Source organism: Lactuca virosa, chromosome 3 (genome assembly GCF_052849685.1).
Source record: "Lactuca virosa cultivar CGN04683 chromosome 3, Lactuca_virosa_CGN04683_v6, whole genome shotgun sequence".
NCBI classification, from domain to species: Eukaryota; Viridiplantae; Streptophyta; class Magnoliopsida; order Asterales; family Asteraceae; genus Lactuca; species Lactuca virosa.
The window spans coordinates 8,197,687-8,258,634 of NC_136428.1; the positions used below are offsets into that span (position 1 = coordinate 8,197,687).

The 60,948-nt window shown below is 37.3% G+C and overlaps 4 protein-coding genes and 1 long non-coding RNA gene across 7 annotated transcripts; 2 read left to right on the forward strand and 3 right to left on the reverse strand.

The window, feature by feature from the left end:
* Nucleotides 1-42,355: 42,355 nt before the first annotated feature.
* On the reverse strand, nucleotides 42,356-45,167 carry LOC145162195 (uncharacterized). 2 transcript variants are annotated; one of them, XR_013738952.1, is made up of 6 exons: nucleotides 44,787-45,167; nucleotides 43,985-44,055; nucleotides 43,430-43,813; nucleotides 42,980-43,086; nucleotides 42,624-42,755; nucleotides 42,356-42,555 (listed from the first exon to the last, which is right to left on the reverse strand). It is a non-coding gene; the product is annotated as an uncharacterized LOC145162195 (long non-coding RNA). The 2 variants fall into 2 exon arrangements; XR_013738951.1 differs by having other exon boundaries at nucleotides 42,980-43,813.
* A 271-nt stretch (nucleotides 45,168-45,438) lies between these two features.
* Nucleotides 45,439-47,604, forward strand: LOC145162196 (uncharacterized protein At4g22758-like). Its single transcript, XM_079081414.1, has 3 exons — nucleotides 45,439-45,909; nucleotides 46,972-47,179; nucleotides 47,290-47,604. Exons 1-3 carry the CDS (start codon nucleotides 45,583-45,585, stop codon nucleotides 47,535-47,537), a joined length of 783 nt encoding a protein of 260 aa, XP_078937540.1. The 5' UTR covers nucleotides 45,439-45,582; the 3' UTR covers nucleotides 47,538-47,604.
* A 3,376-nt stretch (nucleotides 47,605-50,980) lies between these two features.
* On the reverse strand, nucleotides 50,981-52,068 carry LOC145165178 (Ribosomal L18p/L5e family protein). Of its 2 annotated transcripts, XM_079083862.1 has the most exons (3): nucleotides 51,928-52,068; nucleotides 51,623-51,754; nucleotides 50,981-51,549 (listed from the first exon to the last, which is right to left on the reverse strand). In XM_079083862.1, exons 2-3 carry the CDS (start codon nucleotides 51,716-51,718, stop codon nucleotides 51,097-51,099), a joined length of 549 nt encoding a protein of 182 aa, XP_078939988.1. In that variant the 5' UTR covers nucleotides 51,719-51,754; nucleotides 51,928-52,068; the 3' UTR covers nucleotides 50,981-51,096. The 2 variants fall into 2 exon arrangements, with proteins under 2 accessions (XP_078939988.1, XP_078939989.1); XM_079083863.1 differs by lacking the exon at nucleotides 51,928-52,068 and having other exon boundaries at nucleotides 51,623-51,773.
* Nucleotides 52,069-52,131: 63 nt separating this feature from the next.
* CLP2 (CLP protease proteolytic subunit 2) lies at nucleotides 52,132-53,973 on the forward strand. Its single transcript, XM_079083860.1, has 8 exons — nucleotides 52,132-52,257; nucleotides 52,349-52,392; nucleotides 52,485-52,557; nucleotides 52,836-52,953; nucleotides 53,043-53,180; nucleotides 53,271-53,387; nucleotides 53,483-53,647; nucleotides 53,722-53,973. The coding sequence occupies exons 1-8, from the start codon at nucleotides 52,193-52,195 to the stop codon at nucleotides 53,857-53,859; spliced, it is 858 nt and encodes a 285-aa protein (XP_078939986.1). The 5' UTR covers nucleotides 52,132-52,192; the 3' UTR covers nucleotides 53,860-53,973.
* A 149-nt stretch (nucleotides 53,974-54,122) lies between these two features.
* On the reverse strand, nucleotides 54,123-54,908 carry LOC145165177 (kunitz trypsin inhibitor 5-like). The gene has a single exon (XM_079083861.1). It carries the CDS (start codon nucleotides 54,814-54,816, stop codon nucleotides 54,217-54,219), a length of 600 nt encoding a protein of 199 aa, XP_078939987.1. The 5' UTR covers nucleotides 54,817-54,908; the 3' UTR covers nucleotides 54,123-54,216.
* Between the last annotated feature and the right edge of the window lie 6,040 nt (nucleotides 54,909-60,948).

The following is a 60,948-nucleotide window of genomic DNA, read 5'->3' on the forward strand; positions in this document are numbered from 1 at the left end:
TATATATATATATATATATATATATATATATATATATATATATATAAATCAGTTTGATAAGCATGTATTCCCCCCCCCCCCTAAAACTTTAAAAATGAGCCCTGTACTCACCTTAGTAGCGAGATCAGGTATTTCCTTGTCACTGCACCCGAAGCTTCATGCCATTGAGAGGATTTATGAGATAGACTAAGAGAAAGAGAGATTTTGTGTTTTTAGGTGTGAAGAATCCAGAACGTGAGCACCTCTATTTATAGTGCATATGTGCGCGATGCACTTTATGCGCGCCGTGCACTCAACTCGTGGCTCCATCCAAGGTTTTCCACATGTCATCCTTCTGGTGGTCCACGTTTCTCCAATCTCGACGAATCCGAGTGTCAGACGTGTGCGGCGAGCGTGACGCCCACTTGTCATGCAACGCTAAATTTTCCATAAAAATTCATATCTTCCTGATATGAATCTTGTTTCTTACCCTCTTTATATCTTTGTGTAGCTCTCTACTAGTACTACAACTTTCCTTAACGCTGCGTTGTCAAATTTTAACTTTTATTTTTAACTCGTTTTTTATATTTTTCAAAAAATCGTATCTTCTTTATACGGACTCCGTTCTTGACCTTTTTCTTTTCTAAGTTCTTGTCTCTCGGAGTAGTATGATTATCCTTTTAATGACGTTAGCAAAAACTCAACCTATTTATTTATATTATTTTGACGTTGATTACGTTAATAATAAAGTTGATTTTTACTTTTTACAAAATCATAACTCCTCCAATCGGAGTCAGATTTTCACAACGTTTATATTCTTAGGATCACCTTGTTGTGTAATTTCCAAATACACTGACCATTATTATTAGCAATATAACTTTTTGGTCACTCATTTTCGACCCTATTAACCTTTTACTTACTTATAATTCATAACATATTTGACCATATCTTTCCGAAATATGAAAAAGTCTATTTTTATTAGTTGTCGATGCTAATCTCTAGTTATGGTTGTTGATGAAAATTTCTCAATTGTCACATTCTCTCCCTGTTTTAGGAATTTTGTCCCGAAATTCAGACCTTAGGGTGTCTTTATTAGGGGAGACCGGTTTCTTATTTTTGTGATCTCTCATTCCCAATCACCTTTCTTTTGAGTGTTTAGAATCTAGCATTAGTCTTTTGATATTCTGTTTGATTTTATCCTTATTTTACACCAATAGGAAGCCTAAACCTTTTACTTTAATATTGGTATGGATTTCTAGAAGGATTTCTACGTTTATTTGTCTATTCCTACTTATACTCAAAAGTAGATGGTAATCTCTAGTGGTGGTTGTTGATGGAAATTTCCTAGTTGTCATAGGATGTGAAAGTGAATTGGGTTAGAAAGCTAAGGAATTTCCACAAAGCTAATTTCTTAGGATATGAAGAAACAAAACTGACTCATCATGAAAACATAGACATACCTAGTTGTTGAGGTGATCACGATTTCTACTTGGTAGGAATTGATTCAGATGGGAGATCGGGGGGGGGGGGGTAATATCAATATGGAACATTATTTGTTTTCAGAAAAAAGAAGTAATAAAATCTCATCATTGTATCATCATCATAGGAACATGGATTTGTATCAATGGTGACATGATTTTTGCTAATATCTATGGGCCATGTGATATAGGAGATTAAAAGAAATTATTGAGTGACTTGAATTCAATTAAAAGGTCAAAACAAGGCAACTGGGTTATATTTGGTGACTTCAATGCATTAGGAAGGAGGGATGAAAGATTCAACTCTGTATTTTGTTCGGCCATCGCGCCCGCCTTTAACAAAGTCATTCTAGAAGCGGAGCGAAAATACTTTGGTGAAAAATTCACATTCAAGGCTAGGGTGGATGCCAAACTAAGCAAACTAGAAAGGTTTCTCGCTTGTGCAAACTTTCTAAACGTTTTTCCATCATTAGCGGTCACTGCCCACCCGTGAGAGCTGTCAGATCACAGACCTGTCACCTTGATATCCCAAGATTCAAACTAAGGTCCACAATCATTCAAAATATTTAACTCATGGATGTTAAAGGCTGGTTTTTCCAACTACGTTCGTGCTGATTTGGAAAATTTTAGGGGGTATGGAAATCCTGACTTGTATCTACCTGCCAAACTTAAGTATCTAAAAGGAGAGATAAAAAATGGAAAAAACAATCTGATATGGAGGAAAAACACGAAATGTTACAAATCAAAGAATATGTTACACAACTTGAGAAGTTAGCAGAGTCAAGACCGTTAATCGATTTTGAGCTTGTGTGTTGCAGTCACGGTCTCCAAAGAATCTTAGAACTCGAAAAAAAATACTTGTATTGGACTTGAAATAGAAATATTGCATCAAATGGTCTGTAGAAGGAGATGAAAATACTAAGTTCTTTCATGTTTACATAAATGGAAAAACCAGGAGAAACAAAATTCATGACTGATGTTAAAATGCAAATGGGTTACATTAGTGGTTGAAGTCAAAGGTGAAGCTCTTTGATTCTTCAAAAACAAATTCACTAAGACTCACGTTTCTAGGCCCAACTTCACTAGCTCTCTTCTGAAATCAATTTCCATGATGGATGCAATTAAATTAGAAGCTTCGTTCAGCCTTGAAGAAGTGAAAGTAGCAGTATGTGCGTTTGGTAGCGAGAAGGCACCTGGACCAGATGGTTTTACGTTCAAATTCATTAAAACTTACTGGGAGATTCTTAAGAGTGATGTAATGAACTTCATTCTACATTTTGAAAAATTTGGTACCATTGCTAAGAGCTGCAACTCATTATTCATAACACTTGTACCAAAGGTGAAAGACCCCTCTTCTCTTTCTGACTTCCGACCCATCAAGCTTATAGGATATATGTACAAAATTATTTCGAATATTTTAGCCACACATCTCAAAAAGGTTACTGGTAATGTCATCAGAGACGTGCACTATGCATATGTCGAAGGTAGGAACATTCTTGATGGTCCGTTGGCGATCAGTGAGTTGTACTCGTGGGTTAAGAGAGTGAAGAAGAAAATTTTGTTGTTCACGGTTGACTTTGACAAAGCATTTGACTCCATAAACTGGGGGTATCCTGACTCTATACTTGAACAGATGGGTTTCGGAAACAAATGGCATGTTTGGATTTGAGGATGTTTACAATCATCTCGTGCCTAAGTTATTATCAATAGTTCTCCGAAGGAAGAGTTTGAGATCTCGAAAGGAGTCCGTCAAGGTGATCCTCTTTCCCCGTTCCTTTTCATCATTGTAATGAGGGTCTCAATTCTGCTTTGATGGAGGGAAGGGAGAAAGGGATTTTCAAAGTTGTTCATCTACCTGATGATGGTCCCACTCTCAATCACCTGTTCTACGCCGATGACACATTGTTTGTGGGGGAGTGGTATAGAACCAATCTCAAAAACTTGGCTCGGATCTTGAGGTGCTTTCATGTTGCATCCGGTCTAAAGGTAAACTTTCATAAGTTGAGAGTGTTTGGAATTGGCGCATCAGTAAATGAGACCTTGAATATCTTGGTTGTGAAGTGGGATCCTTTCCTTTTAAATATCTTGGAGTTCCAGTGGGATCGAATATGAATCTATTAAAAAATTGGAAACCAATTATCAATAAGTTTTGTGCCAAATTGTCTTCTTGGAAGTCTAAAACATTGTCATTTGGTGGGCGACCGACACTAATCACTTCAGTGTTAGGAAACTTGCCCACCTATTTCTTTTCTCTATTCATGGCACCTATGGAAGTTACGAAAACATTGGAACAGATCCGAAGAAAGTTTATATGGGGGTACTGATGAGAAGAAGAAGATCCACTGGGTATCCTCGGATAAAGTCACTGCTCCAAAATCAGCTGGTGGACTAGGTGTGGGTTCAATCAGGGTGTTAAACACCAGTTTAATTGTTAAGTGGTGGTAGCGTTTGAAGGTGGATGGAGACATACTTTGGGGTAGAATCATGAAAAGCATCCATAATCTAAACGATAAGCCTCAAAATTATCTTGCTAATAGAAAGATCAACAGTGTATGGAATAACATTGTGGTGACAAAGAAGAGTCTACATAAATACGGAATGGAACTCTATGACATATTTAAGTTGCAAATTAAATCTGGTGACAACACCTAATTCTGGTCAGACAAATGGATTGGATCGATAGAACTAAATAACAAATATCATTCTCTTTATGCTCTTGATAGTAGGAAATGGTGCACGGTAGCTGAAAAATTTTTTGAAGGTTTTTTTGCAGGTCAATGGAGATCATGTCCTCATAAAACTGGCCTCACAACAGATGTCAACAATCTTCAGTTCGATTTGTCTTCAGTGCAGTTGGTCAACGGATCTGATACGTAAGTATCCTCCTTAGACAAAGATTGGCTATTCAAAGTATGTGACCTGAGAAGGAAAGTCGAGAGTCATCTCGGAATATCTCAAAATATTCCCATAATCAAATGGAGCAAGGAGGTACCAATCAAGGTTAACTGTTTCTTGTGGCGAGCAATCCAACAAAAGATAGTTTCGATGGTGGGCCTCAGAGCAAGAGGCATTGCCACCCAAACTACCTTTTGCAATGCATGTATCAATGAAGAATAAGATGCTAATCATATTTTGGTGAAGTTTTTGTTTGTCAAATTTGTAAGGGACAAAATCTTCAACTGGTGTGGCCTACAAAATTATTCATTCAACAACATTGGTGACATGCTTGGATTTGCTGCAAATTGGGGGAGAAGCCCTAACATGAAAGACCGACTACATACCATCTGTTTCGGTCTTTTCTTGAACCTTTGTAAATTTTGTAATGAACAAATTTTCAGACAAGTGTTCGTCAACCCCTCACTTGGTGTAGAGCACATTAAATTTGTATTGTATTTGTGGGTTAAATGTAGGGGTACAGGCGGTAATTGTTCATGGGATGAGTGGTCTAAGTCTCCCTTTTGTATGTGATAATCTATGTACTTTGTTCTCTGTTGTTTGTTTTGCTCCTTCGATAGTTACTTGAAAGTCAGGGATCTATTTTTAAAAATATATTCCATTTAAAAAAAAACAAAATAATTAGATTAGAAAGCTAACGTAAGCCTTTAAATGACTAGTAAATCATAGGCCTCACACCCAAAATCATAAATTTTAGTTCTCTTTACTTTATACCATACTAATATATAGAGATTGTAAAAATTGTCAAGACTCGTAAATAAATAAATGTTATCCCATATAAATTTTGAACTCGTTAAGATCAGAGCTCGTTCGTGATCATTTATTCTTTCAATTATGTTATTATGAATTTTGTGATGTACTATATTTTTTGAGGATCTCTGTTGCGCTCTTAGCAAACAATAGGGGAGGATCCCACCTTAAGAAGCAACTAGAAATAATCCCAACTCAGAAAATATCTAGGGAAGATCCCATCTACATAAGCAACTGGGAATAATTCCAACTCCGAAAATAACTGGGGAGGAGCCCACCTTATAATATGATCATGTTATAAACCTTATAGATTTTCTATGGAAGATCCCAACTTAAGATAACATGTCAATGTTATAAAACTTAGTAATTTACTAGGGAAGATCCCAACTTAAGATAACATGTCAATGTTACAAACCTTAGTAATTTACTGGGGAAGATCCCAACTTAAGATAACATGTTAATATTATAAACCTTAGTAATTTAATGGGGAAGATCCCAACCTAATATAACATGTCAATGTTATAAACCTTTGACTAAACGTTAGGATCTTTGCATATGTTCAGAAATAAGATGGTTAGCAAGTCACTATGTGTGAAATGATCCCATTATTCACATCCCATAGTAAGACATCATGCGTCCAAGCGAGGTGTAAAAACCTAAACTTGTGTGAAAGAGGTAATTATCTCTTTAAAACTTAGAGGGGATTAAGTACCCTTAATCGTAGGAGAGATGATCAGTCTCTATTCGTAGTTGTTGGGATCCTTGAGCTTCTGCATGTTACAAATTTTATCTTGGGGTGGGCGTTAGCTTGGCTAACACTCCTCCGATGCTTAAGTCAGTAATGTTCTTCGAAAATAAAAGAATTTAAACAAAAGCAAAAGGTAAGGAGTGTGTACCTTGGATCCCGTTGGAAAGAAAAATATTTTGACTTACATGAAATATGCTTTCAAGTGTATGGCGTTCCAGGATCTTAGTAAGATGTCCCATTCGAGGGTAGATAGCCAATATGCTCCTTTTCCTGCTTTTGAATCGATAAGATAAGGTCTTTCCCATTTGGGTGCCAACTTGCCTGCACTAGGATCCTTGGTATTTTGAAATGCCTTCCTAAGAACCAAGTCACCTTCCTGGAATCTTCTAAATTTTATGTTTTTGTTATATGTTTTTCGCTATTCTTTGTTGATGAGCTGCAATGCGGATCCTAGCGAGATCCATGAGTTCATCAATAGTGTCGAGATCTTGGGCTAGGATCTTATTGTTGTTTTCCTGATCTTGGAGTTGGTATCTTGCTGTAGGGATCATCATCTCAGTTGGGATCACAACTTTTGTCCTAAACACCAAAGAATATGGAGTTTGACATGTGGTTGTCTTTGATGTGGTCCTATCTGCCCATAGGACGAAAGGAAGTTCTTCGGCCCATCTTCCTTTCTTCGCATCTAGCCTTTTCTTTATATTATTGACTATGATTTTGTTGCTATATTCTACTTGACCGTTGGCTTGGGGATGAACAAGAGTGGAAGTTATCATTTTAATTCCCCAACTAATGCAAAAGTCTCTAGTCCTTTTGCTTATGAATTGGGACCCATTATCACATATGATTTCAGTTGGGATCCTAAACCTAGTCAAGATATTACGTTTAATAAATGAGACTACCTATTTATCTCATACCTGAACAAAGGCTTCAGCCTCTATCCGCTTAGAGAAATAGTCTGTCATTACTAGCATGAAGACCTTTCCACCATGATCCTTTGGTAATTTGCCAACTATATCCATTCCCCATTTCATGAATGGCCAGGAGGAGATGATAGGATATAGAGGTTATGTCGGTTGATAAATGATGTTACTATGCCTTTGACAAGCATCAAACTTTTGTGCAAGCAAGATGGCGTCTTTTTTCATTGCTGGCCAATAGTATCTTGTCCTTAGTATCTTGGAACATACGGATCTGCCCTTAGTATGGTTTCCATAATCTCCTCCATGTATATCTTTTAGAACTTATGTACCTTCGTGATCTTCCAAACATCTTAGGTATGGGCGTGCCATGGATTTTTTGTATAACTTCCCGTGGATCATCACAAAGCATGAGACTCTCATCTTGAATGCTTTGTTGCTTTTTTTCTTCTTTTGGGATTGTTCCATCTTGGAGGTATTCCATGATGGGTTTGATCCAGGATCTTGGAGGATCCTAATTATTTTTTTCTACTAGGATCCTGATAAACAGATTGAGGGTCAGGATCCTGGATTGCAGCGATGTTGGCTGTCTGGTCATGGTTACCAGGATCTTCAATTGTTGGGATCATTATATGGATTATTGGAATTTTTGTTTTTGGTGGGATTCTGAGGGAAAATCCCAGGTTGGCCAATGCGTCTGCTTCAACATTGTCTTCCTTGGGAACTAGATTTAGGGTAAAGGCTTCGAATTCAGAGGCTAATTTTTAAAAAATTTGAAGATATGATGCTAGTCTTTCGCCTTTAACTGCATAAGATCCATTAAAATGTTTAGTAATTAATAACGAATCTACGAATACCTGAAGCTCCTTGATTTGAAGATCCTTGGCTAGCTGTAGTCCCGTGATTAGTTCTCCATATTCTGCTTCATTATTGGTTGCATCGAATTCACAGTTGATAGCTTAGGGTAGTATGTACCCTGTGGTCATTTTAGTATGATCCCAAGAACGATTGCCTTTTGGTTGGATGCCCTCTCTGTGAAGAGCGTCCATCTTCCCATGTTTTCTTCCTCTAGGAGTTGTCTTGTTTCCATCTCCAGTTCAGCTTGTCGATCATCACTAAAGTCAGCCACAAAATTTGCTAATGCTTGTGACTTTATCGCGGATCTTGGTTCATACTTTTTTATCGAATGTGATGAGCTTTACCGACCATTTTCCCATTCTTCCTGACATATTTGGCTTTCTCATAACATTCTTAAGAGGATAACTAGTTTATACATGTATAGGATGTGTTTCGAAATAATGTCTTAATTTTGTGGAATCTGTTACTAGTGCAAGTATTAGTTTTTCAAGGTGAGTATACCTGGTCTCAGAATCCAAAAGACTTTTACTTACATTATATATAGGATGTTGGTCCCTATCAAGATCCTTGGCCAGGACTGCACTTACAACATTGAAGGATATTGAAAGATAGAGTAGGAGTGGTTCTCCATATAATGGTTTTACCAATATGGGTGCTAAACTTACATACTTTTTAAGTTCCTGGAAGGCATCTTCGTGCTCCTTGGTCCACTCAAACCTTTTGTTTTTCTTCAAGATGTCGTAGAAAGGTTTACACCTCTCTGAGGATCTTGAGATGAACCTATTTAGGGCTGCTACTCTTCCTGTTAGTCTTTGAATGTCCTTTGTTGATGATGTGGATTTTAGATCAATGATGGCCTTGATGTATTCATGGCTGGCTTTTATCCCTCTCTTGGTGACTATGTATCCAAGAAACTTTCCTGCCTTCATCCCAAATTGGCATTTGGAAGGGTTTAGCTTCATGTTGTATTCATCCAACATGTCGAAGGCTCCTTGAAGATCCTTGAGGTGATCTTCAACTTTCTTGAATTTGACCACCATATCATCAATATAGAATTCCATGGTGTCCCTATGTTTGTACTTGAACATTCGATTCAATAGCCTTTGGTATGTTGCTCCTGTATTTTTAAGACCAAAAGGTATGGCAATATAGCAATATATACCTGTAGGAGTTATGAAGACAATATCCTCTTGATCGGATGGTTCCATCTGGATTTGTTGGAATCCTGCTGAACCGTCCATGAACGTCAGTAGCTCATTCCCTCCTGTGGCATCTATCATCGAGTTTATGTGTGGTAAAGGGAAAGGATCCTTATTACATGCCTTGTTGAGATCCGTGTAATCTACACATACCCTCCACTTTCCATTCTTCTTTTGGACCACCACCACGTTTGCTATCCATCTTGGGAACTTTACTTCTTTAATCATCCTTGTATTGAGAAGTTTTTCAATTTCTTCTTGAATGATTTGGTTCCTCTCGGGTGCAAATTTCCTTCTTTTTGGTGTATAGGCCTGAAAGAAGGATCTATATTGAGTTTATGAGTTATAATTTTCTTATCTATACCTGTCATATCCTCATGCTTCCAAGAGAAGGTCTCACTTTTTTCTTTGAATAACTCTATTAGTTCTTGCTCGATTTGTTATGGTATTGAGGATCCTATGAGGACTTTGGCTTCAGGATTAGGGTTTAGTGGCACTTCCTTCACATCATTTTCTCTTGCTTCTAGTACACCTCGTGCCCCATGCTTTAATTGCTATGCTTTTCGTGGTACTGTGGAATATTTCATCGATGTCTTGTAGCATTCCTTAGATTCTTGTGTTGGATTAATGTCTAAGTCCATAACTATATTTGGTATGTACTTGACCCGACCCGGCATGGTCCATTTGGGTTGCACTTCACCGACACAATTTATATGGATAGTCTTTTGAGAATAGTATATTTATGATTTATATTAATATATTATAAGTTCTAATATATTAATATGGAATCATATTATTTAATTAGTATTGATCAAGAATTAATTTAGAATTAATTAAGTGATCAAAAAGAACTAATTAAATATGGACTCTTATATATATGGAATGGGCCAAGTTCATTTAGGTTGGGCTAAGCTTTCATGGATGGTCCATGGAGCTTTTAACCCATGGATCCTATGTAAATGAAAGGTCATGGGTATTAGGGTTTACATGGATGTAACCCTAATCCTCCATAATATATAAAGGGGTCCTTGGCTCACAAAATTGGCACAAGTGTGTGAAAATAAGAGTGGGCCGATTTTAGTGTGCATACATATTCTCTCAAGTTCTTCCAAGGTGTTTTGGTGATTTGTGATTCCATTTGAGGCTTCCACACTATTGGGGCTAAGCTCTTAAAGCTTGAAGACATCAAGCTACATCAAAAGGTATGTCATCTAACTAGAACTTTGTAGTATAGGTGCTTCATAATATGCCAGTTAGGATGAAACCTTGGAATAGTTAATATTTGCATGTATAATAGAGAAAACATAGATCCAAGGTTTATAGGGTTGCATGTACACCATAGGAGTGTTAGAATGCTCAAAACCCAACATCTTGTTGATCGCCTGTGATCTTCATTGTCCCCCAAGGAGTGGTCATCTTTAGACATTGGTGGTACGTCGATGGTACATCTTTCAATTACACAAAAGCATTGTATAAAATTTACCCCCTCGATGTAGATGGGTAACTTGATCTCCCCGAGCATGTGTTTTGTTTCACCAATGAATCTTATCAGCACCGAAGATCTTTTAAATATTTTGGATTCTAGGATGTTCATCCTTTTTAGTGCGTCTAGGAGTATGATGTTGACCTAGGATCCTCCATCGACAGGGATCCTTTTGACAAAGTCGTTGGCGATGAAGAGGTTGATTACCAATCTGTCGTGGTGGGGATCCTGGATGTATTCCCTATCTGCTTGATCGAATGTGATTTCCTTATCGCTCGTGACCAACTTATTCTTCTAGGGTCTTTCTTCTTTTTCCGTCTTAGACACCTTGGCATGCCTTTTTGCTGTAGAATAAGAAGTTCCACAAATGTCAGAACCTCCAGAGATAACTCTGATTACCTTGGCTTCTGCAAGAGGGGATTCTGGGTTTTCTAGGATCTTAGGTGGATCTTGATCTTTTTCTTTGGATCTTTCATTTCTTCTTCCTAGGATTTCTTTGAGATATCCTTTGCTCAGGAGGTAGCCGATATTCATCCTGACAGCTATACAATTCTCTGTAATGTGGCCAAAGTCTTCATGGTACGCACACCACTTAGACTTATCCTTCCATCTGGTATACTTTTCTCCTTTCTTTGGCCACCTTGTTTTGTCGTCGAGATCCTTCATAACATAGATTATACTTGAAACATCCACAAAAAAACAATAATTAGTGATCTTGGGAAAATCATCCTCCTCCCCTTCATCCTCAAGGGCATTAACCCTATAATGGTTAGGTTTTGAATAAGGTTTTGACTTGCAGGATCTTTGGACCGATGAATCGGTCTTCCTGTTGGGGTTATCGCATGAGTTAGTAGGGTTGCTCCTCTTCTGTATCTCTTTGTCCTCTTCTAGCCTAATGAACCTTAACGCTCTTTTACTGACTTTGTCCATCCTTTTGCATGGGGTCCTTACAAGGTCTTCATAAAAAGGAGAGTCTTTCTTCAGACCCATTTTGAAAGTTTATGTGGTGGTTGTGATATCGATGTTGGGGATAGTCAAGGCTTCCCTGACGAACCTGCTTACAAAGCCCCTAAGGGATTCCTTAGGATCCTGGAGTACCCGATAAATATCACTAGTGATCTTCTCAAAAGTTCTGCTACAAGAAAATTAATTGTTAAAAAGATTAACTAAATGTGAAAATGAAGTAATAGAATAAGGTAGAACATTAAGTAGCCATTTTAAGGATGATCCTATGAGGGTCGAACCAAAATCCGTGCACAGGCAAGCTTCCTTCAAACGTGAGGGAATGGGGATGATCTGCATTCTTTCTTTATATTGCGCCACATGTTCTTTAGGATCTGTAGTCCCATCGTAAGGTTTTATGCTGGGAGTATGGAAATGTTTTGGGAATTCAGTGTCAGCTATTGCAGGAGTAAATCTCGAGATCCTATGACTGGTGGGAGATGCTTCGGGTATAGGCTGGACTATCCCCGATACACTTGAGATCATTTGCTTTAGCTGTTGGAGTTCTTTGGCCATAACTGAACTAATTCATGCATTTAGATCCATAAAGTTAGTATTGGCAATATTAATATTAAAGAAGTTACTGGTATTTCTATTATTATGAGTATTAAAGGTTTCATCAATATCCTAGGTCATAGGAGTTTGGATGTTTGGGATTATTCTCCCCTTTGGGGTAGAAACAGATGTTGGAACTGTCAATTCCGGGTGTTTCCTTAGGGATCCTGGATTGTCGTAATTTAGGATCCTCGGTTGCAAGATTGAAGGTGTCGCCTCCTGAGGTTTGCGGATCTCTTCCCTTATCCTTTCCACCTCTTTGAGCAGCGTTTTGTTGTCTTCCTGTTGCTGAGCCACCTGTTGTGTCAATGTCTTCATCATAGAGAAGAGTTCTTTATTGGAGACTGAGGCAGGAGGATCTTGGGATCCGAGGGACCCTTGAGCAACCGGAGGAGTATTCTTCTTTGGCACATCAGAAGTTTTCCTCTGGCCAGGTAGCCCTCTTGGAGGAGGTGGGGGATTTTTCGGAGGAACAGAGAGAACAGAGGAGGAAGAAAGGATTGGTTGTGTAGACATGATTTTCGGGGATTACGAACACCACGGCTCCACGGTCGACACCAAATTGTTTTGGTTAAAAATTAATCAAGTGTAACTCAACCAAATTGTATGAGAGGCCGTGATGTTATAACCGAAGAAAATGAGAAAATCAAGAGTAGGTGACACAACTGTTTTACAAGGAAAGCCCTTGATACTCTCTAGGATCTCCGACGCAAAACCTTGGGAGGTGATAATGATCATCTGCCTTGTTAGTTTTTATTAATTGAACAGATGAGTTACAGATGAAATGATGAATATTTGATTAGAATAGTTGAAATAAGCCTCGGTGTCTATTGTGTGCAAAATGCATGTGTATTTATAGTCTAGTCTAAGTAACAATAAGTCTGATATTCACGAGATCCTCTCGAATAAAAATGAACACGTTGGTTTGACTTGGTATTCCCGGGTCTTTTGCCTGATTGAAGTACTTCTTCATTGAGAATGAGTCTTATGTTGAATAATTATGTACATGTGAGAAAAGACTAGAAATATATTCGTTATAAATGTTAGGAAATAGTAATAACAATGCTCAAGATCCTGAGAAGTGTTCGGGGTCCTGAAAGATCTTGAAGATTTGGGATCCTAAATAGGGTTGATGATCTTGGCCCTAACAGTAACCATACTCATAAATAATCTCTATTATTTAAACACCAAAATCAATTACATTTATTTTGTTACAAGTCTCAAACTATCAACTAACTATTAAATCTAATATCATCTCTCAAGTCTATGCTCCTATCATGCTGGTTATGCTTAACCCTACTCAGAGCCTTTGTGAAAGGATCTACGAGATTATCTCCTGAAGACACTCTCTTCACCAGGAGATAACTTTCGTCAACCTTATGTCTGATGTAATGGTACTTTCTTTCGATAGGCTTGGATCTACCATGATCCTTAGGTTCTTTGGTCAAAGCAACCATGCCTTCATTATCACATAAAATTTATATTAGCTCTTGAATGGTCGGGACTATTCTGAGGTCACCGATAAAGTCCTTCAACCAAACCGCTTCTTTTGATACTTCACTCGCTGCGATGTACTTTGATTCACAAGTAGAATCAGCAACCGTTTCATGTTTGGAACTTTTCCAAGTAACTGCTCCATCATTTAAAAAAAACACCCAGCCCGACTGAGAACATAAGTTGTCCCGATCTGTCTGAAAGCTGGCGTCACTATATCTAGTCACTTTCAATGTATCAATACCACCAAGGACTAGAAACATTTCCTTTGTCCTTTACAAATACTTAAGAATGTTCTTAACTGCTATCCCATGTTCTCTGACATGATTGCCATGAAATCGACTAACCATGCTCAAAGAATAAGACACATTTGGGCGAGTACATGTCATAGCATACATGATTAAGCCTACAATCAAAGCATATGGGACTCGACTCATGTCAGCTATCTCTTCATCTGTACCCTAAATTGGAACTTAGAAATCGTGAAAATAAAGTATTCTAAATGAAGTCAAATTATCATATGTTTGGCTTCGGTTTCAATATAAACTAGTGTTATACCCGCCCGGTGGACGATGGACCGGTGTAATAAAAAAATATTGATTTTACTTTCTTTTATATCATTATTCTATAAAAACGGTGGACCGGTGTGATAAAAAAATACTGATTTTACTTTCTTCTGTATCATTATTCTATAAAAGTATTTGAAGCTAAGCCATGTCATAATATATAGAAATTCTATGAATTTTCACAAGAGTCGGCAAGGAGCAGGGGAAGGAGCGTGTATCAATTTAGTAAAAAACTTAATTATTATTTAACTTAATTTTACGACATTTAAATTTCGATCCATTATGCATATGCATTGTATATCAATATTTTGTTGTTTAATAGGAATAATAAGATGGACAAACTGCAAAAGAATATTGTGAATAAAAAAGTATACTACAGAGCCAAAACAAGATCAAGTGAAATATAGATTTATCAAAATGTATGTGTTCATATAAAGAGTGAAGGAGAAAGGTCAAACCTATTTCCTCAATAACATAGGGACAACAATAATACCAACTATAGCCAGATCCCATGCCAAAATTTGTAGCTACCTACAATGAGCATATAAAGTCTTTAAATAACAGAGAACTATAACAAAAACGCACCCTTATATGCATTAATCTTTATATAAATATAAATAGTATAGAATAAAACAGACGCTAGTTAAGTAATTGCATCAACTTCAAAATATATTTCATCATCAATATTATAGGATTTTAATAACTTAATAAAGAAATAGAAACAAAACTTAATCAAATCTTCATACATAATAATATAGTAGTTGAAATCAATAATCATATTGTCACACCCTCGAACCAGACGGCGGAAACGTCCGAGGGCTCGTGTGACTTAAATTGAAATATCATCACAGTGAATATACATGAAACATAACATAAACATCACCATGCATTAATACATCACAACTGACTTTGTTCACATAAAGTACATTGTTTACATTACAATATCACAGAACATAAATTGTTTAACGATTGACATTGCACAAAAGAAGTTTCGAAAATACGCTTGATGATTCTTCATTCTAACGGTTACCTGAGAATACAAGTTATTTTGAAAACGGTCAACATATATAATGCTGGTGAGTTCATAAGCATGTTGGATATAAAAATAGTTTGTATTGTTTGTAAAACCCAGAAAATCCGATATTTTCTGTAACAAAAACTGTTTACAAAAAAAGATGTGATGATCCCATAAGTGTATATGTATGTGATTTCAAAACATGTAAAAGTGAATGCCTTTCATAATTGTTCCTTGCATTGTAGTTGTTGTATGTAGAAGTGAATAATGTCGTTCCCCGGAAAACCCGATTTTTTCTAATTTAAATAGTATGATAGTTTTGTATTATTGTATGAATCACTTTGCATCGTCATTCGTCACAGTATATGAATATGATTTCCCATGAACACTTAGATGGTAATGGATCTCTATGTGAATCGTTATAACCATGCATAATAATGACTAATTCGCCTGTCTTTGCATTTTTCCAAACGCCGGTTTTGATCAAGATTTTGTCACCCTAGACTGGCCGAGTCTAACTGTAGCGAACAGCTCAGGTGTGGGGGAGTCACCCCCGTATAGATCTATACACAAACTCTCGCTCTCCCTCCAGGAGACTCTGATTATAACTACAGGCTACGGCCGACACTTATTGGTGCCACCTGTTATTTCTCACTAAATCCCAATGAAATTGAATAACATTGTTTTACAACCCGATTGATGTTTTGCGTTAAAATGAAGTAAGCCTAACAGACACGAAAAGACAACGGTGGTCCACTAATCATGTATGTTATTATAGGCTGTCGAGTATGCTACGGACACGTTATAGCCCATTAAGCATATGATGAACGTTTTAGGGCCCCATTAGCAATGCAAATGGGCCACTAAGGCCCAATAGCATGTTAAAGCTTATAAAGGGCCATTTGGGCATGTAATTGGGTCACCAAGACCCAATAAACATGTTGGAATATATTGGGCCCATTAATCATGAAATTGGGCCACAAAGGCCCAATAGCACGAACAGAAGATTTTTGGGCCCAATCATTGTACCATTTATCTGTTTATCGATTTTAAGTTTGTAGTGCAGGTTTTGTTGTATGACAAATGTTCATTCTTGATGTTAAAAACACTTTGACGTTTGATTTACAACGAAGCTTTGGTTATATATATATATATATATATATATATATATATATATATATATATATATATATATATAAACATTTTAAAAACCATGCGTTATAAATTTTTATATTCTTGGCCCAATAATTTAAATATTAGCCTATTTGACCCAAAAATATTGATTTTGACCAATTCAGCCACTTTATTAGTAAAAATGACATTTTTAGTCCCTTTTGATGAAAATTGACATTTTTGATCCTTAAACCATTTTTTCTTGACATTTTCGGCCCAAACATAATTTAAATAATAATTTCCACCCAAAAGTATTGTATTTGCCATTTCCAGCCCTTATTTGTAAAAAGTTTACACTTTTGACCCAAATTCCGTAAGTTTTACATTTTTGACCCGAAAATCCAAAACTTTGCATTTTTAGTCAAATTTTTGCATTAGAGTCATTTTCAGCCCTCGAAATAGTTTATTTATGTTTCAGACTCATATTTTAATAAACTTACAACTTCAGCCCCCAAAACTCTTCATTTTTCGTAATTTTGGGCCCAAAAACCCATAAGCCTCAAATGTAAAATTTATGTTTTTGAGCCCTTGAGAAGTATTATTTTCATAAAAGTCAGATTTTTGTGTAAATAAACTATTTTATCCTTATAAAACCGAAAATATCATATTTTACCCAAATCTTTGTTATTTTTGCAAAAATGACACTTATAAAGATTTTTGACTTTGTTTTCACTTCTTAAGCCTAAAGACTCTTAGATCTTTGAAGTATGTTGTTTATTATGTTATTTGTTTATGTATCCTTCACACTTTAGCCATAGATCTCGAGATATAACAAATAATATCCCATTTTCACAACACAAACCAAAGAAATCACATATAACATGCAAACACACGTAGATCAACACATAACACTTGTATTCTCCCCCCAAAAACAAGTAAAAACCGAAAACAAGGGGGTATGAACTCACCTTGGGTTTGTGGTTTCGTTTTTGAAGAAGAAATGAAGAAGTTTTCGGCCTTGAACACCTCCCTTGAGTGGTTTTCGAAATCTATGAAGCAAAGAGGTATAATCCATGGAGTGTTATGGTTTAAGGGGAGATCTTTGAGGAAATCAAGAAGTTAAACCATGAATCCAAATGAAAACTTACCAAGATGATAATCTAAATGAGAAACTCCTTGAAGATCCAAACAAAGCTTCAAAAATTTGAGGAAGTGTAGAAGTTCTTGGAGAGTGTTTGAAGTAAATTGAAATGGTGGTGTGTGTGTGTGTGGGTAGCCTCGGCCGAAGATAAGAAGAGAGGGGGAAAGAGAGGGTGATGTGATGTGCATGGTTACCTTCCATGCAATAGTGAGGTATCTCATGCACATAATTCACTTCATTTTCCTTTTTTTTTATTTGCATATATATATATATATATATATGTGTGTGTGTGTGTGTATGTATGTATATATGTATGAATGTGCATATATATATATATATATATATATATATATATATATATATGTGTGTGTGTGTGTGTGTGTGTGTTTGTATGGGCCGATTTTGTTGGGTTTTAAAAAGGGAAGAATGGGTTTTTCTTGGGCCATTCATAGCTTTGTTCGGATTTCATAGGCCCATAATTACTTTTCGGCCCATTGGACTTCTTTGGATGGTTCATGACCCAATTGTATAAAAGAATAGGTTTATGGTCCATGAAAACTAATTGAATTAATTATGGCCTAAAAAGGCTTATTGGAGTATTTTATGCCATTTTAGGCCCAATATGGCCCAAAATGTTAAATTTCATGAAGGTGGGTTGAATTAGAGCCCAATTAAGGGTTCTAAGCCCAAACTAGTCAAATTGGAAACTTATTGGTCCATTAGGCCCAATAAGGAAATCCTAGTCCATAATGGACTTAAACCGGGATTTTTAGGGTTTGCAATCTTTCGTTGACCATTTGAAGCGTTTGTATAGAGTGTTTGATGGAATTTTGTTGTCATTGAATAAACATCATGCATTGCTTTCATTTTGGCTACAATTTTGTCATTGTTAATGTTTACAAAAGCATAGAATTTTCCTGGTTGTGACATCATCCCCCCGTTAGAGGGAATTTCGCCCCGAAATTCTTTTTGAAGCTAGATTTGAGAATGCGAGAATAAGTGAGGGTACTTTTTCTTCATCTGGTCTTCGCGTTCCCATGTGAATTCCGGTCCACGCTTTGCGTTCCATCGGACTTTCACAATTGGAATGCGACTTTGCTTAGTACGCTTCACTTCTCTGTCCATGATTTCAACTGGTTCCTCGATGAACAGGAGATTCTCGTTGATTTCGATTTCTTCCAATGGAATGACAAGAGTTTCGTCGGATAAGAACTTTTTCAGATTGGAAACATGGAACACAGGGTGTACGTTGCTGAGCTCGATAGGTAGCTGCAGCCTATAGGCCACTGGACCGATTCGGGCTAGAATCTCGAATGGTCCAATGTATCGTGGGTTTAGTTTCCCCCGTTTCCCAAAACGAATCACCCCTTTCCAGGGAGAGACCTTCAATAACACCCGATCCCCGACTTGAAATTCTAGGGGTTTTCGCCGTTTATCAGCATAGCTCTTCTGTCGGTCTCGTGATGCCTGCATTCGAGCTCTGATTTGAACTATCTTTTCTGTTGTTTCTCGTATGATTTCTGGCCCTGTTAAGGCATTGTTTGGTGACTGTCCTCTTGCTAGCTGAGTGTCACCTACCTCGGCCCAACACAACGGTGATCTACATTTACGACCATATAATGCTTCAAAAGGAGCAACTTTGATGCTTGTGTGATAACCGTTATTGTACGAAAATTCAATTAAAGGTAAGTGGGTATCCCACGACCTTCCAAAGTCTATCACACATGATCGAAGCATATCTTCAAGCATTTGAATGGTTCGCTCACTTTGACCATCCGTCTGTGGGTGGTAAGCAGTGCTCATGTCGAGTTGTGTTCCCATAGCCTTCTGAAGTGATTGCCAAAAGCGTGAAGTGAATCTACTATCTCGATCTGAGATGATAGATATTGACACTCCATGGAGTCTCACAATTTCCTTAATGTAGATTCTAGTCAATCGTTCCATCTTGTATGACTCCTTTATTGGCAGGAAATGGGCGGATTTTGTCAATCTATCGACTATTACCCATATGGCATCCAATCCATCAGTTGTCTTGGGTAATTTGGTCACAAAGTCCATGGTAATCCTTTCCCATTTCCACTCAGGTATTACCGGCTGTTGTAATAGTCCCGAGGGCTTTTGATATTCTATCTTCACTTTAGCGCAAGTGAGGCACTTGCTAACGTAAGTGGCAATTTCTGCCTTCATGTTAGGCCACCAATAATGTTGTTTGATATCCAGGTACTTTTTATATGAACCCGGATGGATGGAGTATCGTGTCTTATGAGCCTCATTCATGACTACCTCTCTGAATCCCCCAAGTTTAGGGACCCAAATTCGGTTCATGAAATAATAGCTTCCATTCTCCTTGACTTCAAAGTTCTTTTCCATTCCACGTAACGCCTTGCTTGTTTTGTTTTCTGTCTTCATGGCATCAAACTGGGCTTCTTTGATTTGTGAGAATAGATGGGATTGAATGGTTATCGAAAGAGTTTTCACACGACGATTCGAGTATTCTTTTCGACTCAAGGCATCAACTACTACGTTAGCCTTGCCTGGGTGGTACTTGATTTCACACTCATAATCTTTTAGCAACTCAACCCATCTTCGCTGCCTCATGTTTAACTCTTTTTGATTTAAAATGTGTTGGAGGCTTTTGTGGTCAGTGAAGATGGTGCACTTTGTACCATAAAGGTAGTGCCTCCAAATCTTCAAAGCAAAGACCACAACTCCCAATTCGAGATCATGGGTGGTATAATTCACCTCATGTGACTTTAGTTGTCGGGATGCATAAGCTATCACCTTCCCACGCTGCATGAGTACACAGCCTTATCCCTGATTCGAAGCATCGCAGTAAACTACGAAGTCCTCAATTCCCTCTGGTAATGATAGTACAGGTGCACCGCAGAGGGCTTTCTTCAGGGTTTGGAAGGCAACTTCCTGCTTCTCTGTCCATTCGAATGGTACGCCTTTTTGTGTAAGCGTGGTAAGAGGCTTGACTATCCTGGAGAAGTTCTGGATGAATCTTCTGTAATAGCCTGCGAGACCCAGAAATTGACGAATTTTTGTAGGTGTCGTCGGGACTGCCCATCCTTCAATGGCTTTAACCTTGGAAGGGTCCACATGTGTGACATCCGCCTAAAATGGATTCGGGTCAACCCAACCCAATTGGAAATTTAATAAACCCTACTCAAGATTACTTGACGCTAATAGGATCAAAACCCATACACTACGATATAAATTGACGTTAATAGCAACATAGTATAGTACAACGTTATAACTATAATCAAATTAAATTATGATACCATATTAAAATCAAATCAAAGTATAATGCTCTAATTAAATTAAAAGAATCAAACTTGAATGCTATAATTAAACTTCAAATCAAAGTAGATTGTTATAATCAAATAATAACCTATCTTTTATAAAACTCCCTTTTTATAAACATTACATTAAATTTTATAAAACTCTATTTTTATAAACTTTACATTAAATTTTATAAAACTCTTATATTAATTATGTAAAAGATGCTTGTGTTAGTGGGAAATTATGAAGACCACCAAAAGCAAAAAGATTATTCCCATGGTCTCCCACTCACACCTCCCATCCACTTTCCTTTCCTTTTTCTCCCAACACATTATTCTCTTCACCACTTAAACCTTCTCTATTCTTTCTCTCACTCTCAATCTCGAAATTCATACAAGAAATACTCATATTCCAGCCACGAACAATCTATTATACTCAAATCTTCATCCCTCTTTAAGCATTCATCAAGGTATGTTGTTAAAAGTTTCAAATTCATACAAGAAACAAATTAAATCCACCAAACTATCTAAAACTCATTTTATGCATAAAACTGATTTTTCTCAGAGTCCCATCAATAAAATAAGAAGTTCTGGAAATTTTCAGAAAATAACTTATTTTTATTGAATTACTATAATTATTGCAATAAAGTAGGGCAATAATTCACATAAAATACTTTTTGCATACAATAAATTCTGAGAAAATTCTGGGATAACCTATATATTAATTAAACATAATTTATGAAGTTTCATGCATTTATATTACTGTTTACTATTATTTATGATTTTATTGATTAATGAATAATGAAATATATAAAAAATACTTTCCATAGTCACAAATATCCGAAACTTATACAATGGGCTCTATATCATGTTATAAAACTATGGTTAATTTTACAGAATTTTTGGGAATCATTTATTATTTTTCCCGGATTTTGTTGTTGTTTAATCATTAAAGTATTAAATAAATACTAAAACAGTTCAGAAAAATATAAAATTTTTATAGTAATTAATATTATATGAAATAATGATTTTCTAATAATTTCATAATTTTTCAATACTGTTTACTATTTAAAACCATTTTCCTAAGTATTTAAGCATGTAAAAAATGCATTTTAATGATTATTTCATATAAATAATTGTTAAAATCTGTAAATAATTATAATTGGGCAAGTTATTATTTTAATAATAAATTATTAAAATCTGGCCTAAATTGAAAATATAAATTAATTATACAAAGTAATTAATTCAATTTAAAATTCATTTAACAAATGAATACCTTAATATTCTAATCAAAATGAGTTATTGTTAATTCATCTAATATAAGAATATGTGTCTAATTATTTGTATTAATACTCCATTCTCGTTTAGCAGTTCCTAAACCAAAACTATTAATTATATTAGGTTCTACGCCATTTTGACACGAACCGTCTATCGTACGACACACGCATTTCGTTTTGGGACTAATGTGAGTAATCTACCCCATATTTTATAATTTTCAATACTTTTGGGGTGTATCATGTGGTTCTAATATGTTCCAACTTCATTTTATTGTTTTATCACAATTGAGACATTGTTGGGACATTTATACGTGAGTCATTAATTGTATAACTATTGTTTGTTTACGCTACATGTACTTGTAGTGCATTACCATTTTTAGTCTAATCTCCATGAGTATGCCCGTATTCTTGAGGTACGTTATGGACAATAATAGCGCTATTGGGTTGACCACCCCGCCTTGGGACGCTAAGGTGATTGATCGCACGTGGTTGAGTGTGTTTGATAATTAGATGCTCCATCCTATATATATATATATATATATATATATATATATATACATATGTATATATAGGGTGAGGACTTATTGTTGTTGTTATCATTTGTTAATCAATTTTTGATTTATAAACCGTTATCTCAAATACAATTGTTTGCCGACTTCAAAAGAAAACAAATTTCAAATTATAAATGTTTCAACTTCACAATTTTCTCTACTAAAATTAGATTACTCACCAACTCTCGTAGTTGACCTGTTTTTACCCATGATGTAGATTTGAAGAATGAAGTTGATGAAAAATAGGTTGTGCCTTAGAAATCCACAAGACTATTTAAATTTGATGTAATAAATGTTGTTCGTATTTGGATTTGTATTTGTATGTTGTGGATCTTGTTTGCATACTTAGTACTTAATTGAATCTAATCATATTATAACATAGTTGTCATGAGACTTTGAACAATATATCACGCCTTGATCGATTCCGACAAGGATCGGGGTGTGACAGATTGGTATCAGAGCCCTTGACTATAGGGAATTAGGTTAATTGCCTTGACCTAGTCTATAGCCTCTAGGGTCCTCTCGTATGCTAGTTTATAAAATGCACACACAACTGCATGCAATTCACACTTAGAAAATCCTAGGAATACCTTTGTGTGTTAATTGCTCCCTTAAGTGCATACGTATTACTCCTGACACTTATATGTGTGCATACACTGGTGAATATTCTCCTCTTTCTCTGAAAATCACACACATATTCAAGTGGTTTTAAAAAAAATGTATATACATATATATTCCTTAGAGCTCATAGGAAATTCAAAGTCATCCACTCTAGTTGGGTAGGATCATAGTAATGGACGCGTAGTAACTGGAAGGGGGAGGTGCCGGTAGCCTGAAAGTCCTGACTAGGCAAGCATTCGTATACATCCCAATCAACCGAGGGACCAGTTTGCTTATCTGGGGACGAAAGGCGAGAGTTCCCAAACCTATAGGCCAAAGCGCGTCATTCACATTACTTTTGAGCCATCAAAATACCCGACCTTATCAAACGTATCCGAAAGGATACACTCCAAAATGGCCAACTCATTGGACTATTAAGTTCCCTAATGGGCCTAGTAGTGGGAAAGACATGTGAAAACTTAGTTTTGTGGGGGCCCACGCAAGTGCTACATGTTTCACATTTAGTAACCATGGAAAGCCCAAAAGGTGCCCAACACTCCTAACCATGGCCCAACAAGTGTTTTACAATTATTTTACCCAACAATGTCTAAAAACTTTATTTCCATAATCAATTTACAAATAACTCACAAGTCCATATGCGTGTTTCTCGTAGATGGCATTACGACCCCCATACGCTGCTCGCAACAACCGAAGGCTAGCTGCCCTTATCGCCAAGGAGGTAGCAAACGTCATCCCAACAATTGCAACCCAACTTCATTCTCTTCATCCACAAGCTCCAGCAACCACTCCTCGTTGCTCGTTCAAGCACTTTCGTAACTGCAATCCGCCTTACTTCAAAGGCATCGATGGTGCCACCGCACTCCTCACATGGATTGAAGAAATGGAGAGTACTTTCATCCATAGCGAGTGTCCTGAGGACCTGATGGTCCGTCATGCTACAGGGTGCCTCCAAGGTCATGCTCTCACATGGTGGAACCTAGAAAAACGGGCAAAGGGAGAGGTTGTTGCCTTGGAAATGACCTGGTCAAAACTAAAGGAACGCATGATGGAGAAGTTCTGCCCTGACAGCGAATTGCAAACTCTCGAGGATGAATTCTGGAATCTGAAACAGGTGGGAGGCGATAACGCGACCTACACCAATAGATTCCATGATCTCTCGAGACTCCTACCTCACATGGTTCAACCTATGAAAACTGCAATACGTCGCTACATCAAAGGGTTACCACGCCAGATCCGTGATTCGGTGACCAGCAGCAGGCCATCTACCCTAGAATCCGCCATCGAAATAGCAGGTCAACTCAACGAGGACAATATGAACGATGGTGTCCTCCCACGCAAGGGTTCAAAGATGTCAACTGAAAAGCCGACCCCTGAGACCCCCCTAATTGTCAAGTCCGAGTCCTCCCACCGACATGACAAAAAGAAGCGGAAAAGTCATCACCACAGCCATGCTGTTATTACCCCTGGTACTCCTATCACCCAAGTCACCCCACAAGCCCAACCGAATAAAAAGCCGTATACCGGACCTCACCCCCTCTGTAACCACTGTAACTATCACCATATGACCACCAGCCCGTGTCGCCTCTGTACGAATTGTGGTCGCTATGGCCACTTGGCGGACACATGTCGTGCACCAAAAACTCAGCGACCACTCTATCTACCCTCAAATCAGCAAACACAAACCCGATATCCAACTGGAACATGCTTCAACTGTGGTGACCCCACCCATTTCAGAAACGCGTGTCCTAGGCTAGTCAATATCATCAACACCCAAGCCCAGGCAAATCCAACAATGCAGGTTCCAGCTCCCAAAGGCTGAGCCTTTGTCATTACCGCAACCCAAGCAAAGACCGATAACAAGGTCGTAAATGGTACGTTTCTCATAAATGACTGCTAAGCGTCAGTACTTTTTGATTCAGGTGCCGATAAAAGTTTTGTGTCTTTGGAATTTGAGCCCATACTTCACACATCTCGCACGATTCTTGATGAGTACTTTACCGTAGAAGTCGCCGATGGAAAATATGTTTCACTCAATGCAGTCATCCAAGATTGCACTTTCGATTTTTGCGGTCATAAATTTTCTGTCAATTTAGTTCCTATGGAACTTGGTAGCTTCGACATCATAGTAGGAATGGACTGGCTATCCCAAAACCATGCTGAAATAGTATGTTACGATAAGTTCATTCGTATTCCTCTCGCCGACGGTCAAAGTCTTCGTATTTATGGCGAGACTCATTCGAAAAAGCTTAGTCTTATGTCATGTACTCAAGCTCGATCATATCTACGAAAAGAATATATGGCTTTCTTAGCCCATGTGGTGGAAACAAAGGTCAAAGAAAAGAAGATCGAAGATATTCCGATAGTACGAGACTTTCCCGACATCTTTCCTGATGATGTATCTGGACTCTCTCCAGTACGTGAGCTAGAGTTCCGCATCGATCTTGTTCCTGAGGCTACTCCCATAGCCAAGTCTCCATATCGGTTGGCTCCAGCCGAGATGCAAGAATTGGCAAGTCAGCTCCAAGAATTAACCGATAAGGGATTTATCCGCCCTAGTACTTCACCCTGGGGAGCCCCGGTTCTCTTCATCAAAAAGAAAGATGGTTCGTTTCGTATGTGTATCGATTATCGGGAGTTAAATAAATTAACCATCAAGAACCGATATCCGTTACCTCGGATCGACGACCTTTTTGATCAGCTTCAAGGAACTTCATGCTTCTCCAAAATTGACCTTCGCTCGGGTTATCACCAACTTCGAGTACGAGAAGAAGACATCCCCAAAACCGCTTTCCGAACCCGCTATGGTCATTACGAGTTCACTGTTATGCCTTTCGGCCTAACAAATGCCCCTGTCGTATTCATGGACTTGATGAATCGGGTATTTAAACCTTATCTCGACCGTTTTGTTATCGTCTTTATTGATGACATCCTCATTTACTCCAAGACAAAGGCAGAGCATGAAAGACACCTTCGCCTAACTCTCCAAATGTTGCAAGGAAATCGGCTCTACGCCAAATTTTCGAAATGCGAGTTTTGGTTAAATGAGGTACAATTCCTTGGTCATATTGTAAGTGACAAGGGTATTTTAGTCGATCCCGCAAAAGTTGAAGCAGTCCAGAATTGGAAAGCCCCACGTACCCCCAAGGAAATTCGGTCCTTCCTCGGTTTAGCCGGTTATTACCGGCATTTCATTTCAAATTTCTCAAAGATTGCTTTACCGCTTACTTCTCTCACTTGCAAGGGTACACCATTTGATTGGGGACCCAAGCAGGAATACGCTTTCCAAACCCTTAAACAAAGTTTGTGTAACGCTCCGATTCTTACACTCCCTGAAGGATTCGAAGATTTCGTGGTATTCTGCGATGCCTCCAATCTCGGTCTAGGTTGTGTTTTGATGCAAAAGGGAAAGGTTATAGCTTACGCATCACGACAACTCAAAATCCACGAAAGAAATTATACGACTCATGATTTGGAACTCGGTGCCGTGGTTTTCGCTCTTAAAATTTGGAGGCATTACCTTTACGGCACTAAATGCGTAATTTTCACCGACCACAAGAGCTTGGAACATATTCTTAATCAAAAGGAACTCAATATGAGGCAAAGACGATGGGTCGAGCTCCTAAATGATTACGAGTGTGAAATACGCTATCATCCGGGCAAGGCAAACGTCGTAGCCGACGCGTTAAGCCGAAAAGAACATGCCTATGCATTTCATCTAATATGTTCTCCTATCTTGTCCAATCTCAGCGACCGAATTCGAGGAGCCCAACACTCGGCAATTACCGAAAATGACATGCCCACGGGAATTGATGGGGAGTTGGAAACTAAATCTGATGGTATTTTCTATTATCAAGATCGCATCTGGATCCCAGATCGTGACAATCTTCGTATATTCCTGATGGAAGAAATCCATAAAACCCGATATTCCATTCATCCGGGCACTGACAAGATGTATCATGGCCTGAGAACCAATTATTGGTGGTCGGGAATGAAAAAGGATATTGCCTTATTCGTGGCCAAATGTCTTACATGTTCCAGGGTCAAAGTAGAACATCAACGACCCTCTGGACTATTGGTCCAACCAGAAATCCCCAGGTGGAAATGGGAAGCGATCGCCATGGATTTCGTAACCAAACTTCCCCGTACCACAAAAGGACACGACAACATTTGGATAATCATTGACCGTTTGACCAAATCCGCTCATTTCCTTCCCATCCGTGAAAATTTCAAAGTCGAAAAACTTGCTCGGATTTACATCAACGAGATAGTTAGTCGGCATGGCATTCCTCTCAACATCATTTCAGATCGTGACGGGAGATTTCTCTCTCGGTTTTGGCAATCACTTCAAACACCCATGGAAACCCGCCTCGATCTCAGTACCGCCTATCATCCTCAGACCGATGGTCAATCTGAGAGGACAATTCAAACACTCGAAGATATGTTGAGGGCGTGTGTCTTGGATTTCGGAGGAAACTGGGACTCTCATTTACCGTTGGTGGAATTCTCCTATAATAACAGTTATCATTCTAGCATCAAGATGCCACCATTTGAGGCATTGTATGGCCGTAAATGCCGATCTCCTATTTGCTGGCATGAAATTGGTGAGTCCCACGTGATTCGAGCAACAGTGGATTCTCCAATCGTTGGTCCTGAGCTTATCCAGGAAACAACCGACAAAATCACTCAGATTCGCGATAACGTTCTCGCAGCTCGTAGCCGACAAAAGAGTTATGCCGACAAGCGACGCAAACCGCTTTAATTTACCCTGGGTGACATGGTCATGTTAAAAGTGTCCCCATGGAAAGGTGTGGTTCGATTTGGACGCAAGGGTAAATTGGCACCACGCTACGTAGGCCCGTTTAAGATCATAAAAAGGATCGGACCAGTAGCCTACGAGTTGGATCTACCAACAGAGCTTAAGAAAGTTCACCCAGTATTTCATATAGCCAACGTAGCGTGGTGCCAATTTACCCTTGCGTCCAAATCGAACCACACCTTTCCATGGGGACACGTTTAACATGACCATGTCACCCAGGGTAAATTCAAGCGGTTTGCGTCGCTTGTCGGCATAACTCTGTCGGCTACGAGCTGCGAGAAGGTTATCGCGAATCTGAGTGATTTTGTCGGTTGTTTCCTGGATAAGCTCAGGACCAACGATTGGAGAATCCACTGTTGCGCGAATCACGTGGGACTCACCAATTTCATGCCAGCAAATAGGAGATCGGCATTTACGGCCATACAATGCCTCAAATGGTGGCATCTTGATGCTAGAATGATAACTGTTATTATAGGAGAATTCCACCAATGGTAAATGAGAGTCCCAGTTTCCTCCGAAATCCAAGACACACGCCCTCAACATATCTTCGAGTGTTTGAATTGTCCTCTCAGATTGACCATCGGTCTGAGGATGATAGGCGGTACTGAGATCGAGGCGGGTTCCCATGGCTGTTTGAAGTGATTGCCAAAACCGAGAGAGAAATCTCCCATCACGATCTGAAATGATGCTGAGAGGAATGCCATGCCGACTAACTATCTCGTTGATGTAAATCCGAGCAAGTTTTTCGACTTTGAAATTTTCACGGATGGGAAGGAAATGAGCGGATTTGGTCAAACGGTCAATGATTATCCAAATGCTGTCGTGTCCTTTTGTGGTACGGGGAAGTTTGGTTATGAAATCCATGGCGATCGCTTCCCATTTCCACCTGGGGATTTCTGGTTGGACCAATAGTCCAGAGGGTCGTTGATGTTCTACTTTGACCCTGGAACATGTAAGACATTTGGCCACGAATAAGGCAATATCCTTTTTCATTCCCGACCACCAATAATTGGTTCTCAGGCCATGATACATCTTGTCAGTGCCCGGATGAATGGAATATCGGGTTTTATGGATTTCTTCCATCAGGAATATACGAAGATTGTCACGATCTGGGATCCAGATGCGATCTTGATAATAGAAAATACCATCAGATTTAGTTTCCAACTCCCCATCAATTCCCGTGGGCATGTCATTTTCGGTAATTGCCGAGTGTTGGGCTCCTCGAATTCGGTCGCTGAGATTGGACAAGATAGGAGAACATATTAGATGAAATGCATGGGCATGTTCTTTTCGGCTTAACGCGTCGGCTACGACGTTTGCCTTGCCCGGATGATAGCGTATTTCACACTCGTAATCATTTAGGAGCTCGACCCATCGTCTTTGCCTCATATTGAGTTCCTTTTGATTAAGAATATGTTGCAAGCTCTTGTGGTCGGTGAAAATTACGCATTTAGTGCCGTAAAGGTAATGCCTCCAAATTTTAAGAGCGAAAACCACGGCACCGAGCTCCAAATCATGAGTCGTATAATTTCTTTCGTGGATTTTGAGTTGTCGTGATGCGTAAGCTATAACCTTTCCCTTTTGCATCAAAACACAACCTAGACCGAGATTGGAGGCATCGCAGAATACCACGAAATCTTCGGATCCTTCAGGGAGTGTAAGAATCGGAGCGTTACACAAACTTTGTTTAAGGGTTTGGAAAGCGTATTCCTGCTTGGGTCCCCAATCAAATGGTGTACCCTTGCAAGTGAGAGAAGTAAGCGGTAAAGCAATCTTTGAGAAATTTGAAATGAAACGTCGGTAATAACCGGCTAAACCGAGGAAGGACCGAATTTCCTTGGGGGTACGTGGGGCTTTCCAATTCTGGACTGCTTCAACTTTTGCGGGATCGACTAAAATACCCTTGTCACTTACAATATGACCAAGGAATTGTACCTCATTTAACCAAAACTCGCATTTCGAAAATTTGGCGTAGAGCCGATTTCCTTGCAACGTTTGGAGAGTTAGGCGAAGGTGTCTTTCATGCTCTGCCTTTGTCTTGGAGTAAATGAGGATGTCATCAATAAAGACGATAACAAAACGGTCGAGATAAGGTTTAAATACCCGATTCATCAAGTCCATGAATACGGCAGGGGCATTTGTTAGGCCGAAAGGCATAACAGTGAACTCCTAATGACCATAGCGGGTTCGGAAAGCGGTTTTGGGGATGTCTTCTTCCCGTACTCGAAGTTGGTGATAACCCGAGCGATGGTCAATTTTGGAGAAGCATGAAGCTCCTTGAAGCTGATCAAAAAGGTCGTCGATCCGAGGTAACGGATATCGGTTCTTGATGGTTAATGTATTTAACTCCCGATAATCGATACACATACGAAACGAACCATCTTTCTTTTTGATGAAGAGAACCGGGGCTCCCAGGGTGAAGTACTAGGGCGGATAAATCCCTTATCGGTTAATTCTTGGAGCTGACTTGCCAATTCTTGCATCTCGGCTGGAGCCAACCGATATGGAGACTTGGCTATGGGAGTAGCCTCAGGAACAAGATCGATGCGGAACTCTAGCTCACGTACTGGAGGGAGTCCAGATACATCATCAGGAAAGATGTCGGGAAAGTCTCGTACTATCGGAATATCTTCGATCTTCTTTTCTTTGACCTTTGTTTCCACCACATGGGCTAAGAAAGCCATATATTCTTTTCGTAGATATGATCGAGCTTGAGTACATGACATAAGACTAAGCTTTTTCGAATGAGTCTCGCCATAAATACGAAGACTTTGACCGTCGGCGAGAGGAATACGAATGAACTTATCGTAACATACTATTTCAGCATGGTTTTGGGATAGCCAGTCCATTCCTACTATGATGTCGAAGCTACCAAGTTCCATAGGAACTAAATTGACAGAAAATTTATGACCGCAAAAATCGAAAGTGCAATCTTGGATGACTGCATTGAGTGAAACGTATTTTCCATCGGCGACTTCTACGGTAAAGTACTCATCAAGAATCGTGCGAGATGTGTGAAGTATGGGCTCAAATTCCAAAGACACAAAACTTTTATCGGCACCTGAATCAAAAAGTACTGACGCGTAGCAGTCATTTATGAGAAACGTACCATTTACGACCTTGTTATCGGTCTTTGCTTGGGTTGCGGTAATGACAAAGGCTCGGCCTTTGGGAGCTGGAACCTGCATTGTTGGATTTGCCTGGGCTTGGGTGTTGATGATATTGACTAGCCTAGGACACGCGTTTCTGAAATGGGTGGGGTCACCACAGTTGAAGCATGTTCCAGTTGGATATCGGGTTTGTGTTTGCTGATTTGAGGGTAGATAGAGTGGTCGCTGAGTTTTTGGTGCACGACATGTGTCCGCCAAGTGGCCATAGCGACCACAATTCGTACAGAGGCGACACGGGCTGGTGGTCATATGGTGATAGTTACAGTGGTTACAGAGGGGGTGAGGTCCGGTATACGGCTTTTTGTTCGGTTGGGCTTGTGGGGTGACTTGGGTGATAGGAGTACCAGGGGTAATAACAGCATGGTTGTGGTGATGACTTTTCCGCTTCTTTTTGTCATGTCGGTGGGAGGACTCGGACTTGACAATTAGGGGGGTCTCAGGGGTCGGCTTTTCAGTTGACATCTTTGAACCCTTGCGTGGGAGGACACCATCATTCATATTGTCCTCGTTGAGTTGACCTGCTATTTCGATGACGGATTCTAGGGTAGATGGCCTGCTGCTGGTCCCGAATCACGGATCTGGCGTGGTAACCCTTTGATGTAGCGACGTATTGCAGTTTTCATAGGTTGAACCATGTGAGGTAGGAGTCTCGAGAGATCATGGAATCTATTGGTGTAGGTCGCGTTGTCGCCTCCCACCTGTTTCAGATTCCAGAATTCATCCTCGAGAGTTTGCAATTCGCTGTCAGGGCAGAACTTCTCCATCATGCGTTCCTTTAGTTTTGACCAGGTCATTTCCAAGGCAACAACCTCTCCCTTTGCCCGTTTTTCTAGGTTCCACCATGTGAGAGCATGACCTTGGAGGCACCCTGTAGCATGACGGACCATCAGGTCCTCAGGACACTCGCTATGGATGAAAGTACTCTCCATTTCTTCAATCCATGTGAGGAGTGCGGTGGCACCATCGATGCCTTTGAAGTAAGGCGGATTGCAGTTACGAAAGTTCTTGAACGAGCAACGAGGAGTGGTTGCTGGAGCTTGTGGATGAAGAGAATGAAGTTGGGTTGCAATTGTTGGGATGACGTTTGCTACCTCCTTGGCGATAAGGGCAGCTAGCCTTCGGTTGTTGCGAGCAGCGTATGGGGGTCGTAATGCCATCTACGAGAAACACGCATATGGACTTGTGAGTTATTTGTAAATTGATTATGGAAATAAAGTTTTTAGACATTGTTGGGTAAAATAATTGTAAAACACTTGTTGGGCCATGGTTAGGAGTGTTGGGCACCTTTTGGGCTTTCCATGGTTACTAAATGTGAAACATGTAGCACTTGCGTGGGCCCCCACAAAACTAAGTTTTCACATGTCTTTCCCACTACTAGGCCCATTAGGGAACTTAATAGTCCAATGAGTTGGCCATTTTGGAGTGTATCCTTTCGGATACGTTTGATAAGGTCGGGTATTTTGATGGCTCAAAAGTAATGTGAATGACGCGCTTTGGCCTATAGGTTTGGGAACTCTCGCCTTTCGTCCCCAGATAAGCAAACTGGTCCCTCGGTTGATTGGGATGTATACGAATGCTTGCCTAGTCAGGACTTTCAGGCTACCGGCACCTCCCCCTTCCAGTTACTACGCGTCCATTACTATGATCCTACCCAACTAGAGTGGATGACTTTGAATTTCCTATGAGCTCTAAGGAATATATATGTATATACATTTTTTTTAAAACCACTTGAATATGTGTGTGATTTTCAGAGAAAGAGGAGAATATTCACCAGTGTATGCACACATATAAGTGTCAGGAGTAATACGTATGCACTTAAGGGAGCAATTAACACACAAAGGTATTCCTAGGATTTTCTAAGTGTGAATTGCATGCAGTTGTGTGTGCATTTTATAAACTAGCATACGAGAGGACCCTAGAGGCTATAGACTAGGTCAAGGCAATTAACCTAATTCCCTATAGTCAAGGGCTCTGATACCAATCTGTCACACCCCGATCCTTGTCGGAATCGATCAAGGCGTGATATATTGTTCAAAGTCTCATGACAACTATGTTATAATATGATTAGATTCAATTAAGTACTAAGTATGCAAACAAGATCCACAACATACAAATACAAATCCAAATACGAACAACATTTATTACATCAAATTTAAATAGTCTTGTGGATTTCTAAGGCACAACCTATTTTTCATCAACTTCATTCTTCAAATCTGCATCATGGGTAAAAACATGTCAACTACGAGAGTTGGTGAGTAATCTAATTTTAGTAGAGAAAATTGTGAAGTTGAAACATTTATAATTTGAAATTTGTTTTCTTTTGAAGTCGGCAAACAATTGTATTTGAGATAACGGTTTATAAATCAAAAATTGATTAACAAATGATAACAACAACAATAAGTCCTCACCCTATATATATATATATATATATATATATATAGGATGGAGCATCTAATCATCAAACACACTCAACCACGTGCGATCAATCACCTTAGCGTCCCAAGGCGGGGTGGTCAACCCAATAGCGCTATTATTGTCCATAACGTACCTCAAGAATACGGGCATACTCATGGAGATTAGACTAAAAATGGTAATGCACTACAAGTACATGTAGCGTAAACAAACAATAGTTATACAATTAATGACTCACGTATAAATGTCCCAACAATGTCTCAATTGTGATAAAACAATAAAATGAAGTTGGAACATATTAGAACCACATGATACACCCCAAAAATATTGAAAATTATAAAATATGGGGTAGATTACTCACATTAGTCCCAAAACGAAATGCGTGTGTCGTACGATAGACGGTTCGGGTCAAAATGGCGTAGAACCTAATATAATTAATAGTTTTGGTTTAGGAACTGCTAAACGAGAATGGAGTATTAATACAAATAATTAGACACATATTCTTATATTAGATGAATTAACAATAACTCATTTTGATTAGAATATTAAGGTATTCATTTGTTAAATGAATTTTAAATTGAATTAATTACTTTGCATAATTAATTTATATTTTCAATTTAGGCCAGATTTTAATAATTTCTTATTAAAATAATAACTTGCCCAATTATAATTATTTACAGATTTTAACAATTATTTATATGAAATAATCATTAAAATGCATTTTTTACATGCTTAAATACTTAGGAAAATGGTTTTAAATAGTAAACAGTATTGAAAAATTATGAAATTATTAGAAAATCATTATTTCATATAATATTAATTACTGTAAAAATTTTATATTTTTCTGAACTGTTTTAGTATTTATTTAATACTTTAATGATTAAACAACAACAAAATCCGGGAAAAATAATAAATGATTCCCAAAAATTCTGTAAAATTAACCATAGTTTTATAACATGATATAGAGCCCATTGTATAAGTTTCGGATATTTGTGACTATGGGAAGTATTTTTTATATATTTCATTATTCATTAATCAATAAAATCATAAATAATAGTAAACAGTAGTATAAATGCATGAAACTTCATAAATTATGTTTAATCAATATATAGGTCATCCCAGAATTTTCTCAGAATTTATTGTATGCAAAAAGTATTTTATGTGAATTATTGCCCTACTTTATTGCAATAATTATAGTAATTCAATAAAAATAAGTTATTTTCTGAAAATTTCTAGAACTTCTTATTTTATTGATGGGACTCTGAGAAAAATCAGTTTTATGCATAAAATGAGTTTTAGATAGTTTGGTGGATTTAATTTGTTTCTTGTATGAATTTGAAACTTTTAACAACATACCTTGATGAATGCTTCAAGAGGGATGAAGATTTGAGTATAATAGATTGTTATTGGCTGGAATATGAGTATTTCTTGTATGAATTTCGAGATTGAGAGTGAGAAAAAGAATAGAGAAGGTTTAAGTGGTGAAGAGAATAATGTGTTGGGAGAAAAAGGAAAGGAAAGTGGATGGGAGGTGTGAGTGGGAGACCATGGGAATAATCTTTTTGCTTTTGGTGGTCTTCATAATTTCCCACTAACACAAGCATCTTTTACATAATTAATATAAGAGTTTTATAAAATTTAATGTAAAGTTTATAAAAATAGAGTTTTATAAAATTTAATGTAATGTTTATAAAAAGGGAGTTTTATAAAAGATAGGTTATTATTTGATTATAACAATCTACTTTTATTTGAAGTTTAATTATAGCATTCAAGTTTGATTCTTTTAATTTAATTAGAGCATTATACTTTGATTTGATTTTAATATGGTATCATAATTTAATTTGATTATAGTTATAACGTTGTACTATACTATGTTGCTATTAACGTCAATTTATATCGTAGTGTATGGGTTTTGATCCTATTAGCGTCAAGTAATCTTGAGTAGGGTTTATTAAATTTCCAATTGGGTTGGGTTGACCCGAATCCATTTTAGGCGGATGTCACAACATGTATCCCTTCTTGGCTGATAACATGACCTAAAAAGTTTACGCTACGGAGCCAGAACTCACACTTAGAGAGTTTCGCGTACAACTTTTCGGCTCGCAGGGTTTCCAAGATTTGTCGGAGGTGTCGACTATGTTCTTCCTCGCTTCGGGAATAGACCAGGATAACGTCGATGAAAACGATTACAAAGTTGTCAAGGAATGGACGGCAAACTCGATTCATCAGGTCCATAAATGCGGCAGGGGCATTCGTTAGACCGAAGGGCATTACAACAAATTCATAATGTCCATAGCGAGTTCGGAAAGCGGTCTTGGAAATATCCTCCTCCTGGACCTTGAGTTGATGATAGCCGGATCGCAGATCTATCTTAGAGAAGTAATTTGCTCCTTGAAGTTGGTCTAATAGATCGTCGATTCGTGGAAGTGGGTAGCGATTTTTTATAGTGAGCTTATTCATCTCTCTATAGTCGATGCACATCCTAAAGGATCCGTCCTTCCTTAACAAAAAGAACCGGAGCTCCCCTGGGCGAGAAGCTGGGTCTGATGAATCCTTTGTTCAAGAGTTCGCTGAGTTGGCTTAACAATTCCTGCATTTCTGCAGGAGCCAACCTATAGGGCGATTTGGCGATGGGAGTAGCTCCTGACACAAGATCGATTCGGAACTCGACCTGTCTTTCTGGGGGTATTCCCGGAAGATCCTCAGGAAATACGCCAGGGAAATCGCAAGCCACTGGGATGTCTTAAATATTTACCTCTTCTTTGGATTTATCCACAATGTGAGCCAGAAACGCAGAGTCCTTCTTTTGTAGACACTTTTGTGCCTCAATACACGAGATAAGACGAAGGTTCGTACCGGGTTTGTCTCTGTATATGATTAGGGTTTCGTGGTTAGGGAGATGAAGGCGAACGACCTTCTCGCGACACATAATATCGACATGATGGGGGATCAACCAATCCATGCCGATGATCACATCGAAACTCCTAATATTCACAAGCATCAAGTTTATTTGGAAAGTGTGGTGGTTAAGTGTTAACGTGCACCCAACATAGATATCCCTAGTTGATTCTGTTTTCCCATTAGCCATTTCCACCATGAAGGCTTCATTGAGCTTCTGGGGTTGTTGGTTTAGTAAGTGTTTAAACTTGTTACTAACGAAGCTTCGATCCGCTCCACTATCGAATAAGATGCATGCATATGTATTGTTAAGTGGAAACGTATCGGTGACAACGATAGGGTCTTGGACTGCTTCGCCTTGTCCCAGAGTCAAAACCCTTCCTGATCCTCCATTTCCTTGATTGTTGACATTGGGCCAGTTTCACCGGAAATGGCCAGTCCATCCACATCCATAACAAGTGTGGCTAGCCCCAGTGTTGTTGCCGTTGTTGTTGTTGTTGTTGTTGTTGTTGTTGTTGTTGCGGTTGTTGTTGTTGTTGTTGTTGTTGTTGTTGTTTCTCTGTTGCTGGTTCAGGGGAGGATAGGTCCTACATTATCTTGCCGTATGACCCTTTCGGTTGCAACTGGTACAATGCATCTCCCTGCATTCACCATTGTGATGGAGATTGCATTTGTTGCACTTTGGGAGATTTCTGGAATACTGCTTAGGGGCACTTGGGGTGGATGAGGTTGGAGCATGTGGTATGGAGGGGACTTGGGTGGTTGCAGCATGAATTGTCACTGTTTGTTGTTTCTTTGACAACTTTGTACCTTGTCGTCCCTTCCGCTTGTTATTCTTTCCCTTCTTGTTATCACTCTCCTTCTTGCTTTCAGTTTCCCCTGCTTTTTCGCCCTTCTTGTTGTTGTGGTCTAACAGCTTCTTGGCCAACCTCTTGGTGCTGTTAAAGGTTTCAGGATTCGCGGCTATCACATTTCCTTGAATTGGGGAGGTTAATCCCCAGATGAATCGTTCGATCTTCTTTCCTTTCGAGGTAATCATGCCAGGGCACAACAGAGACAGTTCACTCAACCTTGATATGTAGGCATCGATGTCGGAGTTTCGGACTGTGAGGTTCCATAACTCTTGCTTCATTTTCTGAACTTCGCCACGCGGGCAGTATTCAGCCATCAGCATTTCTTTCAATTCCGCCCATGGCATGACATTAGCCACCGGAAGAGTCATAGCCTCCACATGTCCATTCCACCAGGTGAGAGCTTGATTAACAAATGTGCATGCTGCAAACTTCACCTTGAATTCTTCAGGGCAACTGCATATCTCGAACACCGATTCCACCTTTTCCATCCATCTTTTCAGGGTTATTACTCCCCCTGTGCCATTAAAGGTTCGCGGTTTGGCGTTGGTGAAATCTTTGTAGGAGCATGTCTTGGTAGGCCCCTGGTTCATTCCGTTGTTTGAACTTCCGGCCCCCTGTCCGTTGCCTCCACCATTGTTTCCATTGTGAAACTGCGCCAGCGCTGCCGTGACTGCAGCGGATACAGCCGCTTGAAATGCAACCGAGTTGATTTCTGGAGGCGGAGGTGGTTGATTGTTTCCACGGTTTGGTCTTTGCGGCATCTTGTTGTCATGGAACAGAAAGATGTTGAGTGCGCATCGTGTTTAAGTTGGGAATTCCGTGAATCGATTGTGCATCTAAGTGGTTCCACAGATTTACACCAAATAATAAGAATATAAAACACATAGCAGATAACAACATCACGATAAAACACATAATATTTTTCCACTAATAATATCTGTCTTTGATGCATGAAAATTTTCCCGAAAGGGCATACATAAGGGTACAACGTTTGGCAGCATAACGACTCTATGAGTAGTGTGATCACTTAAACATAGAGTCGGCAGTACATAACGTAGTGCGCATAAAAGAAACATAACCCTAGTAGGTAAGTCTACTGATTCTAAACACACTAGGAGGCGCCCAATGGTGGTAGCGAAATCATATACCAAAATGTTGTGCCAACATCTGAGCCATCTCGGTCATTTCCCCGATGACCTCATCCCTTTCCAGTTCAGCCTGCACGGCTCGTGCCTCAATGGCAAAAAGTTGTTGCCGAAGTGCGGTAGCCTCTGCCTCCAGGGAACGATCCTCACCAACGGGATTTCCTGGTGGAGCAGGGTGGTCCTGGTGTGCCTCGTCGGTAGGTGGTTTCACGGGGGCTTCGTCAGTGTCTCTTTCCTCCTCCATATCGTCATCAGTCCCATCAAACTCATAGTTCGTATCAGTGTACTCGTCGGGCTCAATGTCGGGTGCTGCCCCTTGCGCTTCATCGGGGTCGTCTTCAATCATTCTGTGGGCCACCAGAGCCTGGTGAAACTGAATGCCTTGATGCTCCTCCTCCATGGTGACTGTGCGAGAAATTTGTGATGAGGATCGCGTAAAGAAGGTAAATTTTGTAGAAATGAAATTTTCTTCTTCTGGGCATTAAGTTTTTGTTTTATCGATCATTACAATCACACTCGGGCACATGACAGTCGTACTTTGGGTGAATGTAGTTGATCAGGCTACATTTACCCTCATTACGGCTTCATAACTGTCCGAGCATAATCGAAAATGTTCGAATCCTCCAAGGACTTTTAAATGTTGTTATATTGTTGTTTTTAATATAAGCACATAAGTATGAATTTTTTTATTTTTATTTTTGTTCAGAGTTATTTATTCCCATTGTGTTTATAGTTGCATATCATGTATGTTTAGATATGCTAGTTCACTATAAACAAAGCTCTGATACCAACCTGTCACACCCCCGAACCAGACGGTGGAAACGTCCGAGGGCTCGTGTGACTTAAATTGAAATATCATCACAGTGAATATACATGAAACATAACATAAACATCACCATGCATTAATACATCACAATTTACTTTGTTCACATCAAGTACATTGTTTACATTACAACATCACAGAACATAAATTGTTTAACGATTGACATTGCACAAAAGAAGTTTCGGAAATACGCTTGATGATTCTTCATTCTAACGGTTACCTGAGAATACAAGTTATTTTGAAAACGGTCAACATATATAATGTTGGTGAGTTCATAAGCATGTTGGATATAAAATAGTTTGTATTGTTTGTAAAACCTAGAAAATCCGATATTTTCTGTAACAAAAACTGTTTACAAAAAAAGATGTGATGATCCCATAAGTGTATATGTATGTGATTTCAAAACATGTAAAAGTGAATGCATTTCATAATTCTTCCTTGCATTGTAGTTGTTGTATGTAGAAGTGAATAATGTCGTTCCCCGGAAAACCCGATTTTTTCTAATTTAAATAGTATGATAGTTTTGTATTATTGTATGAATCACTTTGCATCGTCATTCGTCACAGTATATGAATATGATTTCCCATGAACACTTAGATAGTAATGGATCTCTATGTGAATCGTTATAACCATGCATAATAATGACTAATTCGCCTGTCTTGGCATTTTTCCAAACGCCGGTTTTGATCAAGATTTTGTCACCCTAGACTGACCGAGTCTAACTGTAGCGAACAGCTCAGGTGTGGGGGAGTCACCCCCGTATAGATCTATACACAAACTCTCGCTCTCCCTCCAGGAGACTCTGATTATAACTACAGGCTACGGCCGACACTTATTGGTGCCACCTGTTATTTCTCACTAAATCCCAATGAAATTGAATAACATTGTTTTACAACCCGATTGATGTTTTGCGTTAAAATGAAGTAAGCCTAACAGACACGAAAAGACAACGGTGGTCCACTAATCATGTATGTTATTATAGGCTGTCGAGTATGCTACGGACACGTTATAGCCCATTAAGCATATGATGAACGTTTTAGGGCCCCATTAGCAATGCAAATGGGCCACTAAGGCCCAATAGCATGTTAAAGCTTATAAAGGGCCATTTGGGCATGTAATTGGGTCACTAAGACCCAATAAACATGTTGGAATATATTGGGCCCATTAATCATGAAATTGGGCCACAAAGGCCCAATAGCACGAACAGAAGATTTTTGGGCCCAATCATTGTACCATTTATCTGTTTATCGATTTTAAGTTTGTAGTGCAGGTTTTGTTGTATGCCAAATGTTCATTCTTGATGTTAAAAACACTTTGACGTTTGATTTACAATGAAGCTTTGGTTATATATATAAACATTTTAAAAACCATGCGTTATAAATTTTTATATTCTTGGCCCAATAATTTAAATATTAGCCTATTTGACCCAAAAATATTGATTTTGACCAATTTAGCCACTTTATTAGTAAAAATGACACTTTTAGTCCCTTTTGATGAAAATTGACATTTTTGATCCTTAAACCATTTTTTCTTGACATTTTCGGCCCAAACATAATTTAAATAATAATTTCCGCCCAAAAGTATTGTATTTGCCATTTCCAGCCCTTATTTGTAAAAAGTTTACACTTTTGACCCAAATTCCGTAAGTTTTACATTTTTGACCCGAAAATCCAAAACTTTGCATTTTTAGTCAAATTTTTGCATTAAAGTCATTTTCAGCCCTCGAAATAGTTTATTTATGTTTCAGACTCATATTTTGATAAACTTACAACTTCAGCCCCCAAAACTCTTCATTTTTCGTAATTTTGGGCCCAAAAACCCATAAGCCTCAAATGTAAGCCCAATAAACTAAAATTTATGTTTTTGACCCCTTGAGAAGTATTATTTTCAGAAAAGTCAGATTTTTGTGTAAATAAACTATTTTATCCTTATAAAACCGAAAATATCATATTTTACCCAAATCTTTGTTATTTTTGCAAAAATGACACTTATAAAGATTTTTGGCTTTGTTTTCACTTCTTAAGCCTAAAGACTCTTAGATTTTTGAAGTATGTTGTTTATTATGTTATTTGTTTATGTATCCTTCACACTTTAGCCATAGATCTCGAGATATAACAAATAATATCCCATTTTCACAACACAAACCAAAGAAATCACATATAACATGCAAACACACATAGATCAACACATAACACCTGTATTCTCCTCCCAAAAACAAGTAAAAACCGAAAACAAGGGGGTATGAACTCACCTTGGGTTTGTGGTTTTAGTTTTGAAGAAGAAATGAAGAAGTTTTCGGCCTTGAACACCTCCCTTGAGTGGTTTTCGAAATCTATGAAGCAAAGAGGTATAATCCATGGAGTGTTATGGTTTAAGGAGAGATCTTTGAGGAAATTAAAAAGTTAAACCATGAATCCAAATGAAAACTTACCAAGATGATAATCTAAATGAGAAACTCCTTGAAGATCCAAACAAAGCTTCGAAAATTTGAGGAAGTGTAAAAGTTCTTGGAGAGTGTTTGAAGTAAATTGAAATGGTGGTGTGTGTGTGGGTAGCCTCGGCCGAAGATAAGAAGAGAGGGGGAAAGAGAGGGTGATGTGATGTGCATAGATACCCTGTATGCAATAGTGAGGTGTCTCATGCACATAATTCACTTCATTTTCCTTTTTTTTTATTTGCATATATATATATATATATATATATATATATATATATATATATGTGTGTGTGTGTGTGTGTGTATATATATGTATGAATGTGCGTATATATATATATATATATATATATATATATATATATATATATATATATATATATATGTATGGGCCGATTTTGTTGGGTTTTAAAAAGGGAAGAATGGGTTTTTCTTGGGCTATTCATAGCTTTGTTCGAATTTCATAGGCCCATAATTACTTTTCGGCCCATTGGACTTCTTTGGATGGTTCTCGACCCAATTGTATAAAAGAATAGGTTTATGGTCCATGAAAACTAATTGAATCAATTATGGCCCAAAAAGGCTTATTGGAGTAGTTTATTCCATTTTAGGCCCAATATGGCCCAAAATGTTAAATCTCATGAAGGTGGGTTGAATTAGAGCCCAATTAAGGGTTCTAAGCCCAAACTACTCAAATTGGAAACTTATTGGTCCATTAGGCCCAATAAGGAAATCCTAGTCCATAATGGACTTAAACCGGGATTTTTAGGGTTTCCAATATTTCGTTGACCATTTGAAGCGTTTGTATAGAGTGTTTGATGGAATTTTGTTGTCATTGAATAAACATCATGCATTGCTTTCAAGTTTTGGCTACAATTTTGCCATTGTTAATGTTTACAAAAGCATAGAATTTTCCTGGTTGTGACACATATGTTTAAACAAACTCATAAAGGTGTACCAATGGAGGCCACATTTCATAACCTAGTTTTGCAAGAATCCGCTTGTATCCAAAATCTGAAGAAAAACAATATTTTTTTTGCAATTTAAAACATAAAGAAACATAAATATACAAGTGAGGGTACCTTATTATTAGTGGATATGGTCTTCAATACATAAGGGCTCATCATGTAGAAGTAGAACTGGACTTGAACTTCATTTGCATCGTATGGTTCCCAACTTGATCCAGACCACTCATAGATCTCCACTAAATATTCCTGAAAATTAAATTAATAGTTAATTAATTAATTAGTTAAGGTTTTGTTACAATACTTAGTGGAACTTTCATGCATTTGGTTGTCACGAAATGTAACAGAAATTAACTGCATTCTTTGTAGTAACTAATTTAAAAGTAACAATATATATATATATATATATATATATATATATATATATGACATTATAAATATTTATCTAAAAGGTTATTTGTCAAGAGGTCTACCATCACAGGCAACTCCAGCAACCCTATTTAAGGTTTACGTGTTTGGCATGTCTTCCTCATCAGAGTTTCATGTAAGTCCCTCCAATTGCAGCATCATTATTGAGAAACTACAATGAAATGAAACATGGAATCAGTGCTATATGCAAACCTCATACATGTCTCTGGATAGCTTCTTGTAGTGTCCCAATGAAAAAAGAACCCTTAGTAAAAATATAATGAAATTAAACTTACAAAAAAACCTAAATTTTTATAACAGAATAAGGATTTCCTTAAATTATGATCCCTCTTAGGCGTTTTATCATAAACCTGTAAGACATAGTCAAACATCCAACTTGAAAACATCATCAAAGCATCAAAAACCCCAACGACTAAATTTATCGAGAAGAAATTGAACCAAAATTAAACAATCGAGTAAGGAATTTAAAACAGATGCAGATTCAGATTCATTACCTTAACCAACTTGTAAAGACGTTGAAAGTTGAAACAACTCCTTTGGAAATAATACAAACGATGTTACTATCACCCTTCCCCAGAATCTACCACTTGAATTTATATTCATTGAGAAAAAATATTGTGACGGTGCGTGTTTTTGTTACCATATTCGTTCAGAAGACGGAAGCATTGGAAGCGAGTAAGGGCTGATGTTGGTCGGAAAGCATATTCTTTAATCTTCAATTTGATCCTCTTGTCGTCTGGTAGTGGTCGCCTGAGTATAAATTGTGCGTGCAAGAGAATAGAATACAATGAAATCGAACTCTTATATAGTACTAACTTGACACCACCAAGCAAAACCCACAATAAGAATTTGGGGAAGAAGGCAACGTCAATAGAAATCTGCAGCAATAAATGAAATCAAATTAGGAGTAGGAGAAGTCAAAGGGAAAGAAAAAAGGTATGCTCGGGATCCAGAGGGTCACTCTTATATTCCTTATCAAATAAACCTCGACACACAATTGAGTCATGACGTATGCAGTTAATCACCGGTTGGGGAGGTTGAAGACGTACCAGGGAGGTTGAAGACGTACTGGGGAGGGGAAGCTGCCAGTTCCAACGCGAGAAGAACTGCCCAATAATAACTGTAAATTTTGGAGTTTAAGCGACTGAGATTGAAAATCAGGGGAGTTTGAACGGCTAAGATATGTTGGGCGGTTACAGACTCACCATCAACAATAGTATAAAAAATGATAAAAACCCAACTCAAAATTTAGATGGGTTTTCCAAATCCATCGATTCCTAGTAACTTCTTTTTTGAACAATTTCTTAAATACACAACGATTCACACATAGTTACGTGTTCCATAAAAAGTTACAAGCTTTTATAGCTAAAACGTTGTCACATATTGCGAAGCTTTACGCCTTATTCTCGATTTTTTTTAATAATAAATTCAATAAAGGAAAAGGAATGCAATATTGATAGAAAGAAAGTGAGGGAAAAGAAAATTTTCCTCATTCCATGTTTCCAAGTTCGAAGGAAATGAAAGAAAAATTTTAAGCTTCTGTGTTCCTAAGTTAGGAGGGAAAAGAAAACTAAAAGATTTTCCTTCCCTTCACTTTCTTCCAAAATCCGACCAATTTAGGAGGAAAATTTGAAAGAGAAAATATATGGCTCCAAAATCATTCCCTCACTTTCCTTCCATCAATTAAATTCGAGAACACGATTTTCCTTCGACATCCCTCACCTTCCCTCCATATCCATCAATATCCTTCCTTAAGTAGAACTCGGGAACAAGGCGTTAGAGAACCTTGCCCTATTTCATAAATCCAACAAAAACAAATCTTATAATACACAAAATAATGAAACATCTTACCAGTGGTGAGAGACAAATAGAGGATAGCTTTTGATTTGAACGATAAGTAGGAGTCAGCAATGTTGATCGTAGGGGTCGATCATTCATGACAGTCCTGCTGCTTTCTTCGCTTCTGGTTATCTATGCCCTAGTATACAAAAGTGGATAAGCAAACAGGAAACCGAGGCTTCAATATGACGGGAGCGACCTAATTCCATCTTCCTTCAACACATGGAGGCAAACGATGGTGGCAGCTGCTATGTGCATGTACGTAGACAAAGAGAGGGGATGTGTTGGTGTTTAGGTTGATAGCGGTGCACAGAGAGAGAAGAAAAGGCTGATTGTGGAAGGCAGAGGAACAAAGAGATGGTAGAAAGAGAGGCAGACGGAAAATCGAGGTTTGAATAAGCAGAAAGGAATTCGAAAAGAGACACGAGTCAGGACGAAAGAGATGAGTCATCTTCTATAAGGTGGCATTCGGCTAAAACCAATGAAGTCTACCTAAAACCAATGGAAAAGCATTTGGCTTGGCTGAAAACTAAACACTATTCACCAGCCTTGTCCAAAATTAATATATTAATTAATAATATATATAATAATAGAACGAGGAGATAGAAATGTAAATGAAGAAAAAGGGAAAATCAATAATTTAAATTTAAATGCAGACATGCTTTACGAGACCACCAAGGACCATTTACCTCTTCCTTAAGCAAACATATTCCTATCTCCCACTCTTAAAACTATACATTGATATATTCCACTCCACCACCCAATTTACACATCTTTCCACACGCTCGCAACAGCTTTCATTGAATACATGTCACAGATGCCTCTCCGTCGAAGAATTCCGGTCAGCCGGAGAATCAGACCACCTCATCCGTCACCTTCTACTCACCGGAAAGTAGCAACTCATCGATCGTCATATTGGAAGAAGCAATATTCGAAATCAATCAACAGATGCAACTCCGAGCCTACTCTGTTGGTCGCTGGTATCTCTCTCGCCGATGCTGGTGTTGATGTCGGAGATGATCATCGGTATATGACTCCGCCAGGTGACAGTTGCTCGATTTTTCGAACTCGGATCTCTACAGATGTATTCTCGTCGTCTCCTGAGTTATTGCCTAATTCGCCTGAAAAAAGTAAGGTAAACCAAATCAATTTCTTAATTTCTAATTGTTAGATGTCATGCATGTTCGTTTAGATTTATACACGACGCTCGCAATGATTTAATTCAGTATAATTTGATCCGAATTTGTTCTAAGCCTTAGGCTGTTGAATTAGTCGCAGATACAAATTTAACATGATGATCAACAGCGACTACTGTTTTTGATCGAGAAATTTAGACTTGAAATCAGATACTGCCGATCATAATAATTATGTAGTTTGTCAAAATTGAAGAGAATTCAAAATATTATATTAATGATCGAATATTTTCCTTAATTATATATCTAAACAAATATAGATAATTTTATTGGACAATGTAACATCACAATAACAATCACATATTATCTTAAACTACGTGTTTAAACAAATATTATATATACTTTGTTAGACCGATTAATATGGGGACATGTTAAACTAGTTATACCCTTTTCCATACAAGAAAATATTAAATTCTTATTTTGGATTTACTTCGTGATCTTAACCTAAATATGATATCATCAAATTCATTAGATGTTTCTGATTCAGCCTTATATACAAAAATTTTCTACTAGACTAGTTGTGCTGATGTAGAGTAAACTTTATGGTCGTAATTCTTAATAATAAGAATTATAATTAGAGGTCTGTTATGATCTTATATTCAGATTTATAAAAATAATTTGATTATTTCTTAAATATTTTGATATAGACATGCATGATGTCAAGCATCATGATGATGAACAGTTAATACAAAATTTGTCAATTTCTTTTTACCGACCAAAAATGCGACTTCATATCAGTCGATTCAGACATTCATGGCCGATTAAATAAATGAGATTTTTAGTCAACGTCCATGAAAATGACATACCAAGAACCAATACTTTATTATAGTTTCTGTTTCTAGCTTTAAATGTGCATTACATATCGCATATATATTTTTTCTTTTTAAATCAACACTTTTTATAATGTAATGTTGAAAACTAGGAAGACAAAATATTAAATTGAAGACTTTTGAATGATTTAAAATAGTTTCAATTTAGCTAAAAAAAATCTTAGCGTAATGCAGAGTTACAACAAAGATGCAAAAGTTGTGGTTAAGGTAATGGTTGAGGGAAGCCCGGGACCCATTCGAGCTTTGGTGAAATTGGGTTCGAGTGTTGACGAGACAATAAGACTTGTTATGAACAAATATAATGCCGAAGGAAGGAGTCCTCGAATTCATCAAGATGTCACCTCTTCCTATGAGTTGCATCACTCGTATTTTAGTCTTAAACGTAAGTGTTTTTTTTTTATTTATTTATTTAATGAACTTAATAGGAAGATTACTCTTTTTAAATATAGTATAATAGTTATATTCTAATTAAAACTTATACTGTGAACATAGGTCTGGATAAATCAAATATGATCGGAGAGATTGGGAGTAGAAGTTTCTATATGCGTAAGAGTGTGAATGACAAGGAAGATATGTGTTCTAACGGCTCTGTTGATTTAAAGATTGTTGAGTCTACTACAAACGATTCTCCAACTTTGACTTTGAATATTTTCTTGAGAGGACTTGTATGTCAACAATTCAAGAAAATAATAACAATGACGAATAAGATTTGGAGGTTCTTGGGTTGTTTTGATGGATGATTTTCGATCAAATAAAGATATGTACATATTGTTACTAAAATTTTAGAAGACAAAAATCGTTTCTACATATGGTAATCTACACAATTAAGTATGAATGAAGAATGAATTATTCTTCACTTCTTCTTAACCTTGGATATGTAATAATCCGAAACTTTGGATTTGATATTACACCAAAAAATAGGTTAGTGTCACTCAGACCTATTATTCTATATACAATACATAGAGTTCCATAAATATAAGGTTATGAGGAGGTTACATGTAGGAGCCTTACATCTACCGGGGGTAAAGAGTTTACTTCCATAAAAAGATCTAGAGGATAAAGTAACAAGCAGATAAAAAAATCATTTACACAAAATGGATCAATAGAGTATAAAGCAAACAAGGAGGTATATATATGTATTGTACTGAGAAGCTCACATAAAACAAAATGAGTATGAGATATATGTTACTCTATTGGCCTAATTCTAAACCACCATTCACCTATGTTACTCCACTACCCTAATTTTAAGTCTTCAATCCCGCATATCTACGGTTTTTTTGGGAATTGGATGAAAGAGGGGTGGTGATGACCAAATGAACGGATTTGAGTGGCTAATTAGTTATGTCACTTTCCTTGAAGACTATTTGCACTCTATGTATGGGATACTCAAATATTTGTTTAGAGTATGAGAAGTATATATATTCATGATCATGAGATCCATGAAGTGGACTAGGATGAAGAAGATAAACATTTATAAAAGTTTACAATTCACTTAACAAACAAATCGTTGGGACTAGAAGTTTGGGACCAAAAACTGTCGACCAGATAGTCAGAAACTAAGGATACCACCCAAACTAGAGGCTCCTTATAGCACCTTGTAACCAACTTTTTATATAAACTTAGATATATTTAGATTAAGTTAAAATGTTAGTTATATTATATAACTAACATTTTAACTTAATCTAAATATGTCTAAGTTTATATAAGAAGTTGGTTACATGGTGCTATAAGAGGCTAATATAACTAACATTTTAACTTAATCTAAATATATCTAAGTTTATATAAGAAGTTGGTTATAAGGTGTTATAAGAGGCCTCTAGTTTGGCTAGTAGCCTTAGCTTCTGACTATCCATAAGTAACATAATAGTATATAACTTATATACTATTATGTAACTTATGGATGAGTTTTTCCAAACCAAAGGCCACTTACAACAAGCACACTATAATCATTTTCCGCAATGGGCGCGGCACAATTACCACCACTTTTTTCTCATATAAATAATGAAACGAAACTCGTCTTATACAAGTGTACATTCCATGCCATCGAATTACAAAAAAACATCTCACGTGATAACCACCTTTCACCAAAATATCAGAATATGACCATGAAATCGAAAATAAGATTTGTCAAAATAGTCTTAGTTTTTGAAAGCTGATTCATGAGGTAAAAGTCAATTCGGAAATAACTTATCAAAAATTTAGAACCCGTGTAAAAAATTTCTAAATCCCTATAGATTTCAAAAATCTATTTCCGACGTGAAGTAATTTCAAAAATTATTTTAGGCATTTTTAAGATTATTCTGAGATGTCTTCAAATGTACGAATAAGCGTTTTTCAAATTTATCAACTGAGACATAATCAAAACAAGAGAAGCCATATGTTCAAGTAGAGAACAAGGAAGATGTTACAGGCCAATGAGACACAACATAGTTGGATGAACAGCTTCCTCACAGACGGTTGATAAAGTTGAACACCTTTTATGTTTAATTTAGCATCAGTTTTTTTGTCATTAATTATTATTTTAGTTCTCTCTCCTTTTCTTAATTGAAGATATAATTGGAAAATAAAACAACAAGTACAAAAATGAGTAATAACCCCCGGTAGAGGCTACTACGATTCAATTCAACATTTTGTTCGTTATGCATGCATTTACATTTATATGTTTGCATAGAACTTGTGGTTGGTTTTGATGTGTTTTTTTAGAGATATTGAAGATTATATTATCCGGACAAAGATGGTCAAGGCAAGAAGGGACACCCGACAGATGATCTGCACTTTTCGAAGCAATTTTTGAGCCATCTCATTTGGGATTTTCATCATTTGACCATTAATATAAACATTTTGGTATTGTTTGTTTCTATATATACTATGAGTAGTTAAGATTTTACATTCCAATATTGAGTTGGGTTTTACGCTAAGGGGTGTTTGGTTCGCAAAATGTTTTTTTTAAGTAGTGAAATTTGTCAAAAGAATCGGAATATGTTATGCATTTGGTTGACATGGAATGAAATTTGTTTTCTATTTGATTTGCAGATTTGTCAAAAGAATTGAAAATAAATTATGTAATATGACCAAATCCTCCATTTATCGACCTTTTATAACTTATTACTCCGTATTATTTTAATAAAAATGATAAAACTTGCATTAGTTAAACTCTAATCCGCTCAAACCTCTATAGGCTTGTTGGTGTGGGCATGGGCGAGTGGGGCGGGGTGGGGTGGGTGTCGGCGTGGATGTGGGTGTGGAGTAAGGTGTGTATGTGTGGATGTGATGTTAGGGTGGGGCGGGTGTTGATAGGGTATGAGGTGATGTGGGTATGAGGATATGTGTAGGTGTAGTGTGTGGGTAGGTGACTAGGTGTGAGTGGAGGTGGGTATGGGTAGGGTGGAGTGAGAGTAGTGTAGGATTTAGATGTATATGTAGGGGTCGGGGTCTAATGGGATGGGTATAAGGGTAGGATGGGCATATAGGTTTAAGGGAGGGGTGGGTGCTGGTGTGGATTTTACGTGTTAGTGTGGGTTTGGGGGGGGGGGGTATATGTGGGGACGTGGAGTGTGTAAGAGATGATAATATATTTTTATATGATTAATCATGACTAAAAAAAAAATGTGTGAGCATTTTTATATTTAAAATAAAACATAAAACATAATGAATAAAATTTAAAATCTGTCTTTACTCTTTAGCAAAACCAAACAATGACCAATTCCTTTAGACACAAATTTAATTGACTTTTAAGAATTTCAATTGCTTTAATTTTATCAATCAAACATAATTTGTACTAGAATTTATATTCCAATTCCTCCAAATTCCTTTGAAATCTATGAACAAAACACGCTAAGGATTTGGTTTTGTTTAATATGAGACGTTTGATGAATGTTTTCTACGTATACAATTTGTTTAGATGTTGTATTGATTTGTCATGTTTAGAAATATACCTAAATGATATAACGCAGTTCAAATGCCTTAATATGCAACAGTTGATGGCAAATAGCTTAACTGTTTTCAAAGATGATTTTATATTAGGGCATGAGATGAGATGAGATTGCGTTCTGAGTAGTACACTAAGCTTTTAATCAAGATCTCAATTACATTATGATTAATAACAAGTTAATGACTGCAACTTTGTAAAACAATTTTTTGTAAACTTTTACACCACATACATGGATGGATGGATGGATGATCATTAAATAAAAATAATATCTAAATATTTACCAAAGAAACAATATTTTACATAACAGAGCTTAGTTCAGCATAAGCATAATACTAATGGGAAATGAGGATCATGGTTTGTTTTATTGATCAATCAAGATAAATTTTAACGTCAATACCATTATCAATAAGGGATTGAACAACAGCTCTAATTTTACCTTCAAACTTATCCCTTTCTCTGGGTGTATAAGAAGCTGTGTACACATCAGCCTCTCTAGCCCTTTCAGACAAAATCCTCCCAATCGCCAAACAAGCAGGAATATCTGATCGAGATTGAAGTGCTGCTTTGATGTCTTTTGAGTTTGTCCCTGCAACTGCAACTTGTCTGCTTGTTACCCTGTGTGTCAACGAGGCTGAAACAAATCGCTTTGAGATGAATACATCTAGAGTGAAGGGCTCCATGTAAGCTATTGTACGCTGTTTGAATGATATGTGCTTGTTTGGATTCTTGGATTTCTTTTCCTTCTGGTATGTGTATGGACGACTGTTGTCATCATCTACAAAGTCCTCTACTCCAAAAAAGCTTCTTGCTGAACAACGAACCTGCAACATCAAAACCAAATGTTTCACGATTTTGATAACAACAACATTTTGATCTTGCAAATTCACCACGTACCTCACCACTGTGAATATGCCTCGTAATAGCCTGCAACAAGAATTTCGACTTCTCACCTCCATGTGTATATGGCATACAACATATCCTTTTCAACATGACTCGCAGACAAATATAAGACAATTGATCGAACACCTGATGTGCAACAAAACAATCCACAATCCTCAACAAATTTCCGAGTAATGTTACAACATTCACAGATATATGTTTACGATTGGTACTCTGTAAATTAATCATGTAATAAAATAAACTTCAAATCAAGAAAGCTTTTAAGTGAATTTGAAATTTCAGAAAACAAATGAACTTACGAGCGACAGCAAACCAGGAGCAAGCTAGGGTTTTCTTTCTTATGTCCGACGAGCGAATAATCAGATATAACGCTTTCGGTGATGAAAAAAAAAATTGTAACTGGGCCTACAATTTTGTTTTAATGGATTCGGGTACGCTGGTTTAGTGCTCCATTCCTATTCGGTTATAACAAAAGATCCGACCCGTATTTATCTTCCAAGTTCCTAACACAAAATGCGCCCCTTTTACATAATCTGGTTGGTTTGCTGTGTGTAACTTGCAACAATGGCGGTCTCTCTCAATTCCATCACCTGTTCCTCGTATTTACACCCGCCTCAGCCTTCTCTCAGGTCAGTTCTCGCATCAACACTCGGTTTCCTTTCGCTAATCGAAACAAAGACTTTCCATACCCTTAACTATATCATGTTGTTTATTCGACAGCTTCGGAGACAAGGTTTTCGTGGGATTAAGGCTTCAATCTCCTAGTGAGATTTTTTCGTCAATTACTTCCTCTTATCTTCAATTTTCTTATCGATTCATTCTCTAAATGTTTATTTTCCTTTTCTGCGCTAAACAGATTCTTATGGAATTTCGAGACCTAATCTGAGTGCCGAATTGCACAAGAAAATTCATAAAAGTATTGAGCCCAGGTATATACCAAATCCTGTACTCTATTCTTAAGTTTGAATCAATGTTTTATCTTAATGTGTTCCGATTGTATAACATCATTGTAAGCCACATTCCTAATGAAATTGGTCCCAAAAGGTGCGCTTACACATGGAATTCAACATCAAAATTTGTAGAAAACGGCTAGATCTGCTAACCCTAGTATCAGTATTATGTATGAACAATTTCAAGCAAGTGTTATGACCTACACATATAATACAATACACCTTCAATTTCCATAACTGTTTACCTCCATTTTCAGGATTGGCATAAAGCCAGCAAGGGGACGCATCACCATGATGCCAATAGGGACTCCAAGAGTGCCCTACAGGGTTCCTGGTGAAGGAACCTGGCAGTGGGTTGATTTGTGGAATGCTCTTGTAACTCCTTTAACTTTTCTTTCTAAATTTTATTTTGTAAAAATCCCCAAAACTTAGCTGATAGATATTTTAATTCAATTTCTTTGCAGTATCGTGAACGTGTCATCTTTATAGGGCAAAACATAGATGAAGAATTCAGTAACCAAATTCTTGCAACAATGTTGTACCTTGACAGTGTTGACAATTCCAAAAGAATGTATATGTACATCAATGGCCCTGGTGGAGATGTGAGTTTTTTTCCCTCATTGTAATTGAATTTTATAATTAAATACTGTTGCTTAGATGTTCATATGCTTTGACTTTCCATCTTTTTGCAGCTAACTCCAAGCATGGCCATTTATGACACAATGCAAAGCTTGCAAAGCCCAATTGGCACCCACTGTGTCGGATATGCTTATAATCTTGCTGGCTTTCTTCTTGCTGCTGGCGAAAAGGTGATTTTACATTTTTTTTTTGGTAAACGAATGCAAAAATGCAATGAAGTAGTATGATATTTATCTTTTCCATTGTTGTGATGATAACTGTAAAGGGTCAACGGTTTGCAATGCCACTTTCGAGAATCGCTTTAGAGTCGCCAGCGGGCGCTGCTCGTGGTCAGGCTGATGATATTCAAAATGAGGCCAACGAGCTTCTAAGGGTCAGAGATTATCTTTTCAAGGAGTTAGCTCAAAAGACAGGCCAACCTGTGGAACAGGTATAGTATTAGTATCACATTCTTACAAGGGCAAAATGGTCATTTGACTCTAAAACCATAATAATAACATGCAGGTTCACAAGGACTTAAGTAGGATTAAGCGGTTCAATGCTCAAGAAGCTTTGGATTATGGACTGATTGACCGAATTGTTAGGCCTCCACGTATAAAAGCGGATGCACCAAGGCAAGAAGCTGGTACAGGTCTCGGTTAGTCTAGTTAGTTGTTATTGAAATGAAAAACTCTATTATAGTCCTTTTTTCTTTTTCCTTGTATTTTATTTATGTTTTATGATTACGAGTGGATATAAAGCAAACTGATTGTTTCATACTACATCTTAGAATATGCTGTGATGTGATACCATAAGGCCTGTTTTGTTACACATGATGACAAATGTGTTTGGTGTGCATTATACTTCACATATGTCATATGTGTATTTGCTTAATTAGGACCAAAAAACTTTAAAGTGTATATATATGTTGGGTATACGTATGTCATTAACTTTATTTGAGTAAACAGTTATAATAAGATATAACACAAAGTTAAGTACAATGAAATCATACATAATTTTTTAACGCATGAAAATCACCGAAAAAGGAACATCACTGAGTGCCAATCGTCTCATTCCATTACCATCTGAAAATATTCCTACATCTCTGCAAATCACCTTACAGAAGTTACACACAGTGGGACAGAAAACAAACTTATAACCATTCTCAGTTTTCTCAATCTTAAACCAGTTATCGAGTGTTGGACGTCCCGGGTTTCCTTCCACACCTCCCACCATCACAAAAAACTGCTTTACAGATTCATCGTATTTCAGCTTCCATACATTTGACTCATTGCAACGGGTGGGAGTGGGACCCAGGAACTTGATGTTGACGTCTGTGGAAAGGCGGATTACGCCTTTCTTCGGGTTGACTGGAGAGAAAGTCAATGGCAATCCGTAATTGTGGGTGCGGAGTTGGGTAATGCCGGAAGGGCAGGTGTGGTTGGTAAGGGTGATTCCGCCGCCCTTTCCGTCTCTAGCTGCCGGCATGACATGGTAGTTGATTCCTGTTCGGAGGTTTTTTCCGGTGGTGGTGTCGAGGACGGAATCAGGGGCGGAATCGGCGGAGAAGAGAAACAGGATCAGGATGAATGAAAGTGGAATCAAGATAGTTGACTTCATTTTAAAGTGGATTATGGGAATGTGAGTGTTATTATTGGTATTTATAGATGGAAAGGTTTGGACTTTTGGAACCCAATTTGGATTTGGGTTTCTACATATAGCTTATCCTATAGAAAGAAGAAGATGCATTTATGTAAGATACATATGAATATGGTCAACGGTCAGCGCTTCTCTTATCGAGATCTGAAGGAGTTGGGTGAAAAACGACTGGCTCTCCTTGCGCCCACATAATATTATTGCTCACAGAAACAATTTATTAAATGATATATAGTTTTTTTTAAGATTATCTAAAATGCATTTAACATTAGTATTTTAAACAAAATGAAATATGCTTATATGCTATTTAGTATTTGCTTAACATATACCTTTACGTAGTGAAGTTCATTTCTGTAGAATAATATTTTCTCTTTATTTATCAATCTAGTTTATTTAGTTTCTATTCATGCGTAAGAAAACAATATCACCGATTATATTATTTTGTTTATTTCATAATGTTATTTATTCATTTAGTTATGTTTTCATTCCATTATATAAAAGAGACCTTTAATCATTTACCTCTAGTTTTTAATTATTTCATTACTCTATTTATTTATGTATGTACAACTCCGTGGGTTTTCAATCATTCTCCAATCTACCGCTTTTAGTTAAATTTAATAAAATTAGCATTAGAAACCGGGGATGAAAAGATTGTTTGGATTATTTGAAAGCCGTGGATTCACTATCGATTTGAAGTATTTCGATGATACAGATCAAACATCCAATTGGATAAAATTCAAGGATTTCGAATCGAGAGAATGTTAGTGGAAAATATTCTTAAGAAATGTAACAGAAAACGACCAAAAACGGGTATATAGTTTTCCAGTTTGAAAACTATCAGTTTCGAACTGTCACCAAACCATCAAAAACGGGTATATAGTTTTTTGTTGGAAAAAACAGCTAGGGGATCTGCCCTTTGGACCCCACTCTCAGGGGCGTTGTCCCCGAACCCCTTGTCGTTCAGAGGCGAAATGGTGTATTTTGAATCTTGAAAACATAAACAAGTTTCCACTCTGCATCATCCTAATTTTTTTAATATTTATCAAGATCATTTTTTTGTCAACAAATTTAATCATATTACACTTAAATAATATTGATGATAACAAATCACCAACAATTAGACATTATCATTGAAATCATCAAAGATTGGAGGTTTAAATGCGAAATAATCATTTTTAGTAACTATGACAAAACAAATATTTATTTTAGAAAATGAATTTTGTAATAATTTGAAATTGCTTTTTGAATGATTTCATCACAAAATAGGCTAATTATTTTGCAAAAAATTAAATAAATAAATAAGCAAAACTATATATGTATTGTTGTGGGGCTTAAAGAATTTTTGTGAAACTTTAATAAATATTTTGCATCATACCAAAAATCTCGTAAAAGATAAATTTGTGAAATTCATGGCAAGTTTAATAATTTCGCAAGATTTATTGGTTTACAAAATGAGTGATTATTTAGACCATGTTCGGTAAAAATAAGTTAGTTTATTATAATTTATTATTTAGTCAACCACAAAATAACTTATTTTAGTTTATGAACTATTTTATAAATAAGTTATTTTGAGATAGCTTTTGATAAGTTTATAGAGTTTTTTTTCTTAAATATTTCAAATATGTCTTTAATTGTATTTTTTTAGTTATATATCTAAATGTTTATTTATATCATTTTACATAACAATTTAGCTTATAAACTATTTTTTATCAATTATTAAAAACTAATTTTCCAGTTAATACCTGACACTAGACCTAGTATGGCAAGACCGCAAGAGTTGGCCATTTGGTATTCTAACGTCTTCAATTTTGAGTGTTTTGGAGATTATCCAATAAATAAATACATAATGTAGCAAACAAAATTGTATACTCGTTTAAGGGTTGATTTGAGTTATTCTTGCGATGGATTAATGAAAAAAGCTATTATATCTTTATAAAACATATTTAATCCGCAACCTTTTAATTGATAAATAATTTGTAGCAAACTAATAATATATTTAAATCTACGTGTAACATTAAAATTAGACTTTTAGAGTTTTAGATAAAGACAGAGAAAAAAAGGTCTAATCACTTTTCAATATAAAGATAGATACGTTTAAAACACTAGAATCATAATTTAATTCCTAAATCTTATTATTTCACTAAAAAAAATCAGGAATCGTTACATTTCCAACGTTGATAATTAGATAATAAAGAACAATATATCTTTATCCTTTTCACCTTTTGTCGAAATAATATTACATATTAAATTATCTTGCCGGAAGTAAACAAATATGTTTGGGGTATCTGATTGTTTTGTGGGATTTTGAATACGCAAGAAATTGGATTTTGATAAATTTGGATTTATATGATGTTAATCTTTTATTCGTTTGGCCGGTAAAATTTGAAAGAAATTTAATCGTCTTGTGTTAAATAACAATTTTTTTTTCTCAAGGGTTATTGTTAATATAACTCACAATGTTTCGCATATTGGTTTAAATGGTTACTCGTGAATTTTTTTTTTATTTTTTTTTTTTGCGTTTAAAGGGTATAAACTTGTGTTTTTAGGTTTTAAAATGTCATTATGAAAAATTTGAAAGAGTCACCCGCTTACCCCATCCTAATCATCAATTTGGATTGTTGACGAGGCTCTGACACACCACACAAACACATCACAATCCATTCTCTTTGTTTTTTTAATTAATTTTGGCATCTAATGTTTATGATCGGAGCATCCAACAATTTCACTTGCTTTACACAATTTCGTTTGTTAATCGGCGATCATCGACGACTAAATGTTATCACAACCAGATTTTACTGAATCATTACCACTTGCGACGCTAGAATCCGTCGTCGATGAACCACCATCGCTGTCATCCTCCTCCGAAGACCTCTTCTCTTCCGCTTCCCTCGCATGTGCCTCTGGCTCTGCCTCCTCCCCCTCCTTATCTGACGACAACAAAAAACCTTCTCCCTGCCCTGATCCTTCTTAAAATCGTCCTCAGATCCCCATTACATGGCCGTCTGGTGGTGCTCTAACCCTAGATTGGGTCACAAACCTCATGATAACATTCGATTGGGTATCGAAGTAGCTCAAGCCGTCGGAACCCCCGACAATGTTGCCAGTGGAAGTTTTCGATGCTCTGGTGCTCACCGCGGGAGAGACGAGAAGTTTCAAGAGGGTAGTTTCCCCTTTCTTGCCATAACATGACTCGGAATCCGATCATGTTAAGCTGAATTGCAGACCCCCTCCCTTTTCTCGCTGAATCGCCTCTATGTATTTGGTGTTCTCCTTCTGTTTGTTTCTTTTATTTTTAGCACATGCAACGGTTGGTGATGATGGTTGTTTATTAAGTGGTTATATAGAAAGGGTTGGTAACGATTGTTCTATATCAAGTGGTTTTATGGTGATGAGTTGAAGTTGTAATCAGGATATCAGGTAAGGGGAAAGCATGTGTCTTTGGGGATTTTGGTGTTGGGTTTGGATTAATGGGTATGAAGGTTGTGTTAGTCAGGTGTCTTTGGGGTTCTTGATTTTGTGCGTTGCTTTTTTCTCTGATGAAGAACACAAAGGAACCAAAGGTTTGGGTATTCTTGCTTTTCTCTCTGATGAAGAAGACGAAGTTCGGTTTTGTGCTTAGACTTTTGGCTTATGTGGCAACGATGAGTTGACTCACCACTGAGTCATTGTTAACTCACCAGCTTAGTTGGCAGTAGGTAAAGGTATGGAATTAACCGGTAAAACACAAGTTCGTACCCTTTAAACGAAAAAAAAGAAAAAAAATCACGAGGGACCATTTAAACCAATATACGAAACATTGTTGGGCTACAGTGACAATAACCCTTTTCTCAAAGGACTATCTTTTTTTTTAAAAAGCAAATATCATTAAAAGGGGGCACTCTCATAGCAAGAAGCTAAAGTAAGACCAAGTACAAAAACAAAAATGAAACATGGACAAAAATAACAAACAAGAGAATTAAGTTGAAAGATGAGTGAAAGGTGAAACGCTCCACTCAACCTAATTACCACAACTAGTGCCACCTCGATGCTTACACCATATGTACGAGAGCAAAATTATATTATCAACAATTTTTGTAGGATTTACACCAATATGTTTGAATATTTTGTCATTCCTCGATAGCCAAATGTTTCAAACAAGGCAATAGAACATCGTGGTTAAGATCTCCTTTTCCCTAGGACAATTTCCCCAAGTAGTCGCGAAGTCAATGAATTCTCTAACACTTGAGAACATTATGTCTTCTAAACCACACCATTTGATTATCCACTGTTGCACTACCCTAGAATAGCCACAAGTAATGAGCAAATGAGCAATCGTTTCAGTTTATGTGTTACAGAGAGAACACAGGGTACTAGAGGTATTAATCCCCCTTACAACCATGGTTTCAACCATCGGGATTCTACCTGACACAGACCTCCATATGAAACATCGCACCTTTAAAGGGATTATCTTTGACCACCAAATTGTCGCCCCTTTAAATGGATTCAGTCTAGACTCCAATAGTTTCCTCATTAAATTCACAGTATATTCACCACTGGGATTAAGGAAAAAACTGAACCCAAATTTGGATTTTTGCTCGGTATTCATATTACCAATATTCGTATATAGTTGCAGCAGTTCATTTAATTCTTCTGAACTAGTTGGTTCAAATCTCCACATCCATGAAAAAACATTGCTAGAAATTTTATCTCCCAATAAACAATTTTTAACTGTTTCGATTGAATATAAGTGAGGGAATTTAAGGTGGAATGGAGTGTTACTACACCAAGAGTCTTTCCAGAATAAGATGTTGACGTCCGAACCTGGGGCAAGGGCAAAAATATCCTTGCAATCAATATGCAAACTTTCAAGAGCTCTAACAGCCTTGGAAATATTGCACCACACTCCATTTGATGTTTTCCTCGTGATGTACGATGCCGATTTGTTGTGCAAATTATGAATGCTCAGATAACACCTTTCCATAAACTTCCTTTATCATTCATAAGTCTCCACCACCATTTGATTAACAGGGCAATGTTTTGAGCGAATAATGAGCCCACACCTAAACCCCCTTCCGATTTTGGCGCAATAACTTTAAACCACTCAACCCAGTGGATTTACTTTTTAAGCTCACTACCTCCGCATAAGAATCTCCATCCGATCTTATCAAGTTACTTAAAGAGGGACATGTGATATGTAGGGAGGCTGTCCAAAATAGATTTAATGAGGGTGAGGCGGCCACCAAACGACAACGAAATGGCCTTACAACATGATAATTTAGAAGATATTTTATCCAAAATTAGCTTGCAGATCTTCTTCAGAGCCATGTTGGCACCTACCGGGACCCCTAAATATGAAAATGGAAATTCTCCATGTAAACAGGCAAGAACCTGAGCAGTATCAGACAATGTTGCCTTTGATACTCCCACACCAAATAAACATGATTTGAAGAAGTTTACTTTTAGACCTGAAGAAATGTGAAAACATTTCAGGATATGAGATAAATTTTTTTATGCTATTACAGTCCCATTCCCCAGCGAGTATCGCATCATCAGCGTAGAAAATGTGTGAAACTGAAGGACCATCTCTAGGTAATTTGACCCCACGGAATAGTGATTTTTCACAAGCACTCTTTATAGCGATATTCAGTCCTTCCATGGCCAAGATAAAGAGGAACAGTGACAGAGGATCACCTTGACGAACCCCTCTGGATATTTTAAATTCATCGGTTGGTGTACCATTTACCAAGACCGAAGCTTTTGCAGATTATAGGTAACTTGAAATCCATTTCCTCCATTTGCACCCAAAATTCAATTGATCCATTACAGAGTCTAAATATCCCCAGTTAATTGAATCGAAAGCTTTTTCAAAGTCGACCTTGAATAGAAACAATTTTTTCTTTTGTTGCTTTGCCCAAGAAATCAGTTTATTCATCACTAGAGGCCCATCGAGTATGTATTGGCCTTGAATGTAAGACGACTGTACATTATCTACCACTGATATGATTACTTGTTTTAATCAGTTTGCAAGTAACTTTGCCACCACTTTATACATGCAGCCGACAAGACTGATGGGACGGTAATCACTGAGGGTTAATGGATCAGACACTTTTGGGATAA

Coding starts and splice junctions, on each gene's coding strand:
- CLP2 (XM_079083860.1), top strand. CDS start 52,193: ATGGCGGTCTCTCTCAATTCCATCACCTGTTCCTCGTATTTACACCCG. Junction 52,258..52,348: donor CCGCCTCAGCCTTCTCTCAG/GTCAGTTCTCGC, acceptor TTTATTCGACAG/CTTCGGAGACAAGGTTTTCG. Junction 52,954..53,042: donor TTGATTTGTGGAATGCTCTT/GTAACTCCTTTA, acceptor ATTTCTTTGCAG/TATCGTGAACGTGTCATCTT.
- LOC145165178 (XM_079083862.1), bottom strand. CDS start 51,718: ATGTTGAAAAGGATATGTTGTATGCCATATACACATGGAGGTGAGAAG. Junction 51,550..51,622: donor GGCATATTCACAGTGGTGAG/GTACGTGGTGAA, acceptor TTGATGTTGCAG/GTTCGTTGTTCAGCAAGAAG.
- LOC145165177 (XM_079083861.1), bottom strand. CDS start 54,816: ATGAAGTCAACTATCTTGATTCCACTTTCATTCATCCTGATCCTGTTT.
- LOC145162196 (XM_079081414.1), top strand. CDS start 45,583: ATGTCACAGATGCCTCTCCGTCGAAGAATTCCGGTCAGCCGGAGAATC. Junction 45,910..46,971: donor ATTCGCCTGAAAAAAGTAAG/GTAAACCAAATC, acceptor AGCGTAATGCAG/AGTTACAACAAAGATGCAAA. Junction 47,180..47,289: donor CTCGTATTTTAGTCTTAAAC/GTAAGTGTTTTT, acceptor CTGTGAACATAG/GTCTGGATAAATCAAATATG.